General features: G+C 37.0%; 2 protein-coding genes across 4 annotated transcripts; one reads left to right on the plus strand and one right to left on the minus strand.

Moving 5' to 3' along the window:
• The first annotated feature begins 3,021 nt into the window (after positions 1 to 3,021).
• LOC145164480 (disease resistance protein RUN1-like) lies at positions 3,022 to 11,152 on the plus strand. Of its 3 annotated transcripts, none has more exons than XM_079083198.1 (9): positions 3,022 to 3,190; positions 3,309 to 3,466; positions 4,465 to 5,214; positions 5,927 to 7,052; positions 7,650 to 7,970; positions 8,053 to 8,976; positions 9,054 to 9,657; positions 9,782 to 9,866; positions 10,837 to 11,152. In XM_079083198.1, exons 3-8 carry the CDS (start codon positions 4,691 to 4,693, stop codon positions 9,856 to 9,858), a joined length of 3,576 nt encoding a protein of 1,191 aa, XP_078939324.1. In that variant the 5' UTR covers positions 3,022 to 3,190; positions 3,309 to 3,466; positions 4,465 to 4,690; the 3' UTR covers positions 9,859 to 9,866; positions 10,837 to 11,152. The 3 variants fall into 3 exon arrangements, with proteins under 3 accessions (XP_078939324.1, XP_078939328.1, XP_078939321.1); XM_079083202.1 differs by having other exon boundaries at positions 3,326 to 3,466; XM_079083195.1 differs by lacking the exon at positions 3,309 to 3,466.
• A 14,523-nt stretch (positions 11,153 to 25,675) lies between these two features.
• LOC145127033 (uncharacterized) lies at positions 25,676 to 26,074 on the minus strand. The gene has a single exon (XM_079062287.1). The coding sequence runs from the start codon at positions 26,072 to 26,074 to the stop codon at positions 25,676 to 25,678; it is 399 nt and encodes a 132-aa protein (XP_078918413.1).
• Between the last annotated feature and the right edge of the window lie 40,111 nt (positions 26,075 to 66,185).

Genomic DNA, 66,185 nt, shown 5'->3' on the forward strand with positions numbered 1-66,185 from the left:
CAATCGATCATTGACCTCTTCTCATGTTTGACTTTTCGATTCCAGAAGTGAAATCGATTCAAACTGCACGACAATTGACTTCCACAAAACACACATCGACTATCGATTATCAACCTCTAGACGTTCGAATCCAATAACCCATCAGTCAAAACTTTGAAATCGAGTTTGATTCTAATATTGCTTTCCTGTTCGACTTCTCAAACGACTCAAAACAAAAGCGAAATCAATTCCAGATTTATCAAGAAGCTGATTGTGACTTTCGCATTCACTTGTCGTTCTTTCAGACGACTTCAACCAAATACAATTCGAAGAACTTTCATTATGGATTCAATCAATGAAAGCGGATCGATATAATTTTTGGGCTAAAAATTTTATGGATCGATGAACAGTAATGAATAATAAGATTTGTTGTTTGGGCTCAATATTTTGATTGAAGTTTTGGACTCAAAATTGATCAGATCATGAAATTAGATGATATTAAAAAAGAATTATATGTTTGGATGAACAGTGAATTTTAAATGAATTGGAATTGGGCTCAACAATGAATTACAAGAACAGTAACATTCGAAGATTAAACAAAATGAGTTTGATTTTGGTTTTGATCTAAACAAAAATAATTGGATCAACAATGGGGTTGAAACAGATTTGATCCAATGAGGCAAATCGATCAAAAATTAAAAACGCAAAATACGAATCAAAATTATGGACGTTTTGGAATCCATTTGAGAATTTGTGATACCTTTTTGACGAATCGAGTTCCATTTTCAACAAACGAATCAAATTTAGAAGATCTTGGCTCTTTTGTGGGAATGAGAAAATCTCTAGTTTGAACATTGTACCACCAATTATGTGTGATGTACAACTCGTTCTTCGTGTTCTTCAACGATCCAAGAACATCTTCATAAGAACCATCAACACTTTTGGGTTTTGACTTCAAATTCAATGCAATCTTTGGAAATTGTTGCTTTGGAACCCAAATTTGCTTCACAGATTTCGACTTCACAACATTTGACGATTTTTGTGAGTAAACCCACTTGTTTTTGCGTTTAATCTTTCTCTTCTTTTTCTTTCTCATCTTTTTCTTTCTCATCTTTTTGCATCTTGAAGATTTGATTTCAAGAACACCTTCATTCTTGACAACTTCAACTTTGCAAGTTTGAATCAAATCTTTTGGAGTTTGATACTTGTGAACTTCTTGGATTAACGGCTTTCGATAATGAATCATTCCTTCAAACAAATCACAAGAACACAAAATATCATCGGTTTGAACTCCAATCGAGCAAAAAACTTTTTCATCTTCATGAGAATCAACTTGAATCTTCTTGTCATGAACTTCAAGAACATCAAGAACATCACATTGAACTCCATAGTCTTGAACTTCAACAAACTTAAGAGCACGAATATTATTTGGGTTTTCAATTAGAGAAATGTATTTCTTATTAAACAAATCTCTTTCTTCTCCTTCTTTTTGATTTATATTATGGACTAATATGGACAATGCAATTTTATTCAACCATACAATCTTACAAAGAGGTTGAAAAATCAAGCTTCCATTATCATCCTTCAAATCTCCATAAGAAACCATATTACCCCATGAAATCAATTTGCTTAACACCAACCCATAAAATTGATCTTCATTGACTTTGTATTTGATATCTTCAACGATCACAATCCAAGAATCATACGGAAAATCCACCATAATCACAATAGCTTGAAAATTTCTAGAGAGAGAAAGTGATTTTGAATGGGTTTTCTAGAGAGAGAAAGTAAAATTCACTTGAATTTTAGTGAAGAAAATAGAATTATGAATAGAATAAAAGATGAATTCGATTTCTAGAATCCAAAATCTCTAAAACATGAAGATCAAAGATCAAAGATAAAAAATGAAGAGTCACCAAATCTAGAATGCCATCAAGGATCAATTCTTGATCAAATCAAGGACATCCGCTCTGATACCAATTGTAGTGGTGTTGATTATGATGGCATGTGCGGAATTAGCAAAGATCTAGTGAATCATCATACAAAATCAAGAACACATGAAGTAAATAAATATGAGTTTAGCTCTTATTAGTATTGATAGAAAGAGTACAAATGGGTCTTCCAGTTTCTCTCTCTAAACTAATGCTCTCAAAGTGTTTATTACATAAATGAGTGTCATTTACTTCCTATTTATAGGAAAGACAACTCATCACACAATACAAGTGGGTAAAGCACAAATACATCCAAACGTGACTTTGCATCCTAACAGTATTCTTGAGTTTTGACAAATAGACCCATAAATCTGGGAGAAAGAGAGAGAGAAAGAGAGAGAGAGAGAGAGAGAGAGAGAGAGAGAAAGAAAGAGAGATATATGGGTAGAGATGCACACAAAAACCAGTTTCACTATTCAAAACCGGATCCAATCCGAAACCGGATTGGGTCAAAACCGGTTTTTAAAACCGGATTTTCAATCCGATCGTAATCCTACATTCCATATCGGATTTGATACCACATTGTAAACCGGATTTGCTAAAAACCGGATCTAAATCCGCCCCAAAATCCGCTAAAACCCACTAAAATCAGTTTCAAATCGGATTCGCATTTTGGTTGGAACCGGATCGTATTTCGACCGGATCCGGATAAGATTTTTGATGACTTAAGCGAAACCAGATCGGCTTCGGATCCGAATCCGGATCGGACTGGATTCGGGTTTTGTGCACCTCTAGATGTGAGTCCATTTCCTTTTAATATTTATTATATTTAAAAAAATCTTAAAAATAAAGAAGAAGGGTATAATAGTTTTTTTAGTGTGAGCAGAGACCAAAAAAACATACAAACATGGTCAAAATGACCATCAATCCAAAAAAAAATTATGGTTTGAACCGAATCCTAAAAAAAATCATACCATAGGGACCATTTTGCAGTTTTGTTATTTTTGGGTTCTAAACTAAAAACAATAAAAACCACATGGACCGAATTTGTAATCCGAGTCAAAAATATAATTTCATTTATCTTAAGAAAAATAAAGAGGAAACCCAGCATTCTCGTCTCTCCTCACTCGCCGTCTCCCTTTCCTTCCTCGTTGACTCGTCGTTTACCTGCCTACTTACCTCTGGTCGATCTATAGTTTTCACTCTTCATCCTTCTTGATCTCGTCGCCGTTGGTTCGATCTCTATTCTCAACGCTTCAGGTTTCGTTGTCGTCCTCTAGGTAGGTAACTATGAAGGCACATTCTTAAAATCTTATTAATCATAAATGACATCGTAATCATTTGTTTGTTCATTATTAGGTACTTGAAATTTCAGCTATTTCACTTACATTTGTTCAGTTTTATATTTCAATCAGGCTAGTACATAGTCCCACACGTTCTTGCATAAAGTTCAGAATGACGAAGAAACCTTTGTGCACATTGGGAAATTCTTGAATCCTCCTAGATCACTTCCTTGATTCCTTCATGTTATCCAAATTATAAACACAAATTTTTATGTATGATCCTTTTTAACTGATGCCATCCTTTTTAGCTGAACTGTCCTTGTTCTAGTTGTGCTTTTAGTTGTCTTACATATCCAAGTGACAATAGCTACTTTAAGATGCAATAATACTTGGTCACTTCCTCATTTGTGTGTTTGGGTCCATCACTTTGATATCCTTTTCATTTGGATGTTGGAATTACAAGTAGTATTTTGTTAAGTTCCAGGGTATGCACAAATCTATTCCATCACATTGTTTCCATAAAAAAAGATGCAGCTTGATATTGATAATGATATCTATATGATTGTGTATAAGGTGCATTTACCTCCAAAGTTTCATCTAGTATAGAGTTTGAAATCGAAAGCTTAGGAATAGGGGGCTTGTTCATTTAAAAAAACATATAATTGGGCACAAGCCCAACAGTATGCTGCTGATGCTAGATCTAGTGATAGATAATTTCAAATTTGAAAAGCTTTTTCTTGCTAATGCGGAGGGTCTATAAACAACCATGTATAGGAACTTATTATTTTCTGTGTTTATATCTATTAATTGTTTATTGATCTCTGGTCAAGTCAGAAATTTCCTATACTTATTGAAGTTTCATGGTAGGTAATAATGGATATTTTAGTTGTTTCTAGAATGGTATTTGGTGCTGACTTGTCTAAGGATTTTTGTGGTAAGTGAATTGGATAAAATAAAGTTTTTGCAGGTTAATTGAATGCATTGGTTTGATATTTTCTTGCACCACAACTTAACTAAAAGTACAATTTAATCAATTCAATTTAATGAGCAACCATTTTTCAAATAATTCCCATGTAATGGTGATTCTATATCAGTATAATGTAGTAAGATATATACATTAATTCACATATCAAAGTTTGAGGTGCATATGTACTATTTTTTAAACACTTAGAAATTATATTTTGAAGAATATAAGGTATTATTGTTGAGGTTTAACATGTTTGATGAGACTTAAGTTGCATAAGGTTTTAATAATTTGGGTTTTTTTGTAGAGACATTATGTATGGGATATAAAAGACTCATAACACAACACTTATTACCTGAGACACACACACACACACACAGAAGGCAAACAGTGAAACCAACATTCGTAACTGATGATGTACGGAGGAAACTGAGTTTCAGAGCTTATTGGGATACACCAACATATACGGAGAAACGAAAAATCTATACACAAGATATTGGCAAGGTTGAAGGGTCATCATCATATAACTCATAATGGTTGTTCTCTCTGAACTTTCAGAAGGATCTTCATCAATTCATGGTCATAGATATGATGTGTTTTTAAGTTTCAGAGGTCTCGACACGCGTAATACTTTTACTGCTTACCTTCATAAGGCTCTTGTGGATGCCAATATCACTACCTTCTTGGATGATGAAGAGATTGAAACAGGGGAAGATCTGAAACCGGAATTGGAGAGTGCGATCAAATCATCAAGGGCTTCTGTTATTGTGTTGTCCAGGAACTATGCTACTTCCACATGGTGTCTTGATGAATTGGTGTTGATCCTTGAGCAACGTAAGACATCCAACCATATTGTTATCCCTATCTTTTATCATGTTGAGCCCACTCATGTTAGGAAACAACAAAGTAGCTTCGGAGATGCAATGGCTAAGCATAGACGGACAATGGAGTCAGAGACAAACGCAAATAAAAGAAGTAAGTTGGCTCAAAAGATAGACAGATGGAATAAAGCGCTTATAGAAGTTGTTAATTTAAAAGGGAAGGATTTAAATGCCAGGTAACCACCTTCTTACCCATATTTCCGTACTCTTTTACTTTTGTTTAGCAGCATATGAGAAATTAGTATCTTCTTCTCCCTATGCATTTCAATAAGTTTCTACATTGTCAACAAATAGGTATATTTGTAATTATGTGATCTCATAATTGATTAAGCATCATGCTAGTTTTAATACATTTCCTATGCATTTATTATTTTATGAAAAGTTAATTCATTCAGATTGGCCATTTTAATAATTCTTATATATGTTTTATAAAAAGCCAAATTTGAATGGCTATGTGTCTACTATTGATTATAACATTCTACATTCAAAATTATATAATCATTTATTAAGAAAAATAGCTGTTCTTACAATAGTAAAGGTTAACCTATAACTGTTTTGTGACATTTTGGTCAGATTCATGCAAAACCACGTCGATATGTAATTGTGATGGTTTTGTAGAACCATAAAAATATTTGGCGGCCCATTAGTGAGATCTTGTTTTACATTGGTGGCTCTGGTCTTGTCATAGATAACAATTATGATTTTGCACATTTGATGCTTATATGGTTAGAAGTGCAAATATTATACAGTTTTGGTGTGGAAAACTTAACCAAAAATAGCTTAATATGATATAATTTTGATTTGGATCTTTAGATAAACAAAATCGCCAATATGGTATCCTTGCATCTTGGATTGTGTCTTGTGGTTTTTAATAAAATCATGTTTCAGGCTAGAGACGGTGTTTATTGAAGAAATTGTTAAGGACATCTACCATAGATTACACATATCCTCAAGGAGTCCCCCGCCACAACTTTTTGGGATGGAGGATTCCATTAAATTCATCACTTCGTGGTTGAAAGATGCATCCCCACATACGACAGATGTACTCACCATTTTGGGCATGGGTGGGATCGGGAAGACGTCTTTAGCCAAATATGTCTATGCGTTACATTCTCATGAATTCGACACAAGTTTCTTTATTAATGATATCGGTCCAAGATGTGAGAAATTTAATGGGTTGCTTGATGTGCAAAAACAACTCTATGATGGAATTTTAAAACCAAGTCCAATTCAAGTTCATGAAGTTTCTATATACACATCAATGATAGAGAATGCAGTAGCCCACAAAAAGGTGTTTCTAGTTCTTGATGATATTGATAGTCTCGACCAATTGGATGCATTACTTGGAAGCAAAGGTTTTCATCCAGGAAGCAAAATCATAATAACAACAAAGGACGCATGGTTGACAGAGAGTTGTGAACTATTCAAAATGAATGGTAGGCCAATACATACTAAGCACTTGCTTAAAGGCTTATTCGAGACCGAATCAAAAAAGCTTTTTTGTTTTCATGCATTCACGTGCAACGATCCCAAGCGAGGTTATGAGGAGGCGTCAGCAAAACTTGTGAACTATTGTGAAGGACATCCAATGGCTCTTAAAGTTTTGGGCAAGTCTTTACATAATCGAGACGTAGCTTATTGGGAGGGGTGCATAGAAGGGCTTAAGAAAGAAATTGGTTCACCCATAAATAATGTCTTGAGAATGAGCTTTGACTCTTTGCCAACCGAAGATAATAAGAACTTGTTTAAGAATATTGCTTGTTTTTTTGTTGGAACAAATACAGATGATACTGTAACAATATTAAAGGCATGTGGCATTGAAACAAGAACTGGGATCACAAATCTCATTGACAGATGCCTTCTTAGTATTGGGGTGAATAACGAACTAATGATGCATCAGTTGCTTCAAAGGATGGGTAGATCCATAGTACATCAAGAATCACCTGACAAGCCATGGAAGCGAAGTCGACTATGGTGTCATGAGGAGTCATTCAAAGTGTTGAAACAAAAAAAGGTAGGAATACTTGTTAATACTAGTGTTAAATGCAAGAAATAACATTTTACTTTCTTTGATATATAAAAAGGCATTTGGCCTAGTGGTATGGTGAGATGCCCTCCCTCCAATAGGTTGAAGGTTCAAAGTCCTGTGTGGGACATAGGTGGATTTAGGAATAGATTAAAGTGTGTGTGCGTCACCGTTCTAAAAAAACTTTTGTTGATTTGTTTAGTATAATGTATAACATTACACTTTAGTTTTCTTCTATTATAGCATTGTACTTGAAAAATATACCCAAATATATTAATGTCCTCCAAATACAAAGAAATTTTCAATGTTATTAGGCGGATTTTTCCAAGTATAATGTCGTAATAAGAAAAAAAATTGAGGGTATGATGTTATAATTGGGTAGATTTTTCAAAATATAGTGTTTTAATAAGGAAAAAAAGATGTAATTGTGTAATAGAAAACTGAAACTATGATACTGCAATACACATAAATAAATGAAAGTACATTGCTATATCTTTAATTTAGCCTTTCTTATTGCATTTTTTAAGTTTCTTGTAATTTTTTATGTAACCACTTTAAATTTTTTGTCATTCAAAATTTTTATAGGGTAAGGGAAATCTTCTAGGTCTTGCCCTAGACATGCGAATGCTTGAGAAGAAATTGTGTGCATCATTTGAGTTGAAAACAGATGCATTGAGTAATATGGATAATTTGATGCTACTACAACTCAACTATGTGCAAATTAGTGGGTGTTATGAAAAATTTCCTGAAGAATTAAGATGGTTATGTATGCATGGGTTTCCTTTGAAGTCTCTACCTTCAAACCTGTCAATGGAGAATCTTGTTGCTTTTGACATGTCATATAGCAATATTGAATCGTTTGGCATTTGTTATAGTAACCCACAACGGCTTCAGAAGAGGCAAAAGGTAACTTATCTCCATTTATTAATTTTCCATTTTGAGTTGATAAAATGCACTACTATATTCCAACTGATTTCTGTTTCCACAGTTAGTTGGACCGTGCTTAAAAGATAAAAGGTTGCTTGGATCACTGAAGATTCTTAATTTAAGTTTCTGTGAACAACTTTGTAGTCTGGGTGGCTTTGACGATTTCCCTGCACTTGAAAGGTTAATACTTAAAAATTGCATCAGTTTGCTTGAAGTTTGTGAATCAGTTGAGCAATGTCCTGAACTTGTCCATGTTGATCTGAGCTACTGCAAGAAGCTTGAAAAACTTCCAAGAAGCTTAGGCATGTTAAAAAAAGTTAAAACACTATTGCTAAACGGTTGTTATCTCGGTGAATCTCAAATCAAGATTACGGATATGGGTTCTTTGGAAATGCTCAAGGCTAACAACATTGGCAAAAACACAATAACCTCTTCCTCCACTCTTCTCCAGGCTATGCCAAGTTATTCAAAGTTGTTTGTGACTTCTTTACCGAGATCTTTAGTAAGCTTGTCACTTGAGAATAATAATTTATCCATTGATTCTTTTCCCTTGGACTTCAGTTGCCTAACCATGTTAAAAGAATTATATCTAGATAAAAATCCTATAGTTTCCCTTCCCAACTGTGTGAGAAACCTTCCTAGGCTTGAGAAACTTAGTATGGGGAATTGTAATATGCTGACATCAATCGAGCATCCTCCACATACATTAACATCTTTAAATCTAATGTTTGATGATCATACTAATAAGCCATTGTTACGAAAAGTTGTATTTGATCCACAAATGTCCCCAATCAAGTTCTCACTAGACCGGACGATCTTGGCACATTCATCGTTTGAAGTTGAAGGTATGGTCAAAATCCAACCAATGGCAGGTGTTGAGGAAAAGGTATTACATTGTTTGGGCTGGACTAACCTTCACTTGCTTAAAGGAAGACATGTGACAACTTCTTTTGAATATAGAGAATCAGAGGAATCTGAAATCCAGGTTTGCTATAGTTAACTATATGTCTTTGTGTGAATATGTATGTATATGTAATTAATGAACGTGGTTGTATTTAACAGATGTATTATGAATTTGGGATATTCAGCACTATTTATGAAGGCAAAGAGATGCCGAATTGGATTACGGATAGAAGCATGGGACGATCAATATCATTTACCATCCCATCATCTCCTAACAACCTTACTGGATTAAATTTCTGTTGTGTTCTGACATCAATAGATTTTGTTCTCCTTGATGTGCCATTGATCAAAATTAGTAATGTAACAAAGAACCTCACCTGGATATACCATTATTACATTGATAGAGTGAATGTAGATGGAGGGTGTTTGACTTTGTTAAGCCATTGGATGTTTGGGATGCATGAGATGGAATTTGGTGACCATGTTGCTATTACCATTATCCCGTGGAAGAAATCATATGATGTTACTACAGTTACAGAGGAGTGTGGGGTGAGTTTTGTGTATGATGATGGAGAAGAAAAAGAAGAAGAAGATGTGTTGGGTTATTACAAGTCATGGAATCACATCATTGGTGGAGATCTCACTGCATTTCAGTCAACAACAGGAGCATACTTCCTAAGCAAATGGCAAATTTTGTGGCCTTTGTTGGATATAGAACTAGAAAAATATTCTTATCTGTGTAGAGAAGGTGCCCACTTTAAAGGTAGATGTCGTTCTTATGTAACGCTTTTTAATTAAAGCTGATAATAACTATATGATAGTATTTTAATTCATGTTTATATCTTCTGCTATCATTGCCAAATCTCTAATCTATTTTGTTTCATTAGATAAGGTGTACTTCAAAGCTTTGTCCCAAAGGAAGTCGGGTGTGCCTGAGGATGGCACTTACAGTGCTTTTATCTAGAGCTGATGGTAACTAAAATGATGATTAATATATGTTTTGATGATAAATAATTCATGTTTTGATTTTCTGTAATCAAATTTAAATCTTTAAACAACAGAGTTGACACATTTCTTTCCCTTAATAAACTGATCTCGCTCTCAAAATTTACAAGTTATCATCCAAATCAGATAGGAATAATACCCCCTTAAACGCTGATCACCTACAAAACAGAATTCTTGGGAGCATGGTAACAAGGGTATGCAAGTTTAATTAGAGGCCCCTTGAATTTATTTAAAAGCATATCATCTACTTCCATACATGCCTATCTAATAATTCCTTTGACATAAAAAACTTCACATTCACTTGTACTGCAAAAAGAATAGGTTGCAAGGGGGCATATTACTTGCTCCCCATGTTTATTGCTCTGCCCAGTGTTAATTTAACCACAATTCTTCTGCCTTTTTACTATTGATGAGTTGTATGTCTTTTCTGTTTTTTTAGTAAACCAACAACAATCACCTTGGCCTTCTTACAATAATCAATATGAACAACAACTTTAGGCTAAAGGCAAGAAGTAGCAACATACTTTCATTTATAAGTGTGTTATTGCATCCTTCTTTCATTTCTTCTAATTACAACATTGTACTTTCAATTATTAGGGCATTGTACTTTCAGTTATTATGGCATTGTACTTTTATTCTTCTTAATTGGGTATAGATTTTTCAAATTATAGCAGTGAAAACTGAAAATTGTCTTATAGGAAAAAACGGAAGTTTCTTTGTCATTTGGATGGAATTTCTATACATTGAGTTCTTACCAATTATGGCACTGAAAATTGCTTTGTCAAATGTTCCTTATATACCCTCATTACCATGCTCCCTAGAACTTTTCTCCACTAGGTCCTGATTTTATTAGACAACAAAGTATATGGTCAAAACCCAACAACTATTTAGAATTCGTTATATGAACTCTAGATGTGTATTCTTTTTCTTTTTGCAGGATTTATGCGGTTTCTGAGTTAAATTTGGGCCTTAATATGCAAATATGTATATAAGTGTTTATTCGGCTGTGGATTTGTACTTTTCGTGTTTACAAAGTTAAAATATGCTTAAGTTTTATTTTTTATGCATTTAATGTAAAGATATTGATGATTAAAAAAAACATTCAAGAAAACATAAACATAGTTAGGTTTTAAATTGATTTATGTGTCGATCTAATATGTACCTGCTGTTGGGTTATTTCTGGTGCTTAAACAACTTGTACAATAGATGGGGGATGTTGATAGGAAAGGCGTCGAAAAGGAGGGGTGAAGAGATTCTTGGAGGACTTTTTTGCTCATTTGACTCGAAGTTGCCCATCGACTTAATTAAACAATTAATCATAAATACAAAATGCTTGGAAAAATCATCATACAATAATCTATTTAACTCTTTTCCATATTTTTTGTTTCTTGATTCAATTATTATTAGCATCAAAGAAAAAAAATCTAACTTGTCTCCGATCTGATCCAAAAAGGCTTAGTCGCGTTGAAAAAAATAATCCTAATTAAGACATGTTGATCACTAGCCCGGCCCAATTGCTTGCATATCATATTAATAAAAATATATTATGTCATTTTGGTAAACATGTTTTATGGGTGTTATATATATATATATATATATATATATATATATATATATATATATATATATATATATACTAGGTGTGAAATCCGTGTATTACACGGATTTAGAAAAAAAAAGTGTAATATAAAATTATAAGCATTACATATTTTTTAAAATAATAAGTTTATATAAATACAAAAAATATAATAAATAATGTAAGTAATTTAATATATAATATAAGATATTTGAAAGATTGTAGAGCATTTATTATGAAATTTAATAAATGATCTATTTTACATATATAAATCTCATTAAAATATGGATTTTAAGTTTAAGAAAATGAAAAATACAAGAAAATGACAAATGGAAAAAATAATTCAAAAATGTTCTATATAATAAAATCAATGGTCATGATTTGAGGGTGTATGATATTAGAATAAGGTAACATGTACCATATAATCACACAAATTTCAACATAAGGACATTTTGATCAATTAACCTATATTAAAAAAGGAAAATTTCGGATTTTTAGGGATAATAATTCTCTTAATTTAATAAATCTGGATTTTTGGAATTAATTCAATTTTAATTCTAACGTAATTCTTTAAAATAAACTGAATTTATTCTGACAGAATGTCAGCCATAAACTAGTAACGATATTTCTGATTTTATTCTTACAGAATATAGTTCCAATTCATATATTTTTGATAATTAACCATATTAATTCTTCATATATTCGACCTTAAATACAAATTCATACATATTCTTACAAACTAATAGCCTTATACATTTTAATATAGTTACATAGATTCTAACATAATATCATAAAAAATGAGTAAATTTATTAAGAAATAGAATTCTTAAATATACAATTATTGAACAAATTCACTTGATCTTCTTCAATGGTCCAAATAATCCACTTGATTCCAACTATTCTTACGAAAATGTGATGTATTATTGTAAGAATGTAATTCTTCGCAAATATACTTGATGTTGAATTCGATTTCAAGTCTTTATCTTGTATGATTAATATTACATTCCTTTTTCAAGCCATTCTGAAAGAATAACATGTATTACTCATTAGTATTACCAATTAAGCAAATATACTTGTTATTAACAAACATTCTTAAAGACATTCTGACATAATGCATTTATACAAATAAATTCTGACAGAATACAGTACAGAATATTCTATAAGAATACATATACTTTATTCTAGCAAGATATTACTTAGATTCTAATAGCTATAAAAAACATGTTTATTCAGCAAGAATGATGCCATAAATATTCTCCCAAAATGGTGTTGAATATTCTTAAAGAGTATGAAATTAATTCAAAGAAATAAAACTAAATCATCATGTTTATGGAATAACAAACCATAAGAAAAGCTAAAAAAGAGAAAATAAAGACCCCATTAGACCAATACAAACCATATTAACAAAACTACATAGGCTAATTTTCAAATGACTTATCAGTGGACATCATATACAAATGGATGGATGAAATAATTGGTTCAAGCGTTTTAACAAACAGCTGGTGAGCAAAATCAGATGTCGTTTTAGTCTGAAGCTAGATACTAGTTTAGGGAACAAGAAAATCAAAGTTTTCTGTTAATCTAGTCATTTAAAAAGAAAACTTAGAAAGTCGAGTTTTGGGACTGTAACAAAACAAGACTTTGCCATTTAAGAAACATTAACAATCCTTAAACTAACTAGGAAAGGAACATACCTGTTGAATTAATCAACTTATGTTGGTCGATGCTCAAGATTGATTACAAATCCTTCTTAATGATCTTGATATATATATATATATATATATATATATATATATATATATATATATATATATATATTCATACACACACAAATACGTCTATATAGCTCGTCTTTAGTTCTATGTGCCTTCATTCTTGCATCGAGTTAAAGAAGATGAGTAGGTTTTGCGAGGTCACTAGTGTTTGCAACAATCTCCTTGTTTACTGGACATAAAATCGAACATGATGTAGGTGAGTGATGGCAACGACTAGTGGAGGACCGACGGTAAATATTGCCACTGAGGTTTTGTGGTCGGCAATTGAAGGATTTAGGGTTGTGGTCGAAGACGGCGTTTTTATGGTGATGGTAATGAAAGAGACGTCTAATTTAACAAACAAATTCACCCAATTTAAAGGATATTAAATGTTTTAAATATTTACCATAATTAAGTGTAGCCAATATTACTATTATACCCTTTTATGATTTATTATTGAATTTATTTTTGTTTTATTCTGATTGGTTGTTAGAGGCACACAATACTTATTGAAAACATTTGAACCTAATTCTATAATATATATATATATATATATATATATATATATATATATATATATATATATGAGGTAGGTTCAAATGTTTCTCACATCTATTATGTGCTAGAATGCACCAATAGGAATATAGTATTAATTATATATATATATATATATATATATATATATATATATATATATATATATATATATATATTAAATGCTATCCATACTTATAACTCATTTTTATGGAAACTAATTAAATTCGTCATTAATGTCAACAATAATATTCTTTCAGAATGAATTCATATCTAGAAGAATGAGAGTGTATTCCAGCAGAATGAGAGTGTATTCTAGTAGAATACACTCTTGTTCTTCATATTCCATGGAACTTTATTGTATTTTAAGTGAGTGGGTCCTGAAACAACATACAAACTCATATATAAAAACCTAGATGCGAATTCATTCTGAAAGAATGTTATTGCTGACATTAATTACGGATTTAATTAGTTTTCATAAAAAGAGAATTATAATTATGGATATCATTTAATATACATATAATTATGGATATCATTTAATATACATATAATTATGGAAATCATTTAATATCTATACTTATTTAATTAAATAATTATTTAATTTACTAAATTCCTATTGGTGCATTCTAGCACACAATAAATGTAAGAAACAAAATAACCTACCCCATATATATATATATATATATATATATATATATATATATATATATATATATATATATGGGGTAGGTTATTTTGTTTCTTACATTTATTGTCCGGTTTCTGTGAGGACTTATTTTAAAGTGAAGACTCGTGAGTTCACCTTAAAAAAAATTTAAAAAAAATCTAAAGAAAGACAAATCATAAAATCGAGCATAAATCTATGTCCGGGAGAAAAAAAATTGGAAAATTTATTTTGCATCATTAAAATTGATCCATGATTCAATTTTAATGATCAAAATTTTTTTTAGATTTTTTTTCAATTTTTTTAAGATGTCCTCACAAGTACTCACTTTAAAATGAGTCCTCACCCGATCCTGTTTCTATATATATATATATATATATATATATATATATATATATATATGTATATATATAATTTGCTTGTATATCATATTGGTAACATTTTATGCTGACATTGTTAGCTACAATATTTCTTTCAAAATAGCAAAAGTTTAAACAGATAGAAATATATGGATTAAATTACAAATTTGATCAAAGTTTTGAGTTTCTTTTGTAACGTCCCAATATACAATTCAATAAAAAAAATTAAAATCAGAGTAATAATAGATAAAAAAAAAGGGTTTCATCCATAATATTATCAGTCATAGAGTATCAAAATTATCATAAAAAATGGAAGCGAAGTACTTCTTTTAAAACAGAGTTAACAATATATAAACATAAAGTGGATGTCATGCCCTTGAAAATGACCATATATCTCAATCACACGTGCTCTTTGTCTTTCGCACCTAAATGACATGCAACTAAAACATGAAATAACAACTATAAGTCTAAGCCTTAGTAAGAAAAATCATAACACTCACACATCATACAGATCACATGTAATACACATAATATCAGATCACATGTAATACACATAATATCACATGATCATCAAGCAATAAACCACATTTAATCTTATGGAGTCCATACAAAGAAGATATTATTTTTGGAAAAACATAAATACAGGCTATAAACAAAAGTAGGAATTAGCCAATACAACCTAAATGAAAGTTGTAGTATTCAACGATAGCTACATAATTAAATAAAGAACGTCAAAAACAAGATTCATATAAGAAAGATAAGAATTTTTACAAATTATTAATTGTGCGCGTGTCACGTTCGCCACGCACAACATGTACTTCTAACACTCATATTCGTCAAGATTTGAGAGATATGGACCACTAGGAAAGTGATACGTGGCGGCTTCTGGATGGAGCCATGATGCTCGTGCACGACGCACACAGATATTTGTGTCGCGTGCACATCAAAATCGACCCTATAAATAGAGGCCTTCACCTCCTCACTTTTCGCACACTAAACACACTTCTCTCTCTCTCATAACCGATCTATGGTCCTTTCCTCCTTCCAGATGGCTCGAAGATCCCAATGCGATAGCCCATGTCTTTTAGATCACGCTACTAAAATGAGTTCACGGCCCCACTTTTACTGTTTTTACGGGGTGGGAGAGGGGGATACATGTTATAAAACTACTTCATCAATTTTTACAAAAAATGTTACTATTTGTAATATATCAGTAGCTTATACAATACATAAGATGTTAGGATAACATTATGCCTGGTAGTTACCCAACCAAACCTTAAGAATGATATAATTCCTAGTCATTATAATGCCTGAAACTACACTGGAAGATTATACCTAGTTGTTATGCTGACCAATTCCCTAGGGTAACATAGTACCTAGTCGTTATGTTAACCAAACTTAAGGATAAACATTGTACTTAGTTGTTACTCTGCCCTAATATCCTATCAATATCAAAATCATGATAACTTATATATATATATATATATACATATATATATATATATATATATATATATATATATATATATATATATATATATATATATATATATATATATATATGTGTGTGTGTGTGTGTGTGTGTGTGTGAGTGAGTGTGTGTGTGTGTGTGTTTAAGTATATATGTATCGGTATAATTATGTAAAAGAATTATATTAAAGGAAAACTAAAGAGAAGAACAATATGATCGATAAACATACTATAAGGTTAAACAAAATAGTTGTTAAATGAGAATCAATATTCATCCTTTAGTTGATTAGTTTTCAGCTAACCCCGACCTATAATCGTTATATCTTAAGTGAGAGGGAAAGATATGTATAGATCTATACTGGATTGACACCCCCACCTACTGTTATTAGCAACAACCCTGACGGTAATATCATAACTAGCATAACTTTATAAACTATTTTATGATGTCTGATACAACATTGTGCGGGGCCAATTGTAACATTTGAACTTGGAGGTATATCTTAATTAAGTAAATTATGATTTGTTTTGGGTTGACACGATCTGGTGGAGGCACCACCACGATGTGACCAAGCGATATTAAACATGTGTCTTGTTTTGGTTCCCATGACGTGGCGGTATTCTGGCCACGATGTGGCGACCGCCTGAAGACTAAAAACCTAATTTTTTGGTTTTGAGCCCTATTTAAAGGAAAGTGAGGGCTAAGGTTTTCTCATCCCCAGCCTCCATCACTCTCTAGACTCAAAAACCCTAACCCTAGCCTCTCTTGGTGATTCTTGGTCCTTTTGGTGCTCTTGGTAGCTTGGAAAAGAAGAAGGAGGCGCTTTAGGGTGTGGGTTCAACAAGCAAGCCTCATCATCTTCCCTTGTGCATTCTCTGGACCAATTTAAGTGTCCAAGATCCAATCTTTTTGTTACTTGCTTCTAGATCCATGCCTTTTGTCCCTTAATCTTCATGGTTTGGAAGTTGGGAAGGTTGGATTCCATAAAGTTGGCAACTTTATGGATCCTTGTGGTTATTTTAGTGTTATAAGATCCAGATCTGAGGATCTTTGTAGTTCTGGTCCCATGCACAAGCTTTAAGTAAATATTTTCCAGGTTTTTTGATACGTGTTGAATGTACTAGTTTTAATCCTACTAACTTAGTCATAGAAACCAACACATGAAAGGCATTGTACTTATCGATTAGCAGCTTAGTTCAGGTAAGTAGGGTATCGAACACAAGGAACGGTAACAATTAAAAAAAATACTAGTATTACCTAAATAAAACAAGTAATGAAGATGGGTTTTTCTCTAGTTTTGCTAGACTAGAAACTTAAGCAATCAATAAACACTTAAACAAGAGACAATTAACAACTACAGGAGAATGAAAAACAACTAGATTCAATAAGATAGAAGAGGCTTCTATTCAGATTAGATTCACTTATTATTATCGTTGATTTCGTGGCGAGTGCAATGGGTAATATATCAATGGTTACCGATTTCTAATGTGATTAGGTTCATGTTCACTATTACTAATCCTTTAGCAAACAAGTTAATTCAAAAAATGGATAATTGATTAAACTAACAAGTTTCCTAGTGTTCAAATCGAATCAAGTAAGACTTGTAATATTAGTTAACTAAATTAGTTGATTCAATTACCTCATATGTGGTTGGTCATCACATATGCTCATGCATTAACTTACTTATTTTCTAATTTAACCCTTAGTTCATGTTCACTACTTCTAGGCATACAATCTTGTTTTCACAAAACTATATGATTCAAGCAATCAAGAAGATGTTCATGCAACTCAATATACTTGGTTATTAACAGAAAATAATTATCATTAACACATAAGGATCTTTTAACAAGCTTAACAAGATAAATAACCAAATCAATAATAATCCAAGCCACTCAATCAAACCACATTCATAAGATCCTCTACATCTAAAAAGAAGTATGGAGTTTAGCCCATAACTTCAACAAAAACAATCATAAACTCGAAATCTAATGTAATAAACATGATTCAAAACAAAGGTTAAGAGAAAAGTGATACTTTTACGCATTTGATCTCTTCAAACCTAAGCTCCTAGTTGAAAATCGAAAACTATAACGTCTCAAAACCTTTCTAGCCTCCAAAAGTCGTCCAAAGCCTCCAGCATAAGTTAGGGTTCTGGGAATAAACGATCTCTATTTATAGATTCAAATTTCAGCTCCAAGTCGTCGAGTTTTTGAGATAAACTCGCCGAGTTTCTTACTTAAAACGCGTGTACGGCAAGGCATCCTTGTACCTGGAATCTTCCAACCAACTCGTCGAGTTGATGGCCAACTCGTCGAGTTCTTCCTTATTTAAGCCTTCTTTCTTCAAACTTCAATTTCCAAGCTTCCAATTTCTAGATCTGCTTCCTTTTCCTTCCGAGCATGTCTTTATTGCTTAAAATGAATTTTAACATAATTAAGCATCTTTTGTTCATTATTTGAGATAAAAACAACATAAAGTATTAAGATAATGCATGATTTTTATGTCTAATTATGCCTATATCAAAATACCCCACACTTGACTTTTGCTTGCCCCCAAGCAAAACTGAATTTTAGCACACCAATATCACATAAGACAATCCCAATCAAACCCAAACATTATGCCAAGACCGCAACGCATCCATTTGTGTTTAAATTTTTTCCCAAGGACCCCCTAATTCTAAATGCTAACGATCCACATAAACACTCACCCACTTCTTTTGAACAACTCTTATTTTCTGTATCCCTCCGAATCCATCCCCATAAAACTTTATTAACCTCAAGGAATATTTGGTTAAACCCCCAAACATACATATGGTAAAATAACCTAGAAAAGAAAAATACAATAAAAGTAAATACTTTGATAACTTGACAATTTTTTTGGCTTGAATCTTCAATAATTTGCAGCTTTCTTAATGTATTTCCTCTTTGTCTTCATAGCTTTGCAGATTCTTTCAAACATTTCATCACTTTTTTTTTCAAACCACACTTTTTTCACTCAAACTTAAAACCTAGAAAAAACATTTGCTTAAGCAAGGGGATTTAACTTCATCCTTTATTGATTGAAGGCATTAGTCTTATGTGTAATGACTACTTAAGCTTTCCTGGGTACATTTCAAGTACATGATGCTAAACATGTTGTGATCCTCAAACTAAGAGAGGTTGTGTTTTTGTCCCATGATTTCACTAGAATAAAGGGGGCCACAAATGCATTATAACGTATGTTGGCTCAACTTAACATTTAGGTCCTCAAGGAATCATCAAACACAATACTAGCATGGAATCCTAATTGCCTTTACCAAAATTTCTAATTTAACCCTAGCAATTTTTATGTAATTTTTTTAAAAAATTTAACCTACGATTCTACTATAACTAATGTAATCAACCCCCTACCCCACACTTAATTCATGCAATGTCCCCATTGCATGTTATGCATGATAAAGAACATAAAAGTAAAGAGGGGATTGGAACAGACTCCCCTGGGATAGAGGTTGCGAGGTTGATTTTCTTCTTTTAAGCTCCATCTTCAGTTGAATTTGGCATGGGAATAGCTCATCCATGCCTTGGGTGTCATACGTCTCGTGTGGTTGACAGCTCTAAATATGTAGGAAAAAGCTTATTTGAAATGCCTGAAAAATGGTCTTCAAAAATATAGGCAATGCCCGATTCGAATGGAATCAAATCGTCAACTCAAAGATAAAAGAATGAGCAACTCGCCGAGTTTTATGTGGAGACTCGCCGAGTTGAATCGCTATACTGACATAAATCTTGATTTTTCGCTTGGACTCGTCGAGTTGTATTAGTGCACTCGACGAGTTTTCGTCACTATGTGGACAATTTCTCCTTTCTTCTTCAGGTATGTTTTGAAGTTAAGGAGGGTATTAAGGTAATACGCCCCCTCATTTTTCTTCAACAATAAGACTCCTTTTCAATCATTTTAAGCATCAGACTCATAGGTTGACTCAAATATTCTAATCTTCACGTCTAGACTCGACCCCTCACTTTGTTTCCTCACGCTTTTATTATGTATTCAACCCTTACCCTAATTTCTATAAAGATCAAAAACACAAACCAAATAATAAAAAGGAAAACGAACATCAACTTAAAATCCTACATTACCCTAATACACTAGAAGTTTTAAACAATAACAAATAAAAAAAAAACACAAAACAAATAAAATTGTCTTAACACTTCAAACATAAATAAACTAAAAAGGATAATCACTCCTCGTCCTCATCATCTCCTCCTCTATATCCGCTACCTCCTGCTCCACTTTGCCTTGCACTCCATCGTTCATCCCAACTTCTAATTCGATGGTAATCTGGGAAAGAATCATTACGGGGGATGTTCATATGGCTCATCATGTACTCAAGAGTCATATTGGTATGGTTCAAACCACGACCAATGTCATCTTCATATGCCCTTAATTCCACACTGAACGGGTCTTCATGCATGTGCCCTTGCCTAGCCCCCACTCTTCTACCCGACTCCTCTGGTGCCACCACTTCATCATCATCCAGGATAGAAAAGGCTCCTCCTCCAACATTTTCAACAATCCTAGCTCTCTTATAAAGAAGAGAACTAAATTTAGGAGTTTGCACCATGGTCAAGTAGTTCCCGACCCCTATCTCAAAGATACCATAAGACCTTGCTAATCTGGATACCAACATACCCCCACAAATTCTGGAGCTTTTCCTATCCTTCACTCCACCCTCAGCTATATATTTTGACAAACAATAAGGGATGTTACAAAAAGTGTTCGGCATAATAATGCATCATAGGAAAAAAACATCACAATTCGACACTTTTTCATCATCTTTTCGCATGTTGATAGAGCTTGATATAAACCAATGGATAAGTCGGTGGATTGGTGACCTTATACTCCCCTCTTGTGATGGTATATAAACCCAATTTGCGATTGTCGACCACCAATTGGGTACATTCACCCAATTTGGAAAATCTTTATGAAAGTTATCTAAAAACTCTCTGAAAGCTTCAGTCATCACATCTGCTTGATCATATGACCCCATTCTCCATGCCAATTCTGCTATGCTGCACTCTCGATATTCACCCCAAGACAAAAGATCAATGCATTTGTGCTATAGTAGTCATCTCCACCCCGGAATGTAACAGTAGCATAGAATTCCAAACATAACTCCCAGTAGACTGGTTCTTGTAATTGGAATAACCTTCTCCATGTGTCACATGTTATCCTAACCCCGTTGTTTATGAATACTTTCATCAAATATGGGTTCATGGCTTCCACCAAACCCACTTGTTCTAACCATGACCAGTTCAATTCGTTTGGCAAATATAACTCCTTCTTCTTTAGTATTCCCAACTTCTTTTTCCACCCAACCAATGTACTTTTAGACCCAATTTGTGGAACATTAAACCAACGGAAATCCCCTTGGTCCCTTGGAACATGTTGGCCCCTGCTTCACCTCATGTTTCTGCAAAAACAAACAGCAAAGAAAACCAAACAAACCAAAAAATATGTAAAAAATTGAAAATCTGGGAAAACTACATAAACAACTCGTCGAGTTGTATGAGCAACTCGGCGAGTCCGATGAAGGCTTCGAAAATTCTTTACTGATTTCATTAGATTCGACCACTTAAACTTAAAATCATTCCAGGGGTTTGTCTACGGTAGTAAAACACGCATTAATTCACAAGAAAAACTAGTCAAAACATCCTAATTTGGTCAGAATTAAAACCCTAGTGTTCATACCAAAGTTAAAAATCAGGGCTTTCCACTGAAATTATACATCAAACACATCAAAATCGAATCTTTGACAGAATTTTGTGCGAAAGATCTTACCTTTTTATAGTGTTGGAGTAAAATCACGAAAAGTTGAAAGATTGTGCTTGAGAGGATAAGGATCGTCGAATGGAGGATGTGGCGGTTAAAACTATGAAACTTTTCTTTTTAGGGTAAAAACCCTAATTGACCGAGTTTAAAAATCATTTTTTTTCTGTAAAAAAAATCTACTCATCGAGTAGGGACGGGTCCTGAGTAAAAACCGTGAAATTTCAAATGTACTCGTCGAGTATATATATGAAACTCGGCGAGTTTTAGGCTGCTGAACAAAAAATTTTAAAACTTCTCTCCAAAAATTTACCACACCCCACACTCAAACCTTGCTTTTCCTTGAGCAACTTTTTAAGAAAATTAGAAGACTAAGAGTGAAAATCCTAACAAAAATACTAGAAATAAAAGAAATAAAAGACTAAAATAGAAAAATAAAAGAAAGGAAAAAGAAAGCAAACTCAATTGACGGGTTGCTTCCCGCAAGCGCTTTTTTTAGGAGTCTTTAGCTGGACTCCTTCTCGCTCTACGTTGTAGCGGCTTTCTCCAAATCCAACCTTTCTTCAATTTTCTCTTCAATTGGCATTCCTTCTTTATATCTCTTAACCCTATGCCCGTTGACCTTGAAACTTGACCCATCCTTGTTCCATAACTCAATCACCCCATATGGATACACATGCTTGATCTTAAAAGGCCCGGACCAACGAGTGCGCAATTTTCCCGGAATAAGCTTTAGTCTTGAATTATATAATAAAACTTTCTGGCCAACTCCAAATTCCTTATTCCCATTCAACCTTGCATCATGCCACCTTTTTGTCTTGTCCTTATAGATTAACGAGTTAGTGTAAGACTCGTTTCTCAATTCTTCTAAGGCATTCATTTGTAAGATTCGATTGGGACACAACTTACTTGGTTCAAAATTACATGTTTTTAAAGCCCAATAAGCCTTATGCTCAAGTTCCACCGGTAGATGACAATTTTTACCATAAACTAACCTATAGGGTGTGGTTCAAATGGGTGTTTTGAATACAGTCCAAAATGCCCAAAGCGCATCATCTAATTTATCCGCCCAATTTTCCCTATTGCTACCCACCGATCTTTCTAATATTCTCTTAAGTTCCCTATTTGTGATCTCGGTTTGCCCATTTGTTTGTGGATGATATGGTGTTGAAAATCTATGGCGTACACCATATCCTTGTAACACTTTTGCTAGTTGATCATTAGCAAAATGGGTTCCCCTATCGCTTATCAATGCCTTTGGTACTCCAAACCTAGAAAATAACCTTTTTAGAAACTTCACAACTACCCTTGCATCATTGGTTGGTAATGCATGCGCTTCTGTCTACTTTGACACATAATTCACCGCCACAAGTATGTATTTGTGTCCTCTAGATGATGGGAATGGTCCCATGAAATCTACACCCCACACATCAAACACTTCACATACTTGAATGTTCCTTTGAGGCATCTCATTCCTTGCATAAATATTCCCTGACCTTTGGCAAGCATTGCACTCTCTCACATAGGTGGCAGCATCCTTGAAAATTGTTGGCCAATAAAACCCTGCATCAAACACCTTCTTGGTCATGTATTGAACCCCATGATGTCCTCCTTCCGACCTATTGTGGAAATGCTCTAGACTGTCACGAATCTCCTTGCTAAATACACATCTTCTAATAATCCCATCTGCACAACTCCTAAAAAGATAGGGTTCATCCCATAAATAATATTTGATTTCTGAAAAGAGCTTCTTTTTCTGCTGGTGAGTGAGCCCTTTTGGAAGAAAGTTTCCTACCAGGAAGTTTGCAATGTTAACATACCATGGTTCTTCCCCCACAATCATCATCAAATATTCCTCGGGAAAGTTATCCCCAATACCCGTGTTGTCTATCTCGTCCATATCTGGAGTTTCCAATCTAGATAGATGGTCAGCTGCCACGTTCTCCATCCCTTTCTTGTCCTTGATCTCGATGTCAAGTTCTTGTAGTAGAAGCACCCATCGGATCAACCTAGGCTTCGCATCCTGCTTGGAAAACAAATACTTAATAGCAGAATGGTCAGTAAAATAGTAGTTTTAGACAAAATAAGGCAAGAACAAAATTTGTCAAAGGCATAGACCACGACCAATAATTCCTTTTCAGTTATGGTGTAATTCTCTTGGGCCGGATTTAAGGTCTTGCTCACATAGTAAATGGGTTGAAAGTGCTTGTCAACCCTTTGACCAAGCATAGCTCTTAAGGCAAAGTCACTTGCATCGCACATTATTTCAAAAGGTAAGTTCCAATTCGGGGCGATAATGATCGGGGCATTAGTCAATTTTTCTTTCAAAATCTCAAAAGCGTCTAAACATTCTTTAGAAAAATTAAAAGGTGCATCTTTCAAAAGTAGTTGAGTCAAAGGTCTAGTTATTTTAGAAAAATCTTTTATAAAACGACGGTAAAAACCTGCATGACCTAAAAACTTCTAACACCTTCACATTAGTTGGTGGGGGTAATTTAGCAATGGTGTCAATTTTTTCCCGATCCACCTCAATCCCCGATTCGGATACTTTATGGCCTAAAACAATGCCTTCTTTCACCATGAAATGACACTTTTCCCAATTTAATACTAAATTGGTCTTTTCGCACCTAGAAAGCATCAAATCAAGGTTAGTAAGACAATCATTAAAAGAAGAGCCAAATACGGAAAAATCATCCACAAATACTTCCACAAAATTTTCCACCATATCGTGAAATATCGCCGTCATGCATCATTGAAAGGTCGCCGACGCATTGCATAACCCAAAAGAGATGCGTCTATATGCAAATGTTCCACTTGGACAAGTGAAATTCGTCTTCTCTTGATCATTTGGGTCAATAGGAATCTGGAAATATCCTGAAAATCCATTTAAGAAACAATAATAGCAATGGCCAGATAATCGATCAAGCATTTGATCAATAAAAGGAAGAGGGAAGTGGTCTTTGCAAGTGGAATCGTTTAGCTTTCGATAATCGATGCACACACGCCAACAGGATACCGTTCGTGTAGGTATGAGCTCGTTCTTCTCATTCGTCACGACTGTCATCCCTCCTTTCTTTGGCACAACTTGAACTAGTCTAACCCATGGACTATCGGAAATCGAATATATGATCCCAGCATCTAAGAGCTTGACAACCTCTTTCTTAACCACCTCTTGCATGTTCGGGTTTAACCGCCTTTGATGTTGCACTACAGGCTTCGCGCCTTCTTCAAGGTTGATCTTATGAGAGCAATAAGAAGGACTAATTCCTTTTATGTCGGTAATTTTCCATGCGATAGCATTCTTCCTTTTCTTCAAAACTTCAACCAACTCTTCTTTTTCGGTTGGTGTAAGGTCAGAAGCTATAATCACAGGTTTTTGATCACTCTCTTCTAAAAATGCATATTCTAAGTGTTTCGGCAAAGTTTTCAGCTCTAATTTTGTGTTTTGAACACTAAACATGTCGAGTCCAGTAACGGAACTTGTCGAGTTCTAGCTAGATTTCTCGTCAGATCGCGACTTTTCGTCCCAACTCGCCGAGTTTATCACCGAAACTCGTCAATTTGAGTTTTCAACATTTCTGGTTAGTTCGTCGTATTTGCTTTCTTCGAGTAACCTTTATATCTCCTTTAGGTCTCTTTCAGCATCAAAGTCATCTTCTGAATCAAAGGGTGATTCACTCGACTTGTCTTCTTTCCATCCCTCCAATAGTTCTTCCAAAATGTCCACCGAGAAAGCCGTGTCATCACTATACTTAGAATGCTTCATGGCTCGATCAACTCCAAAAGTAACTGAATCTTCTCCCACCCGAAGGGTAAGTTTGGATTCTATTATGTCTACTATGGCACAAGCGGTGTTTAGGAAAGGTCTTCCAAGGATTATTGGCACTTGATGGTCTTCTTCCATATCTAGCACAATGAAATCCGTCGGAAAAATGAATTTATCGACTTTTACCAATAGATCCTCGCATATGCCCCTCGGGAATGTCACTGTCTTGTTTGCTAGATGGATCGCCATTCGGATTGGTCTTGGCTTCGGATGGTTCAACTTCTTAAATAATTAGTATGGCATGATATTTACACTTGCAATCGAATCGGCCAATGCATAACTAGTAGCTAAATTTCTGAATTGGCATGGCAACGTCAAACTACCCGGGTCACCCATCTTCTTTGGCAATTTGTTCAACATTACAGATGAACAATTCTCATTAAGGACCATCTTATATGCCTCCTCCATCTTCTTCCTATTCATGAGAAGGCCCTTCAAGAACTTGGCATACTTGGGCATTTGTGCAACCACCTTGATGAAAGTAATGTTAATTTGAAGGGCTTTGATGTGCTGCAGGAACTTTTGATAGTCTTCATTCTACTTATCTTGTCTACGTCGGCTTGGGAATGGGAATGGAGGTTGATACGACTTAATTGGAGGTTTATTTTTCTCTTCAGGCGCAGAACTCGTCGAGTTGGGTTGACTATTTGTGATTCGGGATTTTCTTTCTCTTCTTCCTGCACCTCTTTAGGATCTTCATTCGGGATTGGGGTCAAAGGAGTGACTATTTTTCCGCTCCTAGTCATCACAATATTGATGTGTTCGCCTCTCGGATTTTTCTCGGTATCGCTTGGAAGCCCGACCGGTGTCCTTTCGTTGAATTACTTGGCAAGTTGTCCTAGTTGCTTGTCAATATTTAAGATCGAAGCTTGCTGATTCCGAAGTAGAGCTTGTTGATCTTTCATCATAGTTTGGTGCTCCTTCATCATGTTTTGTTGCTCTCTTATTGCAACATCGAATTCGTCATGTCTTTTCTCGGATGCACTCGCGAAGCGTGCAAGCATGGCTTCAAAATCCGTCTTCTTCTCTTGCATCAGTTCTTCCTTTTGATAGAAACCCCTCGCCTTTTGCCTATACTTTTCCTCCTTTGCCTTCTTTTACTCATCATATGGTAGCCATTCCTTTTTAGGTTTCCTCCAATCATCATCATACCTATCACCACTCGAATAACAAACTTGTGCTTTCCGGTTCCCGTTCTCGTCAAGGTTACAATCTTTAGTAAGGTGGGGCCCGCTACAATTTGATGGGTTTTGAGCATTCTAACAATCCTATGGTGTACATGGAACCCTATAAACCTTGGATCTATGTTTTCTCTAATATACATGCAAATTTGATTTTTCCAAGGTTATAATCCTAACTAGCATGGCATGGGGTACTTGTAATATAAAAACTAGTAGAATGACATACCTTTATTGTAGTTTGGATTCCTTAAGACCTTGTGAGCCTAGCACTCCAAATGTGATGCCTCAAATGTTTCACACAACACCACAACTCTTGGAATAACTTGAGAGAAGAACACTTTTACTCAAAATCAGCTAGCCCTCCTTTTTCTTGTCTTAGTGGCCGATTTTTCTTACCATGAGGTTCCTTATATAGTGTATCACATGTAGGGTTACACCATGCAAACCCTAATGTGCATGACTTTTCATTTCCTCCATGATCCATGGGTTTTAACCTCCATGGAGCATCCATGGAGCACCCTATGGGTTTTAGCCCAATCCAATGAACCATGGATCATAAGCCCACTATATAAAAATGAATGATTTAAAAATCAATCCCCATATATTTAATTAGTCTCTTTTGATCACAAAACTAATTCCAAATTAATTCTTGATCAATACTAATTAAATAATATGATTTCATATTAATATATTAGAACTTATAATATATTAACAAACCATAAGTGTCCTTTTCTCATTTTGTCTATCCAATTGTTGAGATGCCATGCAACCCAAATGGACCATGCCAAGCCGGGTCAAGTACATACCAAATATAGTTATGGACTTAGACACCTTATCCAACAGTCTCCCACTTGGATAAGTCTAATAACTATAGTTACAGGTATGACTTTAGGATCCGACCAGTAATCGTAGCTCTTTCAAAGTCTCGCTGAACTAAGATGATGATGCGCCATTTACGATAAGTGATCATATAATCCTCTGTTCTAGATATCAGCCGGACAAATACATGGAATAATGTCGTACTTATTGTCTAGTAGTTTGTTTCCCGATTTCCGATTTGTTTGACATAGAACTAAACTGAACACATCAACTTGGTTCTGACCGGGCCCGACACATAGGTCAAAACAAAATCATCGAGGGGCCCAGATATACCTTTTAATCCTCCAAGGATTAAAAGGAACATATAAACTTCGACTCATATGCTTTTACTAACTACTTGTTGAATCATATACAAAAGCACATTTTATAACATCAAGTTACTGATGCGTTTTCGTGCAATCAATGCACAAACAACTCATAATCAACAACTCATATCTCTAGGTTTGAAGACTTATATGATATTACCATCTCACGATCACTCGAGATAAATTCCATGAAGTGATACAAGTGAGCGTGGGTTTAATCCAATACTCAGAACTTATGAGCACTCATGAGTGTTGTAGCAACTTTTTCTATGTCTAACACCTTAGATATCTACAAGCCCAATTCATGACAGTCTTGATTCATACCTACTTCCAACATATGATTGACTATGGAGAATTTGAATAAAATAATTATTCTGGAAGTCAAAACATGCAAAATTGAAACAATAGTAAACAATTGACACAAGACAGCAACACTTTACTTATAAATAAACAACAACTTTTATTTAATCATCAAATGTCAATTACATTTTACAAGTTTCAGAAATATCTATCTAATCTGTAAAACTAATATCATCCTTCAGCCCGATGCGCCTCGCATGCTGCAAATGCTTAACCCTACACAGTCCCTTCGTGAGGGGATCTGCTGGGTTCTCATCTGATGATACCCTCTTTGCCACGAGGAGTCCTTCTTCTATCCGATGTCTAATGAAGTGGTATGTTTTGTCGATGTGCCTAGATCTGCCGTGATCCCTTGGTTCCATAGCTAAGTCAACTGCACTCTCATTATCACAAAAAATCTCCATAGGCTGCTTAATAGCTGGTACAACTCCAAGGTCTCCAATGAAGTTCTTCAGCCATATTGCATCCTTTGCCGCCTCGCTTGCTGCTATGTACTCTGATTCGCAAGTTGAATTAGCTACTGTTTCCTTCTTGGAACTTTTCCAAGTAATTGCTCTTCCATTTAGGGTATAGACCCAGCCCGACTGAGAGTGGAAATTATCCCTATCAGTCTGAAAGCTAGCATCACTATACCCCACTACTCTCAAGTTATCACTCCCACCAAGGGTAAGGACCCAACCCCTAGTCCTTCGTAGGTACTTGAGAATATTCTTCACCACATTACAGTGAGCCTTGCCCGAATTCCCTTGATATCTACTGACCATGCTCAAAGCAAAGGCCACATCAGGGCGAGTACAAGTCATAGCATACATGATCGAGCCTACAACGGAAGCATACGGTACTCGACTCATCTCAGTTATCTCAGCCTCTGTACTCGGGCTTTGAGTCTTACTCAGTTTGGCGGATTGGTAAGTCACCTTTCTTGGAATCCTGCATGCTGAACCTTTTCAGCATCTTATCCAAGTAGGTACTTTGACTAAGTCCAATTAGTCTCTTACTCCTATCTCTCAATATCCTTATCCCTAGGATATAGGCAGCTTCTCCAAGGTCCTTCATAGCGAAACACTTCCCAAGCCACGATTTAACCTCCTGCAAGGTTGGGATGTCATTTCCTATGAGTAGTATCTCATCCACATACAATACCAAAAAGCTAACTATACTCCCACTAGCCTTAACATATACACATGACTCATCTTCGCTCCTTGAAAAGCCAAACTCTTTGACTTTCTCATCAAAACAAAGATTCCATCTGCGAGATGCTTGTTTCAATCCATAGATGGATTTCTCAAGCTTACACACTCTATGAGGGTGCTTTGCATCAACCAAACCCTCTGGCTGACTCATGTAAAAATCCTCAGCCAACTTTCCATTAAGGAAAGCGGTTTTGACATCCATTTACCATATTTCATAATCATGAAATGCAGCCATGGCTAGAAAACCCCTAATAGACTTAATCTTCGCTACTGGTGAGAAGGTCTCATCATAGTCAACTCCTGGAGTTTGAGTAAATCCCTTCGCGACCAGTCGCGCTTTATAAGTGTGTACATTCCCATCCATGTCGGTCTTCTTCTTGAAGATCCATTTGCACCCGACTGTCTTACGACCCGGTACATTGTCAACTAAGTTCCAAACTTGATTGTCATACATGGACTGAATCTCGCTATCCATGGACTCTTTCCATTTGGCAGACTCAGGGCCTGCCATGGCTTCCTTAAAGTTGTTAGGCTCATCCAAATTTACCACTATACTATCACTGATAAATGCCTCACCTTCCGCAGTAATATGAAAACCATAGTAATGCTCAGGTGGATTCCTAACTCTTGTGGAACGCCTCAGAGGTACGGATTGATCAACAGGAGTTTCCTCCTCAGGTTGATTGCTAGGGTTTGAGGTTCCTTCACCGCTTGACTCTTGAAGTTCTTCAAGGTCAATTTGCCTCCCACTGTTTCCTTGGCTGATAAACTCTCTCTCTCTCTCTCTCTCTCTCTCTCTCTCTCTCTCTCAAGACCCCTCTCCTTGCCACAAAGACCACATTCTCACTAAGTCTGTAGAAGAGGTAACCAAAAGAATTCGGTGGGTAGCCGATGAAAATACACCGCTCACTATGAGGTTCGAGCTTGTCCTGAGTCTCACGTCTCACGAAAGCCTTGCAACCCCAAATCTTGATGTGGTCTAAATTGGGAACTTTCCCAGTCCACATCTCGTGAGGTGTTTTGGCAACCTTCTTGGTAGGGACTAGATTAAGGATATGGGCGGCAATCTCTAAGGCATACCCCCAGAATGAGATTGGTAATGAAGCTCGAATCATCATGGAACGAACCATGTCTAACAAGGTTCGATTGCGCCTCTCAGCCACACCATTAAGCTGTGATGTTCTGGGAGGTGTCAATTGTGAAACAATTCCACATTCCTTAAGATAGTCAAGGAACTCTATACTAAGATACTCTCCTCCTCGATCGGATCAGAGCATCTTAATTTTCCTGCCCAACTGATTCTCCACTTCCTCTTTAAACTCTTTGCACTTTTCAAAGGTTTCTGACTTATGCTTGATTAAGTAGACATAACCATATCTACTGTAATCATCGGTAAAAGTCACATAGAAGCGGTTAGCATCCCTTGAGGCGGTTCTGAAGGGTCCACACACATCTGTGTGTATGAGGTCCAACAAACCTTCACCCCTAGCACAAGTACCAGTGAAGGGTGACTTTGTCATTTTTCCAATCAAACAAGACTCGCAACTATCATCTGACGTTAATTCAAATGACTCCAAGACTCCAGCCTTCTGGAGTTGGCCTATGCGCTTCTTGTTAACATGTCCAAGACGACAATGCCACAAGGATGCCTTATCCAAACTAGTGGAAGAATCGATATGCAACACATTATTTCCTAAGTTGTCTACAACCGACACAGTTTCATATACACCATCACAAGGTAATGCTTTAAATTAAAGAACATTATTCTAGAAAGCATTAATACCACCACATTCATTATCAAATGAAAAAGTAAATCCTTGTTTGTACAAACCGTGAAAAGAAATAATATTTCTCGCCATTTTGGACGAGTAACAACACTTATTCAAATCTAACACTATCCTACTACTTAGCAACAAAGAATAAACTCCAATCTTGGTGACAGGTGAAGCTTTCCTATTCCCCATGATCAAGTTTATCTTTCCGTCCTCCACATCCTCACTTCTTCTTAGGCCCTGCAAATCAGAACATATACCACAACCTGTATCAAGGACCCAAGAATTAGTATGCGGTGAGTTATTAGACAATATAGTGTAAATACCTGCATGGGTAGGTTTGACCTTACCATCCTTAACATCTTGCAGGTACTTGGGGCAGTTTCGTTTCCAGTGCCCTTTTTCCTGACAATAGAAGCATTGAGCTTCTTTTGGGTTGGAAGAAGGAGTGACAGAACCACCTTTGGTTCCACTTGAAGAGGAGCCATCAAGAGACTTTCTCTTGGTACCCTTCGAAGGGGCCGTCCTCTTTTTCCCTCTACTTTGCCCGATTGCCATAACAGGGGCGGTGTTAGGAGTAGGAGTAGTTACAACCGATTTACCTTTGAGATCAGTTTCGGCGGTCTTCAAAAGTCCTTGAAGTTTGTTGAGTGTGACCTCCTCCTTGTTCATGTGATAGGTCATTTGGAATTGATCATAACAAGTAGGTAAGGAGTGCAGTATGATATCAATAGCCAACTCCTCCGGGAAGTTCACATTCAACTTCATCAAACGGTCCACAAACCTTTGCATTTTCCGCATGTGGCCCGTGATGGGTTCACCATCCTTCATTCGAGTTGTTATCATGGAAGAGATTATTTCATACCTCACTTCACGAGCACTTTGATGGTAGCGGTCCATCAGGTCCAAGTGCATCTAAAAAGGGTAAAATTCCTCATAGGACTTCTGGAGTTCAGTTGTCATTGTGGCCAACATGATACATGCCACTTTGGTAGCGTCTCTCTCATGTGCCCTAAAGTCAGCGATCTCCTCTGGAGTAGCAGTAGACTCATCAATTTCTTTCAGCTCCTTGTCGAGGACACATTCCTTGTCCTTGTAACGTGTGACCATCCTGATGTTCATGATCCAATCATTAAAGTTTGAACCATCAAAGATGACTCTCCCACCAAGGTTCATGAGAGAGAAGGAGCCGGTAGGGTTTGAGCCAGAAGCAGCATAGTTGGAAGACATCTGAAAAGAAGAAAGACAAGTTTAGATTATATATAGAATCCTTAATAAGACACCCAAATGTAATATTAAGGCTAGGACCCAACACAATACTTTATAACTTGGAAGAGGGATGCCGTAATGCAAGCTATAAAATATTTGAAGGTAGGCGAATGACTATTCACCAATTTCCACCGTGAAAAACGAAATAAATTATTAGGTTTTAATTGGATTGAAACTCCTAGATCTTTTGAGATTCATTGAAATTTTCAATGGCATGTTTAAATCTCGATTGTGCCCTCTCAAGTTTGTGACTGGGATGCCGAGGATCACAAACAAGGTGTGACTAACCATTCAAATTAACTTGGTACCCTTGATCTTTATCACCTAATCAATGTGTCGGTTACCCACACGCGCTCCACCGATCTATGATAAACATCAAGTCACCCTTTGCCACCCGTACTAGTCCATTTTAGTGTGCCAGTTACCCACACACGCTCCACCAACGACTTGGTAAGGTATAAAGTGTAATTTCATGGGATAGCACCAAATTCACATTTTCCTAAAGTAACTAAGATTGAGAATTTATAAACGATTTAGTTACTTTATATTTATCATTATACTTTTAACGAGAATTATAGTCATTGTCCTACCCGTTCGGCTAACGACCCTCCACCAGTCAAGGAAGCGGTGAGTGAGAGTGGACACCCATTAAGCTGTCATTTTATAGGCAACAACCTTATACCCCCCCTTATAGACCGGCTTCGTGAATGAGGCCTACTAACGGTAAAAATGACTTGTTCTTATACATATATATATATATATATATATATATATATATATATATATTATTAACTTATAATACTATAAAGTATAAGGGTTGAATTTTAACTTTTAAAACTCTAGGGTTTGGAATTAAAGTTTTCTAAAATGACTTTACAAATTCCAAAACTTGAGGGCAAGTTTTGAAACTATTCAAAACCTTTCATAATCGATAACTTATGAGTTTTTAATAATTTTAAAGAAAAGACTTTTGGAATTCCATAACTTGAGGACAAGTTATGGAGTCCATTAATTGGCATTAATATCAAGAATTACACTAACAGACAATTTGCAAATAAATCCTATGATCTACTAAAACTCATAAGCATGAACATTCATATCAACAATTTCAAGAATCATATAAACATATATAAAACTTGAAAATTTGATAATAACCATTAAAAATGGATTAGCATAATCATTACCACATCAAAAACAGGTTTTATAAGTCCAAAACAGTTTAGGGTAATGATTCTAGTCGATTTCCAGCAGCAAAACTTGAAAATCTGCACACAGGGCCTCCTACTCGTCGAGTGCAAGAACCTACTCGACAAGTAGGATGAATTAACACATGGACTCGGCGAGTTCACTGAACAGTGAACATTTTTTTTGACTTTTTCAAGCATTTTGCATCAAGTATAATGAAAACAAGCCTAGGCTCTGATACCACTGATGAGTTTTGAGCATTCTAACCCTCCTATAGTGTACATGCAACCCTAGAAACCTTGGATCTATGTTTTCTCTAATATACATGCAAATTTGATTTTTCCAAGGTTCTCATCCTAAATAGCTTGGCATGGGGTACTTGTAATATAAAAACTAGTAGAATGACATACCTTTCTTGTAGTTTGGATTCCTTAAGACCTTGTGAGCCTAGCACCCCAAATGTGATGCCTCAAATGTTTCACACAACACCACAACTCTTGGAATAACTTGAGAGAAGAGCACTTTCACTCAAAATCGGCTAGCCCTCCGTGTTCTTGTCTTAGTGGCCGATTTTGCTTGCAATGAGGTTCCTTATATAGTGTGTCACATGTAGGGTTACACCATGCAAACCTTAATGTGAATGACTTTTCATTTCCTCCATGATCCATGGGTTTTAACCTCCATGGAGCATCCATGGAACACCCTATGGGTTTTAGCCCAATCCAATGAACCATGGATCATAAGCCCACTATATAAGAATGAATGATTTACAAATCAATCCCCATATATTTAATTAGTCTGTTTCATCACAAAATTAATTCCAAATTAATTCTTGATCAATACTAATTAAATAATATGATTTCATATTAATATATTAGAACTTATAATATATTAACAAACCATAAGTGTCATTTTCTCATTTTGTCTATCCAATTGTTGAGATGCCATGCAACCCAAATGGACCATGCCAAGCCGGGTCAAGTACATACCAAATATAGTTATGGACTTAGACACCTTATCCAACACAATTGTCACATCCCACTCAAATGGCGTGGATGGATTGGTCCACTTTGTCATCCTACGATCCATGCTCTCTAACTTAGCCATCATTGCATCCATGTCATCAGAAACTGAATTCACTATTCCTCTAATTGTGATGTTCCTTGGGTTATGATATTCTCTTGAGTGTTTGGAGAACTCTTCAATCAACTCTTTAATCACTGTTGGTGCTTTTTTCGTGAGTGGTCCTTGGGAGTCAAGTAGCTGCCTAGTTGTCACATTCACTCCATCATAAAAGATTGAAACTTCTTGTTGAACGTTCAGGTCATTTTGAGGGCAGTTTCTTATCAAACCCTTGTATCTCTCCCACGCCTTGTAGAGTGATTTCTTCAGTTTTTCTATCTTAGATGGTGGACAGAACTGATCAATAAATTCTTCGCGCATCTTTTGCCATGTCGTAATCGATCCTGGGAGGTAGTGATTTTAGCCAATCTTTTGCGGCTCCCTTGAATGTAACCAGTAACATTCGAAGTAGAACAGTATCGCGAGGCACATTTGGGACGTGAAAATAGTTGGTTATGTCGATGACTTCTTCGATATGCTTATAAGCATCTTCATGATCCATCCCGTAGAATGGGATGTCCTTCAGTTGGGCGAGTATGTGACCTTTTAGATTGATATTTGTTGCCTCAGGAATTGCGGGTTGCACATGTCCCGGCCCGGTACCGTCTCGTATGCGCTTCTTGTAGGTCCCCATGGGTATGTCGGCGATGTCGATCATCTCATATTCTTGCTCGAAATCACTCTCCTCTTCAAATTCGGGTGTGTTTGGCTCGAAATCTTCTACCTTATTTTCAAAACCGCTTGATTCACCTATTGCTTTGTCTTTCTTTTTGCGAATAATCGACTCTGGGTATTCTAAAGGTGGTATTATGGTGGAACTAGAGCTCCTGGTCATAAACTTCCTGAAACAAAACAGAAAAACACGCGTAAAAAGAACAAAAACGAAACTGAAAATGCGATCAACCTGTCGAGTTCAGTAATGCACTCGACGAGTTCAATGCAAAAAAAATCAGAAAATAAAAACTGAAAAACTTATAACTTTATGCAAGATAAATCTCACACAAAGGATCGATAACATTAGCAAATAAAATAACTATTATAACCGCTCCTCGGCAACGGCACCAAAAACTTGATACGTGTTTAATGTACTAGTTTTAATCCTACTAACTTAGTCACAGAAACAAACACACGAAAGGCAGTGTACTTATCGATTAGCAGCTTAGTTTAGGTAAGTAGGGTATCGAACACAGGGAATGGTAACAATTAAAATAAATACTAGTATTACCTAAATAAAATGAGTAATGAAGATGGGTTTTTCTCTAGTTTTGCAAGACTAGAAACTTAAGCAATCAATAAACACTTAAATAAGATACAATTAACAACTAAAGGAGAATGAAAAACAACTAGATTCAATAAGATAGAAAAGACTTCTGTTCAAATTAGATTTACTTATTCTTATGGTTCATTTCGTGGCGAGTGCAATGGATAATATATCAATGGTTACCGATTTCTAATGTGATTAGGTTCATGTTCACTATTACTAATCCTTTAGCAAACAAGTTAATTCAAACAATGGCCAATTGATTAAACTAACAAGTTTCCTAGTGTTCAAATCGAATCAAGTAAGTCTTGTAGTATTAGTTAACTAAATTGGTTGATTCAATTAACTCATATGCGGTTGGTCATCACATATGCTCACACATTAACTTACTTATTTTTTAGTTAACCCTAGGTTCATGTTCACTACTTCTAGGCATACAATCTTGTTTTCACAAAACTATATGATTCAAGCAATCAAGAAGATGTTCATGCAACTCAATATACTTGGTTATTAACATAAAATAATTATCATTAACACATAAGGATCTTTTAACAAGCTTAACAAGATAAATAACCAAATCAATAATAATCCAAGCCACTCAATCAAACCACATTCATAAGATCCTCTACATCTAAAAAGAATGATGTGTATATTTAATGCACTAGTTTTTTTATTTATAATTCCTAATTTATCGCATCTAAACCACACCTTACAGGCAGTGAACCCGATCGAGTATAGTATAGCTTTGATAAGCAAGGGTGTCGAACACATGGGGAACGGTAGTGAATTAATATTAGAATGTTTGATTATAGGTTACACAAAACACACAAAAGCAGTAAAGAAAGGGTTTATTAAATCTCAAAGAAACAATTAAATAACAAATCTCGATAAACTAACAGGAGAACAAATCTCTTCAGGTACTTTGGTTTAGATAAATTACACCTTAAAAGCATAGACAATTACATACACAAGTTCATTTATTCATGTTCACCGATTCCTAAAATGATTAGATTCGCGTTCACTATTACTAATCCTTTAGCAAACAAGTCAATTCAAACAGTGATCAGTTGATTAAACTAACATATTTCCTAGTGTTCAGTTCGTATCAAGCAAGACTTGTAATAATAGTTAATCAAATTGGTCGTTCAATTAACTTCTTGTTGATGGTCATCAAACAAGGCTCACACATTAACTCACTTATTTCCGAGTTAATCCTAGTTTCACATACGCTATTCCTAGTCATATAATCTTGATGGTCATCAAAATCATAAGAGATAAGCAATCAAGCAGATGTTCATACAACTCAATTTTCTTGACAATTAACAGCAAATAATTATCATTAACACGTAAGGATCTTTTAACAAGCTTGTCAAGATAAATTAAACATAAACAAACAATTTAATCTAGCAATTAATCTATAAATTAAGGTTTCATTTAAACATAAACACAAAGTAAAAGGTTTTTACACCTAAATCAGAAACTAGACACACAATAGTATCACAGTGGAATGCTAAACATAGTCACGTTAACAACCCACATGATTACCGACATGTATCCGCTCTCCAATCCTTCCGATCTCCACTCCCGTTAGCTTAACGGCCTTCCGGCCGCCTTCTAGACCCTCAAAACGGCTTAACAGAAGTTAATTATCGACTAAATTAAGTTGGAAGTCGAATCCCCCTCTCTGGTTAGCTGATAATCGCTTTTTATAACCTTTGGGACCGACTTACGTACGCTGGGCGTAAGTCGGTTTACGTTGGGCGTAGATAGAAGTCCACCGCAATTAGGAAGCCTAGATAAACACCCAGTACGCTGGGCGTAACCATAAACTACGCTGGGCGTAATTGCACTTTTCATCATTTTTATTCTTTTAGCTTCGAAACCCGATTTCCGCTCCAGTCTTTTCTTTTCCGCTCTAACGACAACTAATTGCTGCAAATCATAATTCAAAGCAATATAAGTACCTTTTAGTTCTAAAAGAGAATAATAAAGGCTAAAATATTTATATATAGTGTATAAAAATATATATATAGATACACATATCAAAATACCCCACACTTAGCATTTGCTTGCCCGCAAGCAAACTTACTTTTATTTTACCAATATCACATAAAACAATCCATTTCAAACCCAGCCATTATCCCAAGACCGCAATGCATGTATTTGTGTCTAAATTTTTCCTAAGTAACTTCCCACTCCTAAATACTCACAATCCTTATGAACCTTCACCCCTTAGTTTATACGGCACTCATTTCTGCAACCCTCCGAATCAATCCTCAGAAATCTTTCTTAACCTCAAGGTATTTTTGTAAAGCAACCCAAGCATATATATTCTAGAAATTACAACTTTTGATACCACAATGGAGCTCTTGGAATTCTTCACTTCTTTGAATATTTGATCTATTATTTCTTTGAATTCACCACCTTTTGATTTTTGGTATCTCCAATTTTTGATTCTTTGGAATTTCGCTCTTTTAATCTTCAACTTGATAGCTCCAAAATTCTTTCACTTTTTTGGTAATTTCTCTCTCTCTTTTTTTTACATCTATCTCACTTTTTTTTTTCACTCAAAACCTACATGCTTAAGCAGGGGCGCTTAACTTCAACCCTTATTGGCTAATGGTATTAGTCTAAGTGCAATGACTACATAAGCTCTCCTGGATGGATTTCAGGTTTAGGCTGCAAAACATATTATGTCATATAAACTACCAGATTACCTTTCATATCTCATGACTTTTCACTAAGACATGGGAACCCACAAATACACTATAACATGTGTTGGCTTAAGTAAACATTTGGGTTCTCATTGCATCATCCCACACAATATTAGCAAATTTTTAATTATCACTAGATTTTCCTAAATTAAACTATTATTTCAAGTTTATAAATTTTTAAATTTACCTAATCTAGCAAATTTTAATTTTCCAATTTAAATTCCTTTTTCGACCCCCTACCCCACACTTATTTCATACAATGCCCTCATTGTATGCATAAAACTAATTAAGCACATAGAAAGAGAGAAAAAGGAACAGACTCCCCTGGGGTAGTTGTGGCGAGATCGAATGGGGCTGCTATAAGTTGCTCCAAACATTGCTGAAAGACTGGAAACTGGAACTGCTACTTCTGAATTTTCAAGAACGCCGACTTCTAAGATGTGGTGCAAAGATTGCAAATAAATGCAATATGTAGTAACCATGACGTGGGAAAGTGTCAACCATGTCGTCTCGTCGAGAGATGTGAAATCTAAACATGGCCACAATGTGAAAATCGTTGGTCACATCGTCATATCAAGAATGGCAGCCTCTTCTCGCGATGAAAACTCCCCCACGACATAGGAAAGTGTCAACCATATCGTGGCAGCCGAGATGATACTTCTACCTCGCGTCAAAAGAAAACACTATGGTGTGGGAACAGCTCATTCATACCATAAGATTCAAAATATAGTAAAAATGCCACTCTTCTAAATAATCTCTCACGAAATCAAGACGCACCCCACACTTATGTAAAATCGTGGGTCTTGACCATAATCTTCGAACTCTCACACGACTCTCTCTAGCAACAGTCGGACCTAGCTGCTGAACTTACTGCCAGCTTTCTAAGGGCGAAAATTCTGCAAAGATCTAAACAACCAAGGAGCATCAACATGGAAAACAAAAGTAAAACAACCTAAATTAAACTAATTACATACCAAATAAAAATACTAATACTAAGCAACACAAAAAAAAAAACTAAAAATAACACAAAAATAAAAAAATAAAAAGGATAAACTAAATCACTCGTCATCCTCGTCACCGTGCTGCTGTGTCCCAGATGTACCGGCTCCATCAGAGCGTGACTGGAATGGCGGAGGAAAAGGAACCGGGTACTGAAATCCCTGGTGGGCAAAAAATGCGGTCAGCGCATCCCCATACCACTGCTGCCGTCTCTCTACGTGTGCAACACGCTCACCCAGACTCTGAAATCCCTCGTCAATGCGTTGAAATCCCTCGTCCACGCGTTGGGCCAGGTAACGTATATCAATCTCTGGTTCAGGTCCCTGCTGCGCTCCTCGAGGAGCAGGTCTACGCCGCTGGGCTCGTCGCGGCTGTGGCTCGACTGCACCCTCCTCGTCGGCCACGTCATCTGGTCGTACCCGTAAGACACCATCCTCGCCCCGCTCAAATACACGCATCGACTCCAACAACTGAAGGCTCATCGGCGTCATATCATGAAACACCATCGATCTCGTAATCTCGCGCGTCAACAACTGATAGGATCGAGCTAATCGTGTGATAAAATGCCCCCCGCAAATCGGGCTATCCTCCCGAAGTCCCCTGGCCCTCCTACCCAAATAAGCAGCTAAAGCAACTGGAAGGTTTAGGTGCCTCCCTGGAGTAACAAGCGCCCATAAGAAATACAAGTCTGTAGAAGGCACTCTCTCACTATTCTTATGGTGCGTGAGAGACATGGAAATCAGACGGTGGAGCAATCTATATGTGGTAGACCGAATCATCCTCCCCCGTGCAGTAGATGGTGTGTACACTCCCTCAGTAATCTCTGCCCAGAAAGTGTTTTCATTGTAGTCATCTGGCCGGCCCGTGAGGCAATCAGCAAGGAATGCCGGGATGTGGACATTCCTCGTCTCGTCTACTGTATATATCCCAACTCGAGTGGCAAGCTCAATCACACTGCACTCCCGACTCACACCACCCAGTCTAAAGGAAAAGGCTGTCCTATCATCGGGTGTCTTCCTAGGGTCATAGGAAACTGTAGCATAAAACTCCAGCAAAAATTCCCGATACACAGGCTCCTGGATCCTGAACAATCTTGCCCAACCCTGACATACGAACAAAGGCACGCCACTCGCGTCCGAGTGGGTGTATTGCAAAAAATTCTGGATCAGCGCATCAAGTCCAGTCTGGGCCGCCAATTCCCAATCAAATGAAGGTGCTATGTCAATCTCCTTAGTAAGCAGCAGACTCAGATTTCTCACATATTTGGCTCGGGTTTCATTGTTTAGAGTTTGCGGGAATTGCAAGAAACGGTGATCGGTCACGTCCTCGGGTGGGTTGGTTCTTTGAGTTCTACGAGCCATAATCTGCAAAAATACAAACAACACAAAACCAAAACAAAATACCACAACATTAAACATAATTATATGAAAAATATGGGTGCTGGTATGGGCTATACGCTGGGCGTACATCCAGCATACGCTGGGCGTACGTCCAGGAACTCAATTTTGTCCCCTGTTTGGTCATTGTTTAGCCATAATGAACATTCAACAAATATTCACAGGAGAATCATGAAGGGTAGTCAAAATATGGGTAAACTACTTAGGCATACTTCCAACGAAGTCGTATCTGGGTCTGTTCGTCACTGGCCTAAAGCCATAATCACTCTTCAACAGCATTACCCCAGGAAATGCGCAGGGCAGTCCATCAAGCGAGGGTATATGTCCAGCGAACGCTAGGCTACTCCCATAAGGTCGAATCGATGATTATCTTACGAGATTAAGGCCTAGTTAAGTCCAAGGGTTTAGTCCATTGATCGAAATCGGTCTTATTAATAAACAAACTCAGATTCATGTGATATCAACTGCAAGAAGTGTATAAACCCTAGATTTCGATTTAGGCTTAATACAACAATTTTCATGAAAATAATCTCAAATCAAAGCAATATGGTATCCGATTAACATACCTTTGTGTCGATTTCTACAAGAAAAAAAGAAAAGTCAAAGATTTTGGAAGCTTCCAGTCGCCACAGTCGAATGTAGTAGAATATGAAATAAGAACAAAAAGTCAAAGAGGAAAGATATAACCTGGCGCTAATTTACGCGGGGCGTAACGCGAAGTTACGCTGGGCGTAACTCCAACTCCCTGATTAGTCTGGTCGCGACCATCCGCTTAGTACGCTAGGTGTAATTATAATTTCGCTGGGCGTACTTTTACTGTATTTATTTTCTTTTCTCTTTTTTTCCTTTATTTGAAATCCCTTTTTCCATCTAATATATTTGGGAACTTCTCAATATTGTTTTTTAATTGCTTCAACAACAACCATGACTTTCCGATGAGTGACGTAAAAAAAAAATGAGACATCATGATCATTTGTCTTTGTCGAGATCAAACAACAATGGTTGATTAAAACCCTTGCACGCAAGAAATGGTTTGTGAAAACAACAACTTTCGGGACCCGTTAGAATATTTCCTTTGTTTTCTTCGCACCTTTAACTAAAAGTAGAACAAGAGGTGACCTAACTAGTCAAGAACAACAAGAGCTCGGTCTTCTACTTAACCACCACAATACGCCTTGCTATACTACGTCCCATGGATTGAGTTGGACAAATCAACAAAGTAGTAGGCTAAGCAGGTCAAGAATTCCCTAATCGCTTGCATTATCGAAACCCATGCAAAAGGTAAAGTCAATCAATGTGTACGATCCTAAATTCCTACAATTAACAACAAGAACCTTCCCAACAAGTGAAATGATATCAACGAAAATAAAACTAAAAATAAAAACTAACTAAAAATAAAAAACAAATAATCAAATAAACTAAATTAATTAAACGCCGTTCCCCGGCAACGGCTCCAAAAACTTGATGTGTATATTTAATGCACTAGTTTTTTTATTTATAATTCCTAATTTATCGCATCTAAACCACACCTTACAGGCAGTGAACCCGATCGAGTATAGTATAGCTTTGATAAGCAAGGGTGTCGAACACATGGGGAACGGTAGTGAATTAATATTAGAATGTTTGATTATAGGTTACACAAAACACACAAAAGCAGTAAAGAAAGGGTTTATTAAATCTCAAAGAAACAATTAAATAACAAATCTCGATAAACTAACAGGAGAACAAATCTCTTCAGGTACTTTGGTTTAGATAAATTACACCTTAAAAGCATAGACAATTACATACACAAGTTCATTTATTCATGTTCACCGATTCCTAAAATGATTAAATTCGCGTTCACTATTACTAATCCTTTAGCAAACAAGTCAATTCAAACAGTGATCAGTTGATTAAATTAACATATTTCCTAGTGTTCAGTTCGTATCAAGCAAGACTTGTAATAATAGTTAATCAAATTGGTCGTTCAATTAAATTCTTGTTGATGGTCATCAAACAAGGCTCACGTATTAACTCACTTATTTCCGAGTTAATCCTAGTTTCACATACGCTATTCCTAGTCATATAATCTTGATGGTCATCAAAATCATAAGAGACAAGCAATCAAGCAGATGTTCATACAACTCAATTTGCTTGACAATTAACAGCAAATAATTATCATTAACACGTAAAGATCTTTTAACAAGCTTGTCAAGATAAATTAAACATAAACAAACAATTTGATCTAGCAATTAATCTATAAATTAAGGTTTCATTTAAACATAAACACAAGGTAAAAGGTTTTTACACCTAAATCAGAAACTAGACACACAATAGTATCACAGTGGAATGCTAAACATAGTCACGTTAACAACCCACATGATTACCGACATGTATCCGCTCTCCAATCCTTCCGATCTCCACTCCCGTTAGCTTAACGGCCTTCCGGCCGCCTTCTAGACCCTCAAAACGGCTTAACAGAAGTTAATTATCGACTAAATTAAGTTGGAAGTCGAATCCCCCTCTCTGGTTAGCTGATAATCGCTTTTTATAACCTTTGGGGACCGACTTACGTACGCTGGGCGTAAGTCGGTTTACGCTGGGCGTAAATAGAAGTCCACCGCAATTAGGAAGCATGGATAAACACCCAGTACGCTGGGCGTAACCATAAACTACGCTGGGCGTAATTGCACTTTTCATCATTTTTATTCTTTTAGCTTCGAAACCTGATTTCCGCTCCAGTCTTTTCTTTTCCGCTCTAACGACAACTAATTGCTGCAAATCATAATTCAAAGCAATATAAGTACCTTTTAGTTCTAAAAGAGAATAATAAAGGCTAAAATATCTAGATATAGTGTATAAAAATATATATATAAATACACATATCAAAGAAGTATGGAGTTTAGCCCATAACTTCAACAAAAACAATCATAAACTCGAAATCTAATGTAATAAACATGATTCAAAACAAAGGTTAAGAGAAAAGTGATACTTTTACGCATTTGATCTCTTCAAACCTAAGCTCCTAGTTGAAAATCGAAAACCATAACGTCTCAAAACCTTTCTAGCCTTCAAAAGTCGTCCAAAGCCTCCAGCATAAGTTAGGGTTCTGGGAATAAACGATCTCTATTTATAGATTCAAATTTCAGCTCCAAGTCGTCGAGTTTTTGAGATAAACTCGCCGAGTTTTTTACTTAAAACGCGTGTACGGCAAGGCATCCTTGTACCTGGAATCTTCCAACAAACTCGTCGAGTTGATGGCCAACTCGTCGAGTTCTTCCTTATTTAAGCCTTCTTTCTTCAAACTTCAATTTCCAAGCTTCCAATTTCTAGATCTGCTTCCTTTTCCTTCCGAGCATGTCTTTATTGCTTAAAATGAAATTTTAACATAATTAAGCATCTTTTATTCATTATTTGAGATAAAAACAACATAAAGTATTAAGATAATGCATGATTTTTATGACTAATTACGCCCATATCATTTTTGTAACATCCAAATTTTCAAACCAAATTTTCATTTGTATTTTAGATAAACATTGTTTATAAAACCCTTATCAAGAAAACATAAGTATCAAATACAGTCATGCAAAAATATCAGAAGTACCTGAAAAACATGTAATCAACAATTGTAAGCGTGAAGCTTAGTGAGTTCCATAAAATATCATGTACAACACAACACAAAATATCAGCTATGGGTTATAAACTACCCTGGGGATTATCAGCAATCCCAATGGGCTAACAACATGCTCGGTGGGTTATCAGCAACCCTGGAGACTATCGTCAATCTCATTGGGCTAACAGCATGCCCGAGAGTTATCAAGAACTCCAAATAACACATACAGTAAAAATCAAGTATGACCCAGTTGGTCAACATGCACACATACTATGACATATGTAATATATTGAGAAGACTCACCTAACATAGAAGAATGATAAATCTCACACCCGAATTATCGGTACTAGACTCCTCCTATTAATCACGTCAATTAACCCTAATTAACAATTATGGTAATTATCCCAACTCAACTAGTCCAAATACCAAAACTAATCCTCAATTGGTAAAAGACCATTTTCCCCTCCTAATTCCAAAACCCTCACGGTTGACTAAAAGTCAAACTTGGTCAAAAAGTCAAAGGTCAACCCACTATTGACCAATGCACCTTGTACTACAGCTTTATGCATGACGCAGAGAACCATGTTGCTTACAGGATCCCAACAGGCTACGTTGGGCGTAATCTAAGTTACGTATCGCGTAACTAGCCAACTTCAAAAATCTAACTTTAAGGTCTTAACTCATTAATACCTTTCACCCTAACCTCAGATCTGACCTTAAAAGGCATCCTACTCCATAAAGTCTCAAACTTTATGCCTTTGCATGGCTAAAGAGAGCTCAAATCTAAAATCCTAACTTATAGAACCATCCAAAACCCCATAACTCTTGCATTAGAAGAAAAGAGGGACCAAGCTTGCATTTTATGTCATCAAACACTCATAATCGTGTGAAGTGACAACTCAAATGGTATGGAGTAGTCCATACTCATTTAGACCATTATTTTGGGACAAAAAGAATCTAAACTTGTAACCTAACAAGATCTAGTAAAGCATGTCTCAAGGTTTGAACTTTATACCTCCAAAAGATGAACAATGGGGTGTAGATTCTGGATCCAAAAGCTTGAGTGCACCACAACTTCCACAAAGTTGTTCCTTCACCACCAAAATGCACCAAAAGTCACTGAAAAGCTTCAAAACTCTCTCTAATGATTTAGGGTTTTGAAATGGCCATTTGGGGAGAGTGGAAGCTGATTATGAAAAATCCTCAAGGGACTTAAGGTGTTTAAATAGGGGCTCAACCCTAAAAGTTAGGGATTTGGGTCAGCTTGAGTACGCCATGCATACACACCAAGTACGCCCAACATACTGTATGAGGTCTGCGTCATTCTTAAATAACCTACGCTCAACGTACACATCAAGACGCCATGTGTAGGGACCAATTTTGCAAGAAAGTCAATAATTAAACTTTGAATGTAAAATACCTGAGAACCGAGTGTTACAATTCTCCCCCACTTAGATCAGACTTCGTCCTCGAAGTCTACCTCCGCAAATAGCGCTGGATAATGCTCCCTCATTTCCTCCTCATACTCCCACGTCCACTCTGAGCCTTTCTGGTGCTGCTATTGTACCTTCGCCAAATGCACCACTTTGTTCCACAAGGCTTTCGCCTTCCTATCCAGAATCTCTACCGGTCTCTCAATGTAATTCAGGAGATCATTGACCTAAATTTCTCCCAAAGGAACCACGACTGTATCATCAGCCTCACATTTCCTCAACTGGGACACATGGAATGTGGCATGGATCTTGTTGGATAAGGTGTCTAAGTCCATAACTATTTCTGGTATGTACTTTACCCGGTTTAGCATGGTCCATTTGGGTTGCATGGCATCATGCATTTGGATATACTAAAATGAGAGAAATAACACTTATGGTTTATTAATATATTATACGTTCTAATATATTAATAATATTATTTAATTAGTGTTGATCAAGAATTAATTTGGAATTAATTAAATGATCAAAAGAAGACTAATTAAATATATGGGTTGATTGTGTAAATCATCCATACTTGTATAGTGGGCTTATGCTCCATGGATTATAAAGTTGGGATAAAACCCATAGGATGCTCCATGGATGCTCCATGGTGGTTATATAACCCATGGGTCATGGAAATGAAAGGTCATGACAATTAGGGTTTACATGGTGTAACCCTAATTGTAACACACTATATAAGGATCAACATGTTCACCAAAATCGGCCACTTAAGCAAGAGTGAGAGGGCATAGCCGATTTCTAAGTGTGTGACATTTCTCTCAAGTCATTCCTAAAGCATTTGGTGTTGTGTGAGACATTTGAGGCATCACACTTGGGGTGCTAGGCTCACAAGGTTTCAAGGAATCCAAACTACTACAAGGTGTGTTTTCTAGCTAACTTTTATGTTCAAAAGTTCCCCATGTATACTAGATAGGATTATGAACCTTGGAAAAATCATTTTGCATGTATCTTAGTCAAACATAGATCCAAGGTTTCTAGGTTTGCATGTAAACCTTAGGAGTGTTAGAATGCTCAAAACCCTACAGTGGTATCAGAGCCTAGGCTTGTTTGTTTGATACTTGATGCAAAATAGTGAAAAAAAGTTGAAATTCTTGCTGTCTGCACAGGGAACTCGCCGAGTCCATGGGGGACTCGACGAGTCCAAGCCTATATTCAACCAACTCGGCGAGTCAGTTCTTGCACTCGAAGAGTTGGTCAGGCAGAGTGCAGATTTTCGACTTTTGCTGCTGGAAATGGACTAGAAACATTAACCTAAACTGTTTTGGTGTTTTAAAACTTGTTTTAGATGGTGTAATGGTTGTTCTAATCTATTTACAATGGCTAATATCAAAATTCCATGTTTATATGTGTTCATATGTTCTTGAAATTTTGATATGAATATTAATGTTCTTATAAGTTCTTGTTAGATCATAGGAATTATGTGCTATTGATTGGTACTTAATTCATGATCATGATGTGTTTTAATGGAGTCCATAACTTGTCCTCAAGTTATGGATAACCAAAAGTCACTTTGTAATAAATCCATTAAAAGAACACATAAGTTACCAAAATGAAGAGTCTTCATTTTTAATAAACAATAACTCATAAGTTATGAATTGAAAGGTTTTGTAAAGTTACAAAACTTGCCCTCAAGTTTTGGAACATGTAAAGTCATCTAGTAAACTTTAGTTCCAACCCCTAGAATTTTAAAAGTTAAAATTCAACCCTTATACTTTATAATATTATAAGTTAATAATATATATATATATATATATATATATATATATATATATATATATATGTATAAGATCAAGTCGTCTTACCGTTAGTAGGCCTCATTCACGAAGCTGGTCTATAAGGGGGTATAAGGTTGTTGCCTATAAAATGACAGCTTAATCGGTGTCCACTCTCACCCGCCGCTTCCTTGATCGGTGGAGGGTCGTTAGCCGAACGGGTAGGACAATGACTTAAAAATTCTCATTAAAAGTATAATGATTATTATAAAGTAACTAAATGTTTTTATAAATTCTCAATCTTAGTTACTTTAGGAAAATGTGAAAAGGGTGCTAACCCATGAAATTACACTTTGCACTTTGATTAAGTCGTTAGTGGAGCGTGTGTGGTTAACCGACACACTAACTTGGACTTAACAAGGTAGGCAAAGGGTGACTTAAGGTTTTTCATAGGTCGGTGGAGCGCGTGTGGTTAGCCGGCACATCGATTGAGTGAAAAACATTAAGGGTACCAAGTAATTTGCATGGTTACTTCACATCTTGTTTTGTGATCCTCGGTATCCCAGTCACAAAACATGAAGGGCACACTCGAGATTGAAACATGCCATTGAAAAGTTCAATGAATCTCAAAAGAATCTAGGAGTTTCTAAAAACCAATTAAAACCTAATAATCTATATTTCGTTTTTCATGGTGGAAATTGGTGAATCGTCATTCACCTACCTTTCAACTATGTTATAACTTGGATTACGGCATCCCTCTTATAAGTTATAATATATTATGATTGGATCCTAGCCTTAATATTACATTTGGGTGTTTTATTAAGGATTATCTTTATATCTAATCTAAACTTGTTCTCTTCTTTCTCAGATGTCAACCAACAATACTGCTTCTGGCTCAAACCCTACCGGCTCCTTCTCTCTCATGAACCTTTGTGGGAGAGTCATCTTTAATGGATCCAACTTTATGGATTGGATCAGGAACATCAGGATGGTCACTCAGTATGAGGACAAGGAATACGTCCTCGACAAGGAGCTTAAGGTACCCGAGCCGTCTGCTACTCCTGAGGAGGTCGCTGAATATGAGGCACATGAAAGAGATGCTACCAAAGTGGCATGCATCATGTTGGCCACTATGACAGCTGAGCTCCAAAAGTCCTATAAGGACTACTATCCTTTTGAGATGCACCAGGATTTGATGGACTGCTACCATCAGAGTGCTCGTCAAGAGCGATATGAAATCATCTCCTCCATGATAACAACCCGAATGAAGGATGGTGAACCCATCACGGGCCACATGTAGGAAATGCAAAGGTATGTGGACCGTTTGCTGAAGCTAAATGTGAACTTCCCTGAGGAGTTGGCAATAGATATCATTTTGCACTCCTTACCATCGTGTTATGATCAATTATGCATGACATACCTCATGAACAAGGAGGAAGTCACCCAAAGTACCAACAAGATATTAAGGATGGGAAAGTGAAACCCACCCATGCAGGTATTTACACTATATTGTCTAATAACTCACCCTATTCTAACTCTTGGGTCCTTGATACAGGATGTGGAATTCACATATGTTCTGATTTGCAGGGACTAAGAAGAAGTGAGAATGTGGAGCATGGAAAGATAAACTTAATCATCGGGAATAGGAAAGCTTCACCTGTCACCAAGATTAGAGTTTATTCTTTGTTGCTAAGTAGTGGGTTTACATTAGATTTGAATAAATGTTGTTACTCGCCTGAAATGGCAAGAAATATTATTTCCTTTCATGCTTTGTACAAACAAGGGTTTACCTTTTCTTTTGATAATGAAATTGGTGGAATAAATGCTTTCTTTAATAATGTTCTTTATTTTAAAGCATTACCTTGTGATGGTGTGTATGAAGCCGTGTTTGTTGTAGATAACCTAGGAAATAATGTGTTGTGTATTGATTCTTCTAATAATTACTTGGATAAAGCATCATTATGGCATTGTCGTCTTGGACATGTAAGAAAGAAGCGCATAGGCCAACTCCAAAAGGATGGAGTCTTGGAGTCATTTGACCTAAAGTCAGATGATAGTTGTGAATCATGCTTACTTGGAAAAATAACAAAGTCACCCTTTACTGGCTCTTGTGCAAGGGGTGAAGGTTTGTTGGATCTAGTGCACACAGATGTGTGTGGACCCTTCAAAACTACCACAAGGGATGCTAATCGTTATTATGTGACTTTTACAGATGATTATAGTAGATATGGATATGTATACTTAATCAAGCATAAGTCAGAGACTTTTGAAAGGTTTAAAGAGTTTAAACAAGAAGTCGAGAATCAATTGGGCAGGAACATTAAGATGCTTCGATCCGATCGAGGTGGTGAGTATCTTAGTACAGAGTTCCTCGACTATCTTAGGGAATGTGGGATTGTCTCACAATTGATACCTCCCAGGACACCACAGTTAAATGGTGTGGCTGAGAGGCGTAATCGAACCTTGTTGGATATGGTTCGTTCCATGATGATTCGAGCTTCACTACCAATCTCATTCTGGGGGTATGCCTTAGAGACTGCCGCCCATATCCTAAATCTAGTCCCTACAAAGAAAGTTGCCAAAACTCCTCATGAGATGTGGAGTGGAAAAGTTCCTAATCTAGACCACATCAAGATTTGGGGTTGCGAGGCTTTCGTGAGGCGTGAGACTCACGATAAGCTCGAACATCGAAGTGAGAGGTGTATTTTTATCGGCTACCCATAGAAATCCTTTGGTTACCTCTTCTATAGACCCAGTGAGAATGTGGTCTTTGTAGCAAGGAGGGGTGTCTTTCGAGAGAGAGAGAGAGTTCATAAGCCAAGGAAATAGTGGGAGGCAAATTGACCGTGAAGAAATTCAAGAGTCATGTGGGGAAGGAACTTCAAACCCTAGCAGTCAACCTGAGGAGGAAACTCCTGTTGATCCAATTGACGAGTCTATACCTCTGAGGCGTTCCACAAGGGTTAGGAATGCACCTGAGCACTACTATGGTTTCCATATTACTGCGGAAGGTGAGACACTTATCAGTGATGAGACACTGGTAAGTCTGGATGAACCTAACAACTATGTAGAAGCCATGGCAGGCCCCGAGTCTGCTAAATGGAAAGAGGCAATGGACAGCGAGATACAGTCCTTGTATGACAATCAAGTTTGGAACTTGGTTGACAATGTACCAGGTCGCAAGACAGTTGGGTGCAAATGGATTTTCAAGAAGAAGACCGAAATGGATGGTAATGTAGACACGTATAAGGCGCGAATAGTTGCAAAGGGCTTTTCTCAAACTCCGAGAGTTGATTATGATGAGACCTTTTCACCAGTAGCAAAGATTAAGTCTATTAGGGTCCTGTTAGCCATCGCTGCATTTCATGATTATGAAATATGGCAAATGGATGTCAAAACTGCCTTCCTTAATGGAAGTTTGGCTGAAGATGTTTACATGTGTCAGCCAGAGGGTTTTGTTGGTACAAAATACCCTAATAGAGTGTGTAAGCTTGAGAAATACATCTATGGATTGAAACAAGCACCTCGCAGATGGAATCTTTGTTTCGATGAGAAAGTCAAAGAGTTTGGCTTTTCGAGGAGTGAAGATGAGTCGTGTGTATATGTCAAGGCTAGTGGGAGTATAGTCAGCTTTTTGGTACTATATGTAGATGACATACTGCTAATAGGAAATGATATCCCAACCTTGCAGGAAGTAAAGTCCTGGCTTGGGAAGTGTTTTTCTATGAAAGACCTAGGAGAAGCTGCCTATATTCTAGGGATAAGGATTTTGAGAGACTGGAGTAAAAGACTAATTGTACTTAGTCAGAGTACCTACTTGGATAAGGTGCTGAAGAGGTTCAACATGCAAGATTCCAAGAAAGGAGAGTTACCCATCCAGAGTAACGCCAGATTGAGTAAGACTCAGAGCCCGAGTACCGAGGCTGAGATAGTAGAAATGAGTCGAGTACCATATGCTTCTGATGTAGGCTCGATCATGTATGCTATGACTTGTACTCGTCCTGATGTAGCCTTTGCTTTGAGCATGGTTAGCAGATATCAGGGGAATCCTGGCAAGGCTTACTGGACCGCGGTAAAGAATATCCTCAAGTACCTGCGGAGGACTAAGGACTGGGTCCTTACCCTCGGTGGGAGTGATGACTTGAGAGTTGTAGGGTATAGTGATTCTAGCTTCCAGACTAATAGGGATAATTTCCGCTCTTAGTCGGGCTGGGTCTTAACCTTAAACGGAGGAGCAAGCGAGGCAGCAAAGGAGACAATATGGCTGAAGAACTTCATTGGAGACCTTGGAGTTGTACCAACTATAAAGGAGCCTATGGAAATTTTCTGTGATAGTGAAAGTGCAGTTGCCTTAGTGAAAGAACTAAGGGATCATGGGAGATCCAGACACATCGACAGAAAATACCATTTCATCAGATGTCGAATAGAAGAAGGATTCCTCGTGGCAAAGAGGGTATCATCAGATGAGAACCCATCAGATCCCCTCACGAAGGGACTGGGTAGGGTTAAGCATCTCCAGCATGCGAGGCGCATGGGGCTGAAGGATGATATTAGTTTTAGTAGTTAGATAACTTGAAATGTGTAAAGTGTAATTGACATTTGATGATGAATAAAAGGTGTATTTATTTATGAGCAAAGTGTTGCTATCTTTTGTCAATCGTTTACTATCGTTTCATTTTGCATGTTTTGACTTCCAGAATAATTATGTTTGGTATATCATATTATTCGAATTCTCCACAGTCAGTCATATGTTGGAAGTAGGTATGAATCAAGACTGTCATGAGTTGGTTGCAGAGGTCTAAGATGTTGGACATGGCTACAACACTCATGAGTGCTCATAAGTTCTGAGTATTGGATTTAACCCACGCTCACTGGTATCACTTCATGGAATTTATCTCGAGTGATCGTGAGACGATAATATCATATAAGTCTTCAAACCTAGAGATATGACTTGTTGCCTATGAGTTGGTTATGCATTGATCGTACGAAAACGCATTGGTAACTCGATGTTATAAAACGTGCTTTTGTGTGTGATTCAACAAGTAGTAGAACAAGCATATGAGTCGAAGTTTATTTGTTCCTTCTTGGATTAGAAGCGATATCTGGGCCCCTCGATGATTTTGTGTTGACCCATGTACTGGGCCCGGTCAGAACTAAGTTGATGTGTTCCATTAAGTTCTATGTCAAATAAATCGGAAATCGAGAAACAAACTGCTGGACAATAAGTAAGACATTGTTCCATGTATTTGGCCGGCTGATATCTAGAACAGAGGATTATATGATCACTTATCTTAAATGGCGTATCATCATCATCTTAGTTCCGAGAGACCTTGAAAGAGCTACGATTACTGATCGGTTCCTGAAGTCATACTTGCAGTTATAGTTATTAGACTTATCCAAGTGGAAGACTGTTGGATAACATGTCTAAGTCCATAACTATTTATGGTATGTACTTTACCCGGTTTAGCATGGTCCATTTGGGTTGCATGGCATCATGCATTTTGATAGACTAAAATGAGAGAAATAACACTTATGGTTTATTAATATATTGTAAGTTCTAATATATTAATAATATTATTTAATTAGTGTTGATCAAGAATTAATTTGGAATTAATTAAGTGATCAAAAGAGGACTAATTAAATATATGGGTTGATTGTGTAAATCATCTATACTTGTATAGTGGGCTTATGCTCCATGGATTATCAAGTTGGGCAAAAACCCATAGGATGCTCCATGGTGGTTATATAACCCATGGGTCATGAAAATGAAAGATCATGACAATTAGGGTTTACATGGTGTAACCCTAATTGTAACACACTATATAAGGATCAACATGTTCACCAAAATCGGCCACTTAAGCAAGAGTGAGAGGGCATAGCCGATTTCTAAGTGTGTGACATTTCTCTCAAGTCATTCCAAAAGCATTTGGTGTTGTGTGATACATTTGAAGCATCACACTTGGGGTGCTAGGCTCACAAGGTTTCAAGGAATCCTAACTACTATAAGGTATGTTTTCTAGCTAACTTTTATGTTCAAAAGTTCCCCATGTATGCTAGATAGGATTATGATTCTTGGAAAAATCATTTTGCATGTATCTTAGTCAAACATAGATCCAAGGTTTCTAGGGTTGCATGTACACCTTAGGAGTGTTAGAATGCTCAAAACCCTACAGATCTTACTCAACTTCTCTGGAAATTACAATTGGTAGGCTACCTTGACAAATCTAGCTACTAACCTGAACAGGCCAATGAACTTGGGACCCAACTTGCCCCACTTCCTGAATTGGAGAACACCTTTCCAAGGCGATACCTTCAGGAGTACCAAATCCCCTACTTGAAACTCTAATTCAGAACGTCGTTGGTCTGCATAACTCTTCTAACGACTCTAAGCCATTAGTAACCTCTGTCTGACCCGATGGATAAGCTCTATCGTCTTGAGCACTATCTCAGTGCTCCCCATGACCCGTTTTCCGACCTCTCCCCAATAAATAGGAGTCCGACGCTTCCTCCTATATAGGAGCTCAAAGGGAACATACCAATACTAGCATGATGGTTGTTGCTGTAAGAAAACTTAGCCAATGGAATGTAGGAGTCCCGGCTCCCACTAAAATCAATGATGCAAGCTTTCAACATGTCCTCGAGCTTCTGGATAGTCCCCTTACTCTGCCCTTCTGTCTGCAGATGGTAGGCAATACTGAAGTGCAACTGGTTACCCAAATCCTCATGAAACCTCTTCCAAAATCTGGAAGTAAAACGAACATCCCGATCTGACACGATAGAAATAGGCACCCCACGACGAGCTACTACCTCACAAAGATAAACCTCGGCTAACTTCTCGGTAGAAGAGCTCTCACATTTGGACAAAAATGAGCGATCTTCGTCAAACGGTCAACTATCACCCAGATGACATCAAAACCCCTCCCAGTCCTTGGCAATTTCATGAAAAAATCCATCATAATGTGCTACCTCTTCCACAATGGTACTTCCAAGGGATGCAACTTGTTAAAAGGGCTCTGATGTTCAGCCTTGACCTTTCGGCAGTTCAAGCACCACCCTACGAACCACATTATATCTCTCTTCATGCATGGCCACCAATAGCCATGCCTTAGGTCATGATACATTTTCGTAGCCCCTGGATGAATGGGAAATTTTGATTTGTGGGCCTCATCCATCAAAACTTGTGGAGCTCTACCAATATAAGGCACCCAAACCCTACCATGCAGTGTCAACAACCCTCTACTATCCATGTCAAAAGTTGAAACCTGACTAACCACCCTCTCACTCTTCTGGTTCTCCTCCTTAATGGCTTCCAACTGCACACCTTTGATCATCTCCAGAATGGTATTCATCATCGTCATCCTCAAACACACCTCGTGAATCGGAGCGCTAACTTTCGTGCGGCTCAGAGTATTAACCACCACGTTGGCCTTACTCAGGTGGTACAAAATATCACAATCGTAGTCCTTCACTACGTTGGCCACCTCTGTTGCCTCATATTCAGATTAGGATAATGACGTCAAATTTCGAGGGCGAAAACCACCGCCCCCAAATCAAGATCATGAGTAGGATACCTCGTTTCGTGAGGCTTCATCTGCCTCGAAGCGTATGCAATCACATGCTTAACTTGTTTTGTTGTCACCCAACAAACTAGTATCATAGCTATGGCTGAAGACGGGAGAGTTAAGATCGACAAGTTCAACGGAAAAGATTTCGGTTTCTGAAAGATGAAAATTGAAGACTACCTCTACCAAAAGAATTTACATGAACCGTTGTCAAAAGATAAATTATTCCTTATGAAGCAGGAGGATTAGGAGTTGTTAGATCGGTAGGAACTTGGTGTGGTACGTTTATCATTGGCATAGAACGTTGCTTACAACATTGTCAATGAGAAGACAACTTACGGGTTGATTAAAGCGCTATCTAACATATACGAGAAACCTTCAGCGGCGAATAAGGTTCACTTGAATCGACAATTGGTAAACCTGAAGATGAAGGAAGGTTGCTCAGTGACTAATCATGTCAATGAATTTAATTCAATCTTGTAAATGTTGACATCGGTTGAGATTAAATTTGAAGATGAACTCCAAGCACTACTACTATTATCATCATTAACCGAAAGTTGGTCAGGATAAGTGACAACAGTCAGCATCTCAGCTGGAGGTGCCAAGCTGACATTTGAAGCCATACACGACTTAATCCTTGGTGAGAATGTGCGCAGACGAAGTGTTGAAGAATCCTCTAACGGTCTTCTTAGTACTGAGGAAAGAGGAAGGAAGTCCAACAGAGGGAGTGGTGATAGAGGAAGATCAAAGTCGAGGAAGAGAGGTGTATCGAAAACCAGGAAGGACATTGACTATTGGAACTGCAAAGAAAAGGGTCATTTCAGGAATCAATGTCCAAAGCCTCTTGCAGAAAAAGGCAGGAATGAGATGAAAATTGCATCAGACTTTGAAGGAGATGCTCTTATATGTGCAATTGAAAACTTAGTTGAATCCTGGATCGTGGATTCTGGTGCGTCATTCCATGCTAGTCATTCCAAAGATGAAATGCAGAATTCCACGCAGTACCAAGGGAAGGTCAGACTGGAAGACAACAAGAGCCTTTATATTACAAGTGTTGGGGATGTGGTCCTCAAGACTACTTTGGCTATGAAGTGTACTTTGAAGAATGTCAAGTTCATTCCAGACTTGAAAAGAATTTTGATATCAATGGGGCAACTTGATGATGAAGGTCACCATGTCACTTTTGGTGATCATCAGTGGAGGTGACAAAGGGAAACTTGGTGGTTACTAGAGGTCAGAAGCGGGGTACACTTTACATGGTGGAAGTTTATGATGATGAGGCACATGCTGTTGAAGAAGTTGGGGGATCCACTCTGTGGCACCAAAGACTTGGACATATGAGTGAAAAAAAATGAAGATATTTGCCTCCAAAGGAAGAATTCCATATCTGAAGAATGTGGCAGTAGATTTCTGTGAGCCATGTGTTCTTGGAAAACAGAAGAAAGTTACTTTCGTGAAGATAGGACATCCACCCAAGACAGAGAAGTTGGAGATTGTTCATCAGATGTCTATGGTCCCACTTAAGTTGCTTCGGTAGGAGGGTCCTGGTACTATGTTACTTTCATCGATGACTGCAGCAAGAAAGTTTGGGTCTATTTCTTGAAGTAGAAGTCTGAAGTTTTTAGTGCTTTCAAGAAATGGAAAGCGATGGTGGAAAACAAAAATAACTTGAAAATCAAGTGTTTCAGATCCGATAATGGGGGCGAATACAGTAGAAAAGAATTTGTTGATTTCTGTGCTGAACCTGGAATTAGGATGTAGAAGACCGTTCCAGAAACACCTCAGCAGAATGGAATAGCTGAGAGGATGAACATAACATTAAATGAAAGTGAGAAGAGCATGAGACTGCATGCCGGTTTACCCAAAATGTTCTGGGCGAACGCAATCAACACAACTGCATACTTAATCAATAGAGGACCCTCAGTCCCCATAGGGTTCAAGATTCCAGAAGAAGAATGGCAAGGTCGTGAGGTTTCATTCAAACACATGAAGGTCTTCGGTTGTGTCTCGTATGTAAAAGTTAAAGACTTTGAGAGAGACAAGCTAGAGGAAAATTCAAGGAAGTGCACCTTTATAGGATATGGTTTGGATGACATGGGATACCGCTTCTGGGATAATGAACACAAAAGGGTTATCAGAAGTCAGGATGTGGTGTTCAATGAGAATGCGCTATACAAGGATGAACTTGCTAGGGGATTAATTAGTAACAAACAACCAAAAAAGGAAGAATAAGTTGAGTTAGAAGAAACTTCATAAGACGACATTAAAAAACCTGTTAGTACTCCAGATATAGGTGAAAGTTAAGGAAGAAGTGGGAGCTCTGATGAAACTGGAGATAGTGGGAGCATAAATGATAGTAGTTTAGAGAATGAATGTGTAGAAACTGAAACTGCTATCGTTCGTAGATCCACTAGAGTACGAAGGCCTCCAGTCAGGTATTCTCCTTCATCAAACTTCTTGTTGCTAACAGAGCATGGTAAACCTGAGTCTTATCCAGAAGCCTTGAAGATGAAAGAATCCATACAGTGGAAGAAGGCTATGGAAGAATAATTGAGCTCGCTTGACAAGAATCATACTTGGTCCTTAGTCAAGCTCCCAGCAGGCAAGAAAACACTTCAAAACAAGTAGGTGTTTCGGGTTAAGGATGAGATTGATGGCACCAAGAGATACAAGGCAAGATCGGTAGTCAATGGTTTCCAACAAAAGAGAGGGGTTGATTATAATGAGATCTTTTCTCCAGATGTGAAGATGACTACAATCAGAATGGTTGTGGGAATTGTGGCCTCTGAAGATCTCCATCTAGAGCAACTAGATGTGAAAAAATCTTTTCTCCATGACGACCTTGAAGAATACATCTACATGGCACAACCAGAAGGTTTTCCCACAGTTGGCAAGGAAAATCTAGTGTGTAAAATAAAGAAAAGTTTGTATGGTTTGAAGCAGGCTCCAAGGCAACGGTACTTGAAGCTTGATAGCTTCATGCAGAGGAATGGGTACAACAGATGTGAGATGGATCACTGCTGTTATTTGAAGAAATTCAAGTCCTCTTATATCATCCTATTGTTATATGTTGATGACATGTTGATTGCTTGATCCGACATGCAGGAAATCAACAAACTAAAGAAGCACCTGGCCAGTGAGGTCGAGATGAACGACTTAGGGGCTGCTAAACTAATATTGGGCATGGGCATAGCCAGGGACGTAGTTACCAGTACACTAAAACTTTCACAAGCTAAGTACATCAAGAAAGTTTTAGAAAAGTTCAGCATGGCAGATGCGAAATCTAGGAGTACACCATTAGGGAGTCAGTTGAAACTTACCAAGAAGCAATCCCAAAAAACGAAAGAAGACAGAGAATACATGGCTAAAGTTCCCTACGCATCTGCAGTTGGTAGTTTAATGTATGCAATGCTATGCATCAGACTAGATATTGCTCATGCAGTGGGAGTTGTGAGTCGATTCATGTCAAATCCAGGAAGACAACATTGGGAAGGAGTGAAATGGTTGTTATGTTATTTAAAAGGAACAACTAAGGTGTTGTTTGTTTTTTGTCTGCAGATCTTCGTGACCGCTTCTGTCTGCGCCACGCAGACATTAGCCTTTGCAGGCTGTTTGTTTTTTTGAAGACTGCAGACCTAAAAATGTCTGTGCGCCCTCTTCTTGGCGCAGATGTGGACCAGAGTCTTCTAACATCTTTAGACATCTTCTAGCCTAAAAAAACACATATATCTTTATTTTTTTAAGTATTTTTTTTTAAATTTATATTTATTCCAACTTTATTAATGATAAACAATTTGAAAAAAAATTACAATATTTAAAAAAAACGTTCGACAACAAAAACATGATATTTTTGACAAATTTATAAATAAAGATATATTACAATTGTGCTCGTTGAATTTGTTTATATAAATATGAAAAAAAAAGTCATAATATATTCTTATATTTTTTGTGCCAAATTTTATAAAACATTATTTAATACAGTATCATCAATTTCTCCGAAAAATATTTATGGTACGTTTTTAATTGATTTAATTGAAAAAATCGAAGTTTATTTCCATCCATTTATGCATCAAATTCTTTAATTCCTAATTATAATGTTTAGGTATAACTTTGCAACTAAAATTGTTGGTTTTTATCAAATAAATACTTTAATTCATACCATTTTTATTTTCATTTTTTATACAATAATACATAGTTGATCTAGATTTATTAATTATTTAAAATAAAGTCATAGAAATTTTAAAAAATCACTTTGAACTTTAAAAAAAATCAGTTTATTTAGATTTTAGTTTATTTTAGTAGCCCGCATATGTTAAAAAACAAACAATCTTCTTTTTTCAGATTGCAGACGTTTGGTCCACCTCTTCTACTGCAGATGTCTACAGATGTGGTCCGCAGACTGCATACATTTTGCCACAGAAAAAACAAACAGCACCTAAGTGTTCCTTGTGTTTCAGAAGAAAAGGAGTAGTTTTAGAAGGGTTCAATGATGCTGACTTAGGTGGATGTGCAGATTCAGGAAAGAGCAGAACGGGTTATGTGTTCACAATTGGAGGTACAACAATGACTTAGATGTTAAGGTTACAAAAGAGTGTTTCTCTTTCAACCACATAAGTAAAATACATGGCAATTGCAGAATCTACCAAAGAGATCATATGGTTGAAAATTTTCTTTATCAGAACTTGGAATGCACAAGGAGGATTGTCCACTGCATTGTGACAACCAAAGTGTAGTTCACTTAGTAAAGAATCCAGTGTTTCACAGCAGAACGAAACATATTCAGATGAGGTACCATTTCATTCGAGAGTTAATCAATGAGGGAACTCTAAACTTGAAGAAAATCCTTGGAACAAAGAATCCAGGTGATATGTTCACCAAGGTGGTTACCACTGAGAAGTTAAAGCTTTGCATGGCTTCAACTGGCCTTTCAGAAGTTTGAAGAGAAGGGCTTGGAAAAGAGAGAGAGAGAGAGAGAGAGAGAGAGAGAGAGAGGAGTACTGTGAGGAATAGTAAAATTTAAATGGCATATGAAGTTGTTCAAGCCTTCAAGTGGGAGATTGTTGGGGTATGAAGTCTTGTCCAACATGGAGCACTTAGATCACAATGGAGCACTTGCGGTTCGTGGAGCATGTGACAAAGGCACGGATCATCTGAGAAAGGAATGGATCGTCTGAAAAAGGAGTGGCAAAGGAACGGATCGAACAGAAGGGGGTTTGGAGCACCTGGAAGAGGTTTGGAGCACTTGGGAGTGATATGGAGCAGCAAGGGAACCTTGTTACGCCATCTGCTAAAGAGTTGGACCAAAAAGGATGCTGTTGTGCCAAGGGAACTCCTTCTTGCGCCAAGATACTCCCTCTTATGCTATGGGGTACTCTTGTTGCACCATGGAATATGCTATTGCGCCAAGCATTTCTTTGTTGTGCCATGCATGTTATTGTTGCACCAAGATGGTGATGTTGCTCCAACCTAGATGCTTTTGTGCCACACTTGATGCCTCTTGTGCCATCCATATTCCTGTTGCGCCATGATGGTGCAAGATGGACCATTTTGGTCCTTGATAAGCCAAGTATGCTATGAAATCCTCAATGATGCTCAAGATGAAAGAATGTTCCAGAAGATGTTGCATGGCAGAATATGATTGGTTGTCACCATTCATGGGCCAATGGGCTTGACCCATTAGGGTTTTAGGTTTGATCCCTCAAGTATAAATAGGCTCATACCCCCATCATTGTAAATTGCAAGAGTTCTGTGAGAGCTCAAAGTAAGATACAATTTTGAGTACTTGTAATTGTTCCAGAAAGTTAATAAAATCCCCCTGTCTCTCTCTCTCTCTCTCTCTCTCTCTCTCTCTCTCTCTCTCTCTTTCTCGTTCACTCGTGGACGTAGGTCACCTAGACCGAACCACATTAAATATCATGTTGTTTTGGTTTACGTTTTTTAGAAGTTTTTTTAGTTTATCGAAGTTTGTGTTTTTGATATTTGTCTGAAGTGCTTAACTTGTTTTGTTTTCACCCAACACTTACACTAAAAATAGGTGTTCTGGTCATGTTGTTTCGTAATATTTACCAAACCAAAGGTGTATGCAATAGTACTAGGTTACAAATTGTTAGGCTTGGAAAACATGTCATTGAGGCACGAATTATAGCTGGTATATTCTTCAATGAGACTACTTATATACCTTACATGAAGCTAACTCCGTCTGATAAAAGAACCCCTTCCGTTCGGAGGCAATTCCCCTAACTATTTGTTTTTCTATGACCATTAACAATGCGACATCCCCAAATTTCTCGGCCAGAAAAGACCGATTTAATTTATGCTTTTAAAATAAAATCAGAGTAATCTTTTAAAAGATGTTGTGGAATTTGTCCCCAAAACAAAACATGATAAAAATTTATCAAAATATTTCTTAAAGAAATATGTATTTTCATTATATATCAAAACCTCGGGATGTCATGTTCCGATACAGACCAAAAGCATAAACAGTACATCATAAGCCTTATAACAGTTATTTATAACTATCGACCTATAATCCAAAAATCCCTCTTCATCATCCAAACTATGCTCTGGGTCCACTACCTGTAATATAAAAAGCTGAGTGGGTCAGGCTTGGGAGTATGGTGAGCATATAGGGTTTTCAACCCACAAATAATAAATTTATTAATTTCATGAACCAACAATAAATTTATTAATTTCATCAACCAACAATAACCCTGATTACCCGTTCCCATTATTCTCACTTTACGTCCCTAAACACCTATCACAAGGGACCTAGCCTAAGGATCATCATCGGGATGGACACTACTACTAAGGGGATTCCTCAGCCATACATGTCCTTAAGGCAACCTTGAGGGGGATGGAGTACACTAATGAACATATAGTTCACCAACACCTATAGGTTGCGAACCCGCTAGCGTTCCACTGGACTGTCTAGAAAGGTCTGTGGTCGTCATCTATACTCCGCAAGATGACTACAACAACAACAACAACAACCACAACATCGAGGCCTCTCATCATTTTAACACACATCAACTATTTCATATACCCATGTTTTACCCAACATATTTGTAGATAAAAATACATATACTGTTTAAAACCTGTATAAAACATCTATTCAACACCCATCTCAAATAAACAAATAATATAATTACACATAGCATGTATTTTATAGAAAATACTTCATATCTATGTGTAAGATGAAAATGACTACACACTTACTTGATTTAACGATAATCGGGCAGCACTTCGTTTCTTAAAATGATCGTTTCCGATGAAACCGGGAGCTTTAATTAAAAACCGGGCCTTGCGAGGGTTGAGCTTCAAACCGAAAAGATAAATTTCTCGGGGTCTTCGGACACTTCGGGACGTTCTTCGGGTGTTGGATATGATACAGGGGCTTCGGGGGGTTGTAAGGAAGTTTAGGGAGGTGAAAGAAGTGAAAAAGGATGAAAAATGGTGTAAAAGTGGTGTAGGAACCGGGAGGGTTCGCACCTCCTTTTATACCCTACGAGGGTTCGGACCGAATGGGGAAGAGAGGACAGGTGGCAGCTTCGCAGGCGAGGGGGAGGGCATGCGTCGGACAGGTAGCAAGGCCGAGACACGCGTCAGCTTCGAACTGGAGCTCGCTTCGGTTGAATCAGTAGGCGCACACGGAGCAGGCTCGCATGTGAGGCGACGTGGCTGATTCCGAGCCATGCATGTGAAATTTCTCGGATTTTGTGCCCCGGACTTCAAAAACTCATAACTTTCGCATACGAGCTCCGTTTTCGACGTTCTTTATATGCACGCGTAGGTGAGATTATACTCTACGACTTTTGTTTAGACTCCGTTGGCTAATTTTGAATTTATTTTTAATATTAATATTTTTAACAGACCGGGACAGGAAAATCCGTTAAAAATTCATAACTTCTTAATCCGACGTCCGTTTTCGTCTGTCTTTTTACCGTTGTACTACTATTGACGAGATCTTCGATTCTCATTTAGGTTGTGTCGGCTAAAAATCATTCGATCTAAAATTTGAGTTTTTAGCTGTCTACTTCTAAGCTGAAACTTAGAAAAATCATAACTTTCTCATACGAAGTCAGATTTGGGCATTCTTTTTATGCACGCTCTCGGTTTAACGAACAATACGACTTTCGTTTAGATTGATAAGGCTAAAAGCACTTTATCGTAAATTCACTTTTTACGTCACACAGCGTCATGCCGGTTCTGTCGCGAAACTTTGACAGGTCATAACTTCTTCGTTATAACTCGGATTTCGGTATTCTTTATATCTCCGGAATCCTTGTTTCAACCACTACAACTTTCTTCATAGATATCGGCTTTATCTAACGTTTATTTTCGATGCTTATTTTTATCTTTAACTCATTAAATTATAATAATTAAACATAAAGCACATAATAATCAAATAATACATCTTTATTATTTCAAAACAAGTTACAAAGGTTGGCCTAGACTATTACATCATCATTAGTGACTAGCCTAGAAACACGAGCGTTACAATTCTCTCCCCCTTAGGATGATTTCGTCCCCGGAATCATATATCAACAAACAAAAGCGGATAGCGACTCATCATGTCACTCCCCATTTCCCAGGTGACGTATGTTTCCATCGCACAAGCACTAAATCGACCAGCTTGTGTTGCAACTTCTTAGTCTTACGGTCAACGATTTCTTCTGGTTCTTCGATTAACCTCTTGCTTTCATCCAACCTTAATTCAGAAATTGGAATTATATCGGGAACATCTCCCGTGAACTTCCTCAAATAACACACATGGAAAGTGTTATGAATACCATCTAGCTCTTCTGGTAATTCTAGCTTGTAAGCTTGGTTCCCAATCCTCTGAAGAACTTTAAACAGTCCAATAAACCTTGGACTCAACTTTCCCCTTTTACCAAATCTTATAAGTCCCTTCCACGGCGAGACTTTAAGTAAAACCGAATCTCCAACTTCGAATGTTATCGGTTGTCTTTTCTTGTCAGCATAGCTCTTTTGACGATCCTGAGCTGCTAACATCATTTCTCTAATCACTTTCAGCTTTTCAGCAGTTTGATGAACTATCTCGGGTCCAATAAACTGCTTTTCCCTAGCTTCAAGCAAACATGACGGCGTTCGACACTTTTGTCCATACAAAGCTTGATAAGGTGCCATCTTGATGCTCGATTGAAAACTATTATTGTAGGAACATTCTACTAGAGGTAAATGTTCATCCCAGTTACCTTGGAATTCCAGGGTACATGAACGTAGTATATCCTCCAATGTTTGAATCGTTTGTTCGCTCCGACCATCGGTTTGCGGATGGTAGGCTGTACTTAGATACAACTTTGTAGCCAATTCCTCTTGTAGACCTCTCCAAAACCTTGACATGAAACGACTATCGCGATCTGAGACAATCGTCAGGGGAACACCATGAGCTTTCACTATCTCTTTCACGTACACCTTTGCAAGCTTTTCATAGACCACTTCTCATTGGCTGCAATGAAATGTGCACTTTTTGTAAATCGATCGACGACCACCCAAATCATGTCGTGACCGCTTTTCGTTTTGGGCAGTTTAGTCACAAAATCCATGGTAATATCTTCCGATTTACCCATGGGTACAGGTAAAAGTTCTAAACTCCCATACGGTTTCTGATGTTGTGCCTTAACTCTCGCACAACTGACACATCTGGCCACATACTTTGCAATATCGAGCTTCATCGTCGGCCACCAGTAGTGGGGTTTCAGATCCCTATACATTTTCGTGTCGGGATGAATCGAGTACATGGTCTTGTGAGCTTCCTCCATAAGAAGATCTCTTATTCCTCCCGTCTTAGGTACCCAAATCATATCTTGGAATACCTTCAGTCCTTGACCGTTTGTATCGAACATTAACGTTTTGCCCAAAAGTTCTTCTTTTCGGTCATTTTTCTCTAAAGCTTCTATCTGAGCTTTCTTGATACTTTCTACAATCGTTGAGACAACTTCGATTCTTAATGCCCTTGGGCTTTTCTTTTCAAGACTTACTTTTCGGCTTAAAGCATCAGCTACAACATTTGTTTTACCAGGGTGGTAAAGGATTTCATAATCGTAATCCTTAAGCAACTCTAGCCAGCGTCGTTGTCTCATATTCAATTCTTTCTGATTAAAGAGATACTGAAGACTCTTATGATCAGTGAAAAGTTTGCACTTTGTGCCATAAAGATAATGCCTCCATATCTTTAGGGCGAATATTACCGCTGCCAACTCCAGATCATGAGTAGGGTAGTTCTTTTCATGTTCTTTCAATTGTCTCGATGCATATGCTATCACCTTATCCCTTTGGGTCAG

This window comes from Lactuca virosa, chromosome 1, assembly GCF_052849685.1.
Source record: "Lactuca virosa cultivar CGN04683 chromosome 1, Lactuca_virosa_CGN04683_v6, whole genome shotgun sequence".
Classification (NCBI taxonomy): domain Eukaryota; kingdom Viridiplantae; phylum Streptophyta; class Magnoliopsida; order Asterales; family Asteraceae; genus Lactuca; species Lactuca virosa.

Bases quoted from the DNA above. Each gene is read 5' to 3' on its own strand.
- LOC145164480 (XM_079083198.1), top strand. From the start codon at position 4,691: ATGGTTGTTCTCTCTGAACTTTCAGAAGGATCTTCATCAATTCATGGT. The intron at 5,215-5,926 runs GTAACCACCTTC...ATCATGTTTCAG, and splicing joins GGGAAGGATTTAAATGCCAG to GCTAGAGACGGTGTTTATTG. The intron at 8,977-9,053 runs GTTTGCTATAGT...TGTATTTAACAG, and splicing joins CAGAGGAATCTGAAATCCAG to ATGTATTATGAATTTGGGAT.
- LOC145127033 (XM_079062287.1), bottom strand. From the start codon at position 26,074: ATGGCGATCCATCTAGCAAACAAGACAGTGACATTCCCGAGGGGCATA.